At 44.8% G+C, this 60,948-nt stretch overlaps 2 protein-coding genes across 16 annotated transcripts; one reads left to right on the top strand and one right to left on the bottom strand.

Moving 5' to 3' along the window:
* The first annotated feature begins 1,466 nt into the window (after positions 1-1,466).
* Positions 1,467-34,848, top strand: UPF3A (UPF3A regulator of nonsense mediated mRNA decay). 15 transcript variants are annotated; one of them, XM_064585855.1, is made up of 12 exons: positions 1,467-1,721; positions 2,405-2,511; positions 3,783-3,889; positions 7,961-8,059; positions 8,181-8,291; positions 9,773-9,808; positions 11,497-11,552; positions 11,643-11,801; positions 18,377-18,534; positions 21,029-21,319; positions 23,395-23,543; positions 34,781-34,848. In XM_064585855.1, the coding sequence occupies exons 1-12, from the start codon at positions 1,515-1,517 to the stop codon at positions 34,831-34,833; spliced, it is 1,533 nt and encodes a 510-aa protein (XP_064441925.1). In that variant the 5' UTR covers positions 1,467-1,514; the 3' UTR covers positions 34,834-34,848. The 15 variants fall into 15 exon arrangements, 11 of the variants coding, with proteins under 11 accessions (XP_064441925.1, XP_064441924.1, XP_064441926.1 ...); XM_064585854.1 differs by lacking the exon at positions 34,781-34,848 and adding an exon at positions 32,139-32,297; XM_064585856.1 differs by lacking the exon at positions 34,781-34,848 and adding an exon at positions 28,932-28,960.
* Positions 34,849-44,975: 10,127 nt separating this feature from the next.
* CHAMP1 (chromosome alignment maintaining phosphoprotein 1) lies at positions 44,976-58,735 on the bottom strand. Its single transcript, XM_045869783.3, has 3 exons — positions 58,583-58,735; positions 53,680-53,800; positions 44,976-48,531 (listed from the first exon to the last, which is right to left on the bottom strand). The coding sequence occupies exon 3, from the start codon at positions 48,475-48,477 to the stop codon at positions 46,027-46,029; it is 2,451 nt and encodes an 816-aa protein (XP_045725739.1). The 5' UTR covers positions 48,478-48,531; positions 53,680-53,800; positions 58,583-58,735; the 3' UTR covers positions 44,976-46,026.
* Between the last annotated feature and the right edge of the window lie 2,213 nt (positions 58,736-60,948).

Genomic DNA, 60,948 nt, shown 5'->3' with positions numbered 1-60,948 from the left:
AGTAATGCACTTGGACCGTGAGTTACCTACTACTCTTTAGACTCAAATACTGAGGTTTTGAGTTTTCATCTTTATGTAATGGCTTTTCGGTCTCTTCTCTGTCAGGTATCACATGTACCTATTTTTATGCCTCCCCTCTTTAGCTAGGGCTAAGAAAATCAAATGACTGAATTTAAAATAGATAAAAATGAAGGTATTAATACTGTTTTCACATTTATTTTGCCTTCCAGACCAAAATATTTCTTCATGTAATTTCTTCATTGATCATATGGTATGATTTTTTTAGGTTTCTCAAAGAGCAAACTCCTGATAAAAAGGAGCCATCACCATATTGCCAGTGCTTTTAAGAAATAAAAGGCAAGGGGCGCCTGAGTGGCTCAGTCGGTTAAGCGTCTGCCTTTGGCTCAGGTCATGATCCCAGGGTCCTGGGATCGAGCCCCGCATCGGGCTCCCTGCTCTCTGGGAAGCCTGCTTCTGCCTCTCCCGCTTCCCCTGTTGTGTTCCCTCTCTCTGTGTCTCTCTGTGGAATGAATAAATAAAAATCTTTAAAAAAAAGAAAGAAAAGGCAAATCCAAGCTGTTTTTCAGATCAGCGGCTAATGCCAATGTTTAGGCTTCAGAGAGTATCAAAGAAAGGTACTTCTATTACTTCCCAGTTTTGTACTCTTAGAATGATAGTTTCCTAAAAAGGAATCCTTGCCAACTTTAAAGTGACCATACTGTCATTTTCAGAGGAATAGGGGTGTTCTGGGCACCTGCTGCTTTAAACCACAGCCATTTACCAATTAGATGTGCTCCCGAGTAAAATGTGACCAGCATTTACCTCAGGACCACATTCATGTGTGGCAAAGTTACCTACTTTATTCACTCTGACGTTGAGAGATTATTCTGCCTTATTTTGTCTGTAGTTCTGTGTGTATGTAAAACAAAACATTTTAACAGGCTTGGTGATGATGTCTAGGAAGCTAGATTTTGTGATGTACTTATTTTTTTATATAAAATCTTAAGCTATTTTATATTTCATTCACTTTATCTTGAAATTTGTAAGATTTTTTTAATGTTCAGAATGTCATCAATCAAACCTGAATTCTAAAATTCTGTGATTTTTGTGAAACCATTTCTTAGAAACTTTGTTAATGACGGGAAGTAAAGAGGGGCACCAGGGTGGGGTGACCCAGTCAGTTGCCTTCGGCTGGGGTCTTGATCTCGAGGTCCTGGGGTCGAGTCCCCTGTTGGTCCCTAATTTCCCGCTGGCCGCCCACTGGGCGAGGCCTTTCCACCCCTCGCCGCCCCCAGGCCCTACCGAGACCCGGCTACCCGCGCCAGCCGCCCTTCGCCCACCCCGTGCACTCCCGGGCCGGAGGTCCGGCTCCGGGGCACGCCCCAGGCCCCGGAGGGCAGGCGGAAGGGGTGCTGGACGTGGAGCATCATGGGCCCGGGGGGAGGGGCGGTGGCCCAGTTCTCGCGACACTTCGGCCGGGAGGGAGGCAGCAGCGGCTCCGCGGCGGGTGCGAGATGCGCTCAGAGAAGGAGGGAGTGGGAGGCTCCGGGGTGGCCGTTGCTGCGCGGGACCCGAGCGGGAGAGAAAAGCTGTCGGCTGGGGAAGTCCAGTTCCGCCGGGAGTCGCCGCGGCGAGAACCAGAGGTGCCACCCGCCTCGTCCTTCGGCTCTGGGGGCGGTACCGGCAAACCTCGCGAGGAGAAGAAGACGGTTCTGAGCAAGGTGGGGGGAAGGGCGGGGCAGACGAACCTCGCGAGAGGAGGAGGGTCTTCAACAGGGTGGGTCGAGGCGAGGACGGAGCGGTGCGTGCAAACGTCTCGAGAAGAGGGACGGTCTTGGGCGAGGTGAGGCGGGGCCGAGGGTTGGCGTCAGGCTGCAGGCGGAGGGGCGCTGAGGGTGGCGAGTTCCGGGGGCGGGCGAGCCTCGCGAGAAGAGGGATGGTCCTGCGCAAAGGCGGGGCGGGCTCGGGGTTTGGGGAGGGGCGGACGGGGCGAGGCCGCGGGCGGCGTGTTCTGGGAGCGCGGGGCCGGGGCCGGCCGCCTCAGCGCCGCCGACAGCGGCCCGGCGGGCGCCGTTTCCCGCCCCGCCTGGAGCCTGTGGTGTTTCCGGTCGGGGCCGAGCGCGGAGACGCTGCGGTCCGCGGCGGCGGGCGCCCGCGCGGGCGTGTGAGGTTTGCGTTTTCCACTCGGGCACGGACAGTACGGGTCGTGCCCACAGTCGTCGGGGTTCCCGAGAAAGGAGCTGTGTTGGGCGCAGCCCCTTCTGACGGCCGCGCTGTCACCCGTGCATGGCGGGCGTTTCCGCTGGGCTCCTGGCGTAGCGCTCCCTCAGCCTAAACGCGGGCGGCGTTCGGGGGGCGGAAGCGCTGGGGCGGACGCCGGGCCCACCGTCCGTCCTCTCCTCAGGTGGTGATCCGGCGGCTCCCTCCCAGCCTCACCAAGGAGCAGCTGGAGCAGCAGCTGCACCCGCTGCCCGCGCACGACTACTTTGAGTTCTTCACCGCCGACCTGAGGTGAGAAGCTGGGAGGCCTGTCGCTCGATGGGAGGTGGTTGTAGACCGCGGAAGCCGCCTCCGTCCTTTTCCCGCACGGACCCAGAAATCAGCGCGCGCCTCGCTTGGACACGGTCGTTAAATTCCTCCGAGAGAGAGTTGAAAGGGGCCGGTACCGGCGCCCCATCGTCCAGAAAGACCGACTCCGGAGAGGGAAACCGAATCCAGCCCTCAGAAACCCTGTGCTTGCGTCCCCCGCTACCACCCCCGCCCACACCCACCAGCTCCTCCTCTCCTCCCCTTTCACACCTGGGTAGAAGGGTGCCTCCGAGGACGCTCTGACACGTCCACGTCTTCTCTTTGTGGACGAGGAGAAAGCAGACCTCAGGTTAGACCTTCCGCAGGACAGGTCAGCCACGTTGGTGATTTTCACTGTGTTTCTGCTGCCCTCTTGGTCATTGTTAGCCTTTTTGTCTTCAGTGTCGTGAGTTGGCGTTTGTGGGAGCCCTGTCAACCCTCCTGAATAAATACTGTTCAAGTAAAAACTTTCGGTCTATTTAAAGAAAAATATTTCCAACGGAAATGCAGATTTGGTTTAAGAGAAATAATAGGTGAATTTCAAATGACTAAAGTTTAAGAAAACGGGCATAAGAAAGGACAGGCCCTGGGCTCAGGGATTCAGGTTGGAATCCCAGTCCCACTTTTTAACTAGCTGTACCTTTGGCACATACTGAATTTCTCTGAGCCTGTGTTCTCATCTGTGAAATGGGGTTGAGAGTTCCTGCCTATTAAGGAAGTTGGTGGTTTGCTGGGAGAGGAGAAAGGCTTGGTTCTTCTGTAGCCCTCGTACCATGTGCTGCAATTAATACCCCTTTGGAGTACGTAAAGGTGTTCTCTAAGTCTGAAGATTCTTTCGTGCAATATGATGTTTTCATTTATGAATCATGGCTAGATTTTACTGGGTCATGATGTGTGATAAGCAATGACCTTTGAATAACCTTGCCTTTGGTTTTCGACTTCGGAAGGCCAGTATTACAACCCTGTTTCTGTGTGGTAGAGAGACTGACCTTAAGTGTCTTCCCCAAGTTATTAAAAAGATCTTGGGTACTGTTTTGTTTATTTTGGGGTTTGGGGTTTTTTTTGCTAAAGAATACCCAGATTGTTGTAATTAGCTGAGAGGTGTTCTTTGGCACACAGGTTTCAGCTTGTTGTATCTAGAAAAGAAGAAAAAGCAAAATTAAAGAAATCTTGCATTTTTTACTAACCATTTTCACTGTTATCTCTTATTTCAGTCTTTATCCTCATCTTTATTCAAGAGCATACATTAATTTTAGAAATCCTGATGACATCCTTCTTTTTAGAGATCGTTTTGATGGCTGTATCTTCATTGACAGTAAAGGTTGGATCATTGGCTTTTTAAACTATTATAATCTCAAAGTATGTTAATTAAATTTTGCTGGAATGTTTGTGAATTATAATTAAGTTCTCAGATACCAATCTAAAATAATTTCATAAATTTCAGTTGTGTTACTGTGGTTGTGTGCTTATGTTGAAAATTAAAATTATATATAAACCAAAGAGTTCCATCAATTCTTTGTATCAGTGACAAACTATTTATATATTATTGGAGTGAAGTTTTTAATATAAATGAGTTTTCTGATAATTGAACTTCCCTTTCTTATGTACCAAAACCAAATCACTTTACTTTTGTGCAATAGGAATTTTCTAAAATATATTATTCACTTATATCTATGTCTTTTTAAACAGTGTACTCTTTATATTTTGGCTCAGGTCACAATCTCAGCATCGGCTCCTTCTTCACTCACTGGGGAGTCTGCTTAAGATTCTCTCTCTCTCCCTCTGCCCTTTGTCCCTCACTAAAATAAGTAAATAAATTAAGATTTTATTTATTTGACAGAGAGAGAAAGAGCGCGAGCAGGGGAAGTGGCAGGCAGAGGGAGAGGGAGAAGCAGGCTCCCCACTGAGCAGAGAGCCCGATGGGGAACTCAATCCCAGGACCCTGGGATCATGACCTGAGCTGAAGGCAGAGGCTTAACCTACTGAGCCATCCAGCACCCCTAAATTAAGTAAATACATCTTGGAAAAAAAAAAAAAAAGAAGAAGAATGTTAAACAGAGTACTCTTCATAACTATACCATTTTTGGACAGTGTCATAGGGGAGGGGATTGTAATAATGAACATAAGTTTCTGACTCTGTTGAACAGCATTGCCTGCTGAGACAGGGATATTTACCTCTACTCTAAATGGTTCCGATTCTCTGTACTTTTTGGATCTTGCCTTTGTCCTCCCTCCTGTCAGACTGTCAGCTGTTGTGTCCACTGCGATCAAGCTGGTACAACTGTAAGAGCATATTCTCTGAATACCCCTCACTAACCAACCTCCTCCCACTCCACTCCACTGCTGCTAAGTGTGTTTTTTTCTTCACTGAGAGCTAACAAAATATCCTTGAAGAGTGACTAGGCTGAGGCCAAGAAATTCTTTCCTGTGAAGAAAAGCAAATGTAATCTTGAACTATTTTTAAGATTTTATTTTTTTAAGAGAGAGCACACATGCGTGAGGGGAGGAGCAAAAAGGGAGGGAGAGGGACAAGCAGTGCCGAGGCCAACGCCTCAATCCCACGACCCTGAGATCGTGACCTGAGCCCAAACCAGGAGTCAGATGCTTCAGATGCTCAACTGACTGAGCCACCCAGGCGTCCCTCATCTTAGTCTTTTCTAAGCATACAGTTCAGTAGTATTAAGTACATTCACACTGTTGTGCACCCCATCTCCAGAACTCTTTTCATCTTACAAAACTAAAACTCTGGACTCTTTAAATAACTCCCATTTCTCCCTGACCCCTAGCTCCTGGCATTCACCTTTCTATTTTTTGTTTCTATGAATTTACTAGTCTAGGTACCTCATCTAAGTGGAATCGTACAGTATTTCACATGGCATGGTGTCCTCAATGTTCACCCGTGCGGTAGCAGGTCTCAGAATTTCCTTTTTAAGACTAATACGCTACTGTGTGTATATACCACATTTTGTTTATCCATTTACAAAGAGCTGGGTTGCTTCCAGCTCTTTGCTATTGTGAATAGTGCTGGTGTGAACATGAGTGTACAAGTATCTCTTTGAGACTCTGCTTTCAATTTTTTGGGGTATAATCATAGCAGAATTGTTAGATCATGTAGTAATTATATTTTTAATGTTTTGAGGAACTGCCATACTGTTTTCCGTAGAAGGTACTTCATTTTGTATCCCCACCACCTGGGCATGAGGCCTCCCAATTTCTCCACATCCTCCCAACACTTGTCGTTTCCTGTTTCTTTGATAGCAGACATTCTAATGGGTATGAGGTAGTATTTCACTGTGATTTTGACTTATATTTCCCTAATGCTTAGTGATGTTAAGCATCTTTGTGTGCTTGTTGGCCATTTGTGTGTCTTTGGAGGAATGCCCATGTTTAAATTGAGTTGTTTTTTGTTAAGTTGTAGATTTTTTTATATATATATGTGTATTATGGCTCTTAACCCCTCATCAGATGTATGACTTTTTCCCATTCCATAGGTAGCCTTTATATTCTGTTGATTGTATTCTGTGACACTCAGGTATTTTTAATGTGATGTGGTCTGGTTTTTCTGTTTTTATTTTAGTTGTCTGTACTTTTGGTGTCACATCTAAGAAATCATTGCCAAATCCAATGTCAAGTTTTTCCTCCATGTTTTCTGCCAGAGTTTTATAGTTTTAGGTCTCATGTTTAGGTGTTTGATCCATTTTGAGTCAACTTTTGTCTGTGGTATCTGATAAGAGTCCAGCTTCAGGGACGCCTGGGTGGCTCAGTTGGTTAAGCATCTGCCTTCAGCTCAGGTCATGATCTCAGGGTCCTGGGATCGAGTCCCGCGTCAGGCTCCTTACTCAGCAGGAAGCCTGCTTCTCCCTCTGCCTGCCGCTCCCCCTGCTTGTGCTTTCTCTCTCTCTCTCTCTGACAAATAAATAAAATCTTTAAAAAAAAAAAAAAAGAGAGAGAGTCCAGCTTCATCCTTTTGCATGTGGATATCCAGTATTTCCAGCAGTTTTTTTTTTTTTTTGAGGTTCTATTTATTAGAGAGAGAGCGAGAGAGAGCATGAGCAATGTGAAGGGCAGAGGGAGAAGCAGACTCCCCACTGAGCAGGGAGCCTGATGCAGGGCCCGATCCCTGGACTCTGGGATCATGACCTGAGCTGAAGGCCGACACTTAACCAACTGAGCCACCCAGGTGCCCTTAGCAGTATTTGTTCAAGAAGACTGTCCTTTCCCCATTGAAAAGTCTCGGCACCCTCATGGAAAACCATCTGATCATGTATGTGATGGTTTATTTCTGGCTGTCTGTTCTAGTCCATCGGTCTGTGTTTCTTTTTTTATGCCAGTACCATACTGTTTTGATTACCATCGCTTCATAAGAAGTTTTGAAATCAGGAAGTGTGTCAACTCCTACTTAGTAAGTATCTATGTACCAGGCATGTGGGTGCAGCAGTGAATTAGACATTGTTCCTGCCTGTCCAAAGCCCTGCTCTTCTTCTGGTTCTTGACTTTATTCCAGATAGTTAAAGTTAGCACAGAAATACTGTCCAGATAAATAAGAGTTGCAGATAAAGAATGGTCACCTGACCATTCCTGACAAGGCTAAAGGATTCAGTACCAACATGGAAGTGTTCATCAGTTGATTAAGTAAATAGTGAACGTTTCTCAGTATGTTCCTGCCCCCCACTCCCAACCCCCCCCACCCCGCACATAATGACTGAATCAGTTTCTCGTGGCTTTTGTTCTAAACTTTTCTGTTTGAAGCCAACCCTGTCTGAGTATTGTGCATGCCTTCTGAGGCCCCTCTTTTAGCCAAGTGTCTCTTCTAAGCATACTAATTCCCTTGAACTCATATAACAGATTGATCATTAAAACAACCTTTTAAAATTAAAAAAAAAAAAATGGGACTAAGGAACCTATTTAAAGGTATTCCGTGATAAACTCTTCAGTGAGGGAGAGAAGGGTTTATTGACATTTTAAGGTGTGCATCTTGATGAATTTTGAATGCATTCAGTTATGTAGCTACTACTGCAACATGAGAAATCATTTTCTTTAAGTGCTCGTCCTTTGTTCAGATCTGGAGTTTGACATGCTAAGTTTGCAGGTGCTTGAAAATAATAGTTTAAATGGTAATGTTATGGTCAATCTTTAAGAAACCTAGATCATGGGGCACCTCAGTCGGTTGAGCAACTCACTCTTGATTTTGGCTCAGGTCGTGATCTCAGGGTCACGGGATTGATCCCCGCTGGGGCTCTGCTGGGTGTGGAGCTTGCTTAAGACTCTCTCTCCCTCTCCCTCTGCCTCTCCCCCTACAAAGAGAAAGAAAAAAAGAAAGCTAAATCATTATTTTCCAAAATGAATATAGTGGAATTTTAGAATGGTTTTTGCAATTTGTTTTCTGTTAAAGGCCTAGAATATCCTGCAGTGGTAGAGTTTGCCCCATTCCAGAAGATAGCCAAAAAGAAACTAAAGAAAAAAGATGCCAAAACTGGAAGCATCGAAGACGGTGAGTCCCTTTACAGAGGCTAGATTATGAAACTGCCAAATTAAATACACCGATCAAATATAATTCCTCTCCCATATGTGGGGAGGAGCATGTTTTTCTTTTTTTCTTTTTTAATTTACAGATCCAGAATATAAGAAGTTTTTGGAAACTTACTGTGTGGAGGAAGAGAAACCTAATGCCAATCCCGAAACTCTTCTGGGAGACATAGAGGCAAAGACAAGAGAACTTATTGGTCTGTTTGCTTATTTCTTCTCTTTACTTGATTGAGATATGTATTTGTTTCTCTTTTACGATTATTTAAAAATTCACACTTGTGACAGGCTTAGCAGGGATGTAGAGTGTTTTCCAGTTGTAACAAAAATATGGCAACCGAGCTTTTGGTTACAGTTATTTGTTCACAGTAGCTGATTTAATGTGTAGCTCAGAGAATTTTTTAATCACTAAAGTAAATATTTATAAAGATGTGCTTAGCAAGCATGTGCTCATTTTTGATCTGCACACGTTGAGTGGGTACCAACTCAGCCTAGGTGTGTGGAGTGAACATGAATGGGACACGTGAGGCCTCTGCTGTCATGTATCTGTCCTGCTCGTGGGGAAGACTGTAGTAAACACCTGCAACAATAATCAGGCTTTAAGCCAGGGCATGTCTATGTGATCAGTGGCACAATATGATGAAACAGTCCTGGGAGGGCAAGGCCCTCTGAGAGCAGGCGTGCTAAGACATGGAAGAAGAAGGGACTAGAGACAAGAGCTGGAAGCTGAGCTGTGGGCCTGTAGGAACAGGATGTATGCCTGTGTGGTTGGTACATGGTGGGCCCGGGGCAGAGTGGCTGGAGAGGCAGGTGGGTAAGAGGTTTGGAGTTTGTTTGAGAGAAAGCTGGAGACCGCTGAGGGAGTGATGTGGCCTGATTAGTTTTCCTCATCACTCCATGCACATTGCTCTGTACACGATGGATTGCTAGCTGCAGAGTCCGCATATGCTCTGGCAGATTGGGTGTGGGAAGAAAGGAAACAAAGAATCCAGGCCTCCAGGAGTTTGACTCAAACAGATCAATGAGTGGAGGCACCATTACTGACGTGGGGCAGACTGGGGAAGAAACATTACTGGAAGCGAATTGAGATCCACTGTAGAACATGTTAAATTTAAGAAGAGCTAAAAAAGGAAGCAAATGAGAAATTATTTGTAGGACTTGCCCCCTGCCCCCTTCCCTCTTTGCTGTAAATGCTCTTGTACTGGATAGCCACAGAAAAGGACCAGGGTCTTCCACTTGTGGGCAGTTTTGAGATAGTCCTTGGTGGCCAGACACACACCATCCAGCTGGCTCCAGCCACCCTCCCACACCAGAGGGACATCCTCTCCCATCCCAGCCCCTTGCCCGGTATCTGGTGCACAGTAGGTGCATTGTAGTGTTTTATGGAATGAGTAAGTGTGATTCACAATCTAGTAGCCCGGGATGAGGCTGTGGAGCTTTGTTTCTGTGATCCAGTTTCTGCCCATCTAAGTTTGGATCTTAAAAGCAAGTTGCCTTTTTCTTTTCTTAGATTTTGGCCTTTAGTGGATTCTATGATCTAGTCTGAGCAATGAGGGTTAAATGGAAATATTAATTCCCTCTATAGTTGCAGGTTAGTGCAGTGGCATAGCAGGGTCTGTAGAGCAGACAGACCTGGGCTCAGCTTCCACCCCTGAGACTTAGCATCCCTGTTTCCTCCCAGGTGGTTGTGACAGTGCCCAGGATGCAGCAGCTGTCTGTAAGTGGTAACAGGCTGTTGGTGAAATTCGTGTTACATTACATGGCCATGCACCTTCTGTTTAACAAATGATACACTTTTATGGTTTGTAAAGTACTTTCTTTCTTTTTTTTTTTTTTTTTTTAAAGATTTTATTTATTTGAGAGAGAGAGCACAAACAGAGGGAGAGAGAGGGAGAAGCAGGCTCCCTGCTGAGCGAGGAGCCCGATGTGGGACTCGATCCCAGGACCCTGGGATCATGACCCGGGCCAAAGGCAGCCACTTAACCGACTGAGCCACCCAGGCGTCCCTGTAAAGCACTTTCTAATACAGGGTCTCATTTACCTTTCACATTGATCCTTTGGGGTAACGAGGCAGGTATTTTGTTGGAGAAGAGAGAAGGTGGGTGGGGTCTTGTCAGCTCCTCCACCCACCCAGGGAGGTCTTGATCCTGCTCTTTGCTCACTAGTGCAAAACTCCCACGGTGCAGAGCAAGAGTCCTCCCTAATTTGAGGCAACTGCCTGTTACAGAGGGCATCAGCTGTGCTCATCCTGAGCCAGAGTTCATGATTAACATAGGAGCCACCCAGGGAGGGAATGGGCTCTTCTTGGCCCCTGCACCTGTGAGGAAATGGGCACATTTGCCCAGCCCTAAATCTGGGGCTGAGCTTTCCTGGCAGAAGCCATTTGACACATTATGTCGGGGTGTTCAGGAGTCCTTAATTCCAAATTAAGAATCCCTGCCAGGGGCTCTCTTCTAAAATTCCTGATTCTCAGAATTCGGGAAATGTCATGGCCAGTCTTCAAGTGCGTCCAGGGATTCTTCCTTCCCCCCATTTAATCTTAGGTTTTGAAAGAGCTGTGGAATAGATCCACACCATCTTCCACTTTCCCCCCTGCATCGTCAGCCACTGACATGGGGAATACATATTTCTTAGAACCAGTCCCCCTGAGAGGCTGCCTTGAGGCCTGCCATATTTGGGCACCAAATTCCAGGTCAGATCAGACACTTCTGGGGCATGAAAGCTGAGGATTGAGTTTAAGTTTACAGAGAGGTTCATTCCTGGGTGGTTAGTGCTGCTTAGATGAAGTGCCCTGTGGGGTCATTGTCTAAACTTTTACATCAGGTTATTCTGGTTTGTGGAGTGTATGTGATAAGAAATTACAAGAATCTACATTGTTTAACATCATTGTCTAGAGAGCAGAAAAGGAAGAAATTTCCAGAATATGTGTTGAATCAAAGTGAATCTATAACAGTGTTATGTAATGTTTTAAAATATCTGCAAAAATGGGAAGATACTCATAACGTTCAGGAAGTCTAATGTGTCGTACTCACTTTTCTTTTTTGCTTTTATAGCTGCTTTGTAATATGAAGACTCCCTTGAGAATCAGGAATTCATTGCCTACTATTTGTAGAGTTGTCAGTGCCTCCAAATTACTTGACTTTATAGTGATGGAATAGGAACTCCCCCAAATACAATGTATGCTCATCTAAGTTTTGTGTATTTATTTATTTGTAAGATTTTATTTTTAAGTAATCTCTACACCCAGTGTGGGGCTTGAATTTACAACCCCAAGATCAAGAGTTGCATGCTCTTCCGACTTTGCCAGCCAAATTATTTAAGATTAAATTGGAAACAAGTATTTGAAATGAAGGAAAGAAATCTTATTTTAGAGTTAAATACTACATTACAATTTTTGTGTTTTAGCTAGAAGAACCACACCTCTTTTGGAATATATTAGAAATAGAAAATTAGAGAAGCAGGTAGGTTTGCCCTTTTACCTGATGAGTATCCTTCCTGTCCCTCCCACGTCCACACAGATAATTTATACACATGCTTTTCCATGTCTCTAGAGGATTCGAGAAGAGAAGCGAGAAGAGCGAAGGAGAAAGGAGCTGGAGAAGAAGCGTTTACGGGAAGAAGAAAAGAGAAAGAAGAGAGAAGAGGAGAAGTGTAAGAGGAAAGAGGCAGACAGACAGAAGAGAGCTGCTGAGAGAGAAGTAAGGATTAAGGTAATTTTGAGGAGACAGTTCATGTCTTTTTTCCAAAGCTAGTTCTGCTATAGTCGTGCCTTTTACGTATTTAGCTCTTCCAACTTGTAAGGACATTTTTAGTTAGCCTAGTCTTTTGTTATTATGGTTCCCTTTCTCTGCAGTGCAGCAGGGGTTCTCAAACTGTGTTCCCTGATCCCTGGGGGTTCCTTGGGCATACTGTGGGGGAGGGGGCCCAGCCTCCTGGGTGTGATGGCAGCACTTCACCCAGAGGAACCCCACACTACTTGTCACAGATTGGGCTTCTGCTTACATTTTCCTTTAGAGAAAAGACTCCCTGACTAAAATATACACATTTAGAAACCAGTGGCTTGGTGTATACTGGCCTTTCTAGATGAAGGCTCACTCCTGGAACTGGGTTTTACCATTTTTTTTTTACAGTAGCAGCAGTGGTTTCTAAATCTCTTGCCCAGTTTCTCCTTTGAGTGATGTATTCATTTAGAAGGGTGGGTTAATGCACAGAAGGAGTTCTTCCCCGTGTAAAATAGGGTGCTCCAGTGTGAGTCAGTCCTTCCTTGTTAGTATCTGTTCGGATGACCTTATCAAACCTAGATTTCAACCTCATATGTATCTTCCCTCATTCCATGAAGGCTTTGAAGTTCTTTTAGAGATTAATTGAAATTGTATCATAAAAAAAAAAAGATCAGGATTTGGAGGAAGACAGAGTAGAAAGGGAGAGGATGGGGAAGAGGTCAGAGCCGCCATAATTGAGCCATAGACTAGTTTCTTTATATATATGTATATTTTTAATTTAAATTGAATTAATTAACATATAGTAAATTATTAGTTTCAGAGGTAGAGTTCAGTGACTCGTCAGTCTACGTAATACCCAATGCTCATTGCATCACGTGTCCTCCTTAATGCCCATCACCCAGCCACCCCATCCCCCCACCCCCCCCGCCTCCAGCAATTGTCAGTTTGTTTCCTGTGGTTAAGAGTCTCTTACAGTTTGTCTCCCTCTCTGATTTCATCTTTATTTTATTTTTCCCTCCCTTCCCCTATGATCCTCTGTTTTGTTTCTTAAAGTCCACATATCAGTGAGATCATATGATAATTGCTTTTCTCTGATTGACTTATTTCACTTAGCATAATACCCTCTAGTTCCATCCACGTTGTTGCAGATGGCAAGATTTCGTTCTTTTTGATGGCTGCGTAATATTCTATTGTGTATACATACCACATCTTTATCCATCATAGATTAGTTTCTGATATGCTTGATCAGAAACATAGTTTCATTATCCATGTGGAGAAAACATTGCATTTCTTCAAGGGAGGCAAAGCTTTTTCTAGGCCTTTACTTCTAAATCACTTTCTCCTTATAGGTGGTCACATGGGGCTCACTAGCTGGAGGGAACAATTTCTTAACAAAATTCCTATAAAAACACACTACTGTGTGTATCCATCAGGCCTGGCTGGGTTTGCTGCAGTAACAGATAGCCTCACACCTCACCAGTTCACATAACTAGAGTCTGTTGTTGGTATTCCATGGCCATTGTACGCTGCTCACCATTGCCATCCAGTGACCCATTGATGGAGGCTTCACCTTGGCATTTGCTTCCTCATTCCTTATGATGGGGAGGGGAATGTGTGATACAGAAGATTGCATGCTGGTTCTTTTTTTTTTTTTTTTTAAGATTTTATTTATTTATTTGACAGAGAGAGACAGCGAGAGAGGGAACACAAGCAGGGGGAGTGGGAGAGGGAGAAGCAGGCTCCCCGCTGAGCAGGGAGCCCGATGTGGGGCTCGATCCCAGGACCCTGAGATCATGACCTGAGCCGAAGGCAGACGCTTAACGACTGAGCCACCCAGGCGCCCTGCATGCTGGTTCTTAAACCACATGGAAGAGACACAGCCCTTCTGCCCACATTGCACTGGCCAGAGCAAGCCACATGGTGGCACCTAATCTCAGATGGGGGTCATATTCAAGAAGTGCCAGGAAGAGAACCAGAAATGTCTCTCTTTAAGTTTAAAGACATTGTTGAAAACCTTATCTTGATAAAAGGTGTGGGGCAGGTCACATTCCTTGAGCACATTTGCTGTGAAGACCAAATCTAGATGTTCAAGATGAGTAGGGAACTGATTGTCCCACAGAAAGTATCTTATAATCTGATGATAACATTGATGAGATTGAGGAACCCAACCAAGACTATCAAAGATGGTCCATCCCCTGTCAGCAAGGACATGACAAAACCAGGGTATTCCTAGGGGAAATAACTGAGGGCATGTTTTCCGTTTGTCCACGTGGTTTAGTGAACACACAACTCTCCCAAGAAAATTGTAGCAGATTTACTTCCTGTAACAAACCTGACATCTCCAACGGCATAAATTAACAGCCCTCGAAAGGTAACTGATAATGAAACCTTAATATTGTAGGGAAACCTTAAACATGAATTGTGGTAGAAATTCAGCTGTCATTACCGGGCTCAGAGTAGGTGTTTGCATTTAATGCAGATTTTATGGTCACAGATGGAAATATTGCCTAATCTTCTCATTGACCTTTCTAAACACATAATAGCCAACTTACTGCCTAATCTTTACATTCTCAAAAGCACTTTTTTCAGTAGCTTGAGAGTTTTTCAGGAATAATGTTTGAAACCTGTAGCTTACAATTTCAATTATAGTTTTAAGTAAGACTTAAAGTATTTGGAGTATAGCATTTCACTTTTACATTTTAAATTTTGAAATTAGAGTCCAAAATAAACCAAAGAAATAAAAACAAAATTAGGTCAGTAAAAATAAACGTATGCTCTTTCATATAGAAAAGAAGTCAAAACATAAAGGAAGAGAAAGGGTATTTTTTTTTTTTTAAAGATTTTATTTGAGAGAGAATGAGAGACAGAGAGCATGAGAAGCAGACTCCCTGCTGAGCAGGGAACCCGATGCGGGACTCAATCTCGGGACTCCAGGATCATGACCTGAGCCAACGGCAGTCACTTAACCAACTGAGCCACCCAGGCACCCCGAGAAAGGGTATTCTTATCCAAATCTGGTAACAGGATCTTGGTTGCAGAGTAGACCCCTATGACATGGGTAATCAGCAGTCTCTGCCCTTACGAGTGTCTGTGTCCTGACCTGAGGACACACACCCCAGCCCAAGTTTTGCCCTAAGTGAGCATCTGGCCTCATTTTAGGGATATCTGATTTACAAATCATTTGGAGGGGCGCCTGGGTGGCTCAGTCGTTAAGCGTCTGCCTTTGGCTCAGGTCATGATCCCAGGGTCCTGGGATCGAGCCCCACATCGGGCTCCCTGCTCGGTGGGAAGCCTGCTTCTCCCTCTCCCCACTCCCCCTGCTTGTGTTCCCTCTCTCGCTGTCTCTCTCTGTCAAATAAATAAATAAAATCTTTAAAAAAGAAAAAAACAAATCATTTGGAGAATTAAAATTTTTTTAACCTGAAAAATAAAATCAGTGAAGAAATGCTAAAAGAGTTGTGTTACTATCATAAAAATACACGTGCAGAAAGAGATCCTCATGGCTATTTTTTTTTTTTTTTAAGATTTTATTTATTTGACAGAGAGAGGCACACGACGAGAGAGGGAACACAAGCAGGGGGAGTGGGAGAGGGAGAAGCAGGCTTTCCTGCCGATCAGGGAGCCCGATGCGGGGCTCGATCCCAGGACCCTGGGATCATGACCTGCCTGAGCCGAAGGCTCTTAATGACTGAGCCACCCAGGCGCCCCCTCATGGCTATTTTTAACAATAAAAACTATGATATAAGAGCAACCCAGCTGTTTTTATTTTCCTCTGAGGACCCTAAAACTAGGTAATGAGCTTGCGTTGAAGTAGGAAGTTAGGAAAATTCCTGAATATACAAATTGTAGGCAATAGATTACATTCTTAACAAAGTTGTGTGATCTTTTTCACAAAGCTTATTAAAAACGTGTCGGCTGGCACTTCCTTCTGCTGCCTCCTGTGCCTGGCTCCTCCCCCCTTCCCCCTCCCTCCCTCTCACCTCCTCCCCCCCTTCCCCCTCCCTCCCTCTTCCCTGCCCCCTCCCTGTCTCCTCCCTCCCTATCTCTTCCTCCCTTTGCCAATCTGATCTCACCCTAGGCCTCTGCTTGCTTCCTTCCACAGGGAGCTTTCTCCCATGACTTATGTCTTCTCGTAAGTGTTTCCTCATCATGTTTTATCTCCACAGAGAGACCCTCCCTGAACCCCTTGAGAAGCCATCACTCTTTACCCCACATCTCTTGTCTGTCCGTTTTTTCTGTTTTAGTAGGTGTTTAGCATTTCTTCCCCCTCCCTCCCTCTTCCCTGCCCCCTCCCTGTCTCCTCCCTCCCTATCTCTTCCTCCCTTTGCTAATCTGATCTCACCCTAGGCCTCTGCTTGCTTCCTTCCACAGGGAGCTTTCTCCCATGACTTATGTCTTCTCATAAGTGTTTCCTCATCATGTTTTATCTCCACAGAGAGACCCTCCCTGAACCCCTTGAGAAGCCATCACTCTTTACCCCACATCTCTTGTCTGTCCGTTTTTTCTGTTTTAGTAGGTGTTTAGCATTTCATGACACCTAAGATTATCTGGTTCACTTTTTCTATTTTGTCACTGCTTACTCCCCTTCCCCGCCCCCCATGGCCACCACTGCCTCAGCTAGAATGTCCTGTGAATGCCTTCATTGTGGGCACTTGTCTCTCATTCACAACTATATTCCTAGCACCTGACACAGAGTCTTTTTTTCCCCCGGTTCCTGGCACGTAGCTCCTAAAATCCTTGCAGGCTCTGGAGTGGTAAGAGTGTCTATATGCCAGTGAGGTGACAGGTGGCTAAGGCCATGGGTAGCTTCAGGCATCTGAAATGGGGACAGTTTTGTGCAATCTGACATTAATTCCAGCTAGCTAGTGTCAAAACCGAATGGATTTGTAGGACACTCAGTCTGTGTTGGAGGTTTGGAGAAGTGGTGTTGGAAAGGACACCACACATTTGGTTTCAGAAGTATTGCAAGTAAAAACAGTTCAGAGGTGCACAAAATTATTTGTTGGGTGGATGGGTGGAAACACAAACTATTATACTTCCCTGTGGTTTACTTTTATTACCAGCATATATTACCTTTTTAATTAAAAAATATGTTGGGACACCTGGGTGGCTGAGTCGGTTGAGTGTCTGCCTTTGGCTCAGGTCACGTTCCCAGGGTCCTAGAACGAGCCCCAAGTACCTGCTCCCTGCTCAACGGGGAGCCTGCTTCTCCCTCTGTCTCTGCCTGCCATTCCCCCCTCCTTGTATGTGTGCTCTCTGTCAAATAAATAAATAAGACCTTAAAACATAAATGTCAATAGATATCTGAAAGGAATTGTTTAAATTCACAGACCCCACAGGCAGAATAAGAGTATGTAAGGTAACATAGTGCACACCTGTGATGAGAAGCAACTTTTCATACTCAGTCTTATATTTTATCTGTTTCATTCTTAAATTAACTCATATAGTTGAAATGTATCTGTGTATAATTTTGCTATAGTACAATTTAAAATTGGTTCACTTTTATAAGTTAGAAAAAATTCTCAGAAGTATACCTTCTACTTTTGTTTTATAAACTGACTTACCTGTGGCACTTGAATTTCAAAGAGTAAACTGTGCAGAGAATGGTGGGGGGGGGGGGAAGGCCCAAATTTGAAGACAGCAACTTGCTCAGGCTGATTCAAGAAAGAGTAAGATGTGTTTTCAAAAAGTTTATTCTAAAAGTCATCAATATAAAGCAACATTTTATTTTATTTTGTTTTTTTTTTTAATTTTTTATTTATTTATTTGACAGACAGAGACACAGCGAGAGAGGGAACACAAGCAAGGGGAGTGGGAGAGGGAGAAGCAGGCTTCCCGTGGAGCAGGGAGCCTGATGGAGGGCTTGATCCCAGGACCCCGGGACCATGACCTGAACTGAAGGCAGATGCCTAACGACTGAGCCACCCAGGCGCCCCATAAAGCAACATTTTAAACAATATATTTTTACATATTACAAAAGCAGTACTTCTTCATTTTAGAGAAAACCAGAACTTGGTGACAAAAGGAAAGAAGATCATTTCAGTTCCACCACCTGAAAATCATCACTATTAACAGTGTCGCCAGTCTTTTAGATGATTTTCTCTGTGTGTAAACATATAGAGACCAGGTCATTTATTCGTCAATAAGAACATTTCATCGGGCGCCTAGGTGGCTCAGTTGTTAGGTGTCTGCCTTCAGCTCAGGTCATGATCCCAGGGTCCTGGGATCGAGGCCCGCATCCGGCTCTCTGCTCAGTGGGGAGCCTGCTTCTCCCTCTCCCACTACCCCTGCTTGTGTTCCTTCTCTCACTTTGTCTCTCTCTGGAAAAAAAAAAAAAATCTCATCACATCAACTGTTCTAAGTCGTTCATAACTATCGTCTTTCATGGACTGAATGTTCCCCTTGGTATTTAACCAAAAACCTGGTTGCTACACCTTTCCTTACATTTTTTGCTATCCAAACATTTGTGCTCAATGTTGTTTTATATTTTTAATTTATTATTAAACAACTTCATTTATAAAATCCTCCAAAAGTGATATTTTACTGATATTATAATTTCTTAGCTTCTTAAGAAACCAGAAAAGGGGGAGGAACCAACTGAGAAGCCAAAAGAAAGAGGAGAGGAAATGGATCTTGGAGATGGAAAACGGGAGCCCTGTGCTAGCTGTGCTGTCCTGAAGCCCACGCCCTTGGAGGGCTTGCTAGAGGAGCCCAGGGAAAAGTAAGCCCACGCTTTTGTTGCTTTGACCACATGAAGGATCACAGAAGTGGCGCGAGCCAAGCTACTCATGCTGTTTGACAAAGTCCAAGTATGGGGGACGATCCTGAAAACAGGAGACTCCACAGCTGGCTCCTGCTATTCTCTTTCATTTTGTTTATGGCAATCTGTATAATTGTGGGAATATTTCTGGGCTGGCTCCTGCTATTCTTTTTCATTTTATTTATGGCAGTCTTTATAATTGTGGGAATATTTCTGGGGTTTCATGATAAAGTGACTACTCACCTTAGTTATGCCTATCTAAGCAATCATAATGAAATTAATTCCATGAAGAATTAGTTTCTATAGAACAAAATAACAAAACGGTCACGCTCTGTCTAGCACCTTTCTCTTTGCGTACTGTTTTTTAGTTTTAGCGAAAGCCAATAAGCAGAAATCAATAAAGGTCATGTTAATCATTACAAAGGAAAAATGAAAGAAGGCTATGGCTGTAATCCAGAAAATGATCTAAGATTTGGAAAAACAAAAATATCCTAACATATAAATAAAGTTCCTCCGAGGCTGTCAGGAGGAGATGCTTGCAGCCTGATCCTGTGTCTGTGTCTCCTCATTCGCTGACGCCGTCCTTTCCTACGAGAGACCCACCCCAGCTGGAGCTAGACTCCGGCACAGAAGGATCTGTCAGTACTAGTTAGTGCTTGTATTTCATACTGCTGGTGGAAATCAGGGATTTTACCACGATATGCTTGCCCAAATCTTTATTTTCTCCTTGGTCATGCTAGGAACTTAGCTCCTTTCATCTGAATCCTCAAGTCTGTCTTCCAACCAGGGACATGTGCTTCTGCTGGTTCCTTAGCTATGCTTGTCCTGGCCTCTTCCTTTGGATTCCTGTTATCGCCCTTTAGGTCTTCAGGATCTCCTTCGCAGTCTCGTGTCCAAGTGCTAGGCTTCCTTTGTTGGCGTTATCCCTGTGGCCCTTCCGTGGAATTTGACCAGCAGCTGCGGATCCTGGTGTTCCACTAGCCCTGCCTGTTTCAGGCTAGGGGTCCTTGAGCATGTACTTCTCTGCCTGCTTGTGACATGCTGCTTATGAAAGGAGCTCAAGCAGGGCTTCTGTGGGAATGGAACAGACAAGGTCTCTCTGCACAGGGGCCAGAGAGACCCGCCAGAACCTTGTCAGGTGGGAGCCCCTCCCTCCTGCCCCTGAGCTTCGTCAAGGTTTGGTCATCTCCACACAGTCGGTGGGGAGTATCTAGGCTTCTTGTTCCCCTGGCCCAGGGCTCCTGCCCATGCACTGCATCAGGACACCCCTGGAGCTTCCTGGAGCCCGGGGCTGCTCTGCTTCTGAGGTGTCTGGAAGTGAATTTACGTTTGCAGGCAAGATGGCAGGGTCATGGGATTAGGCTGCCGTTTGCCCAGAAACAGCAATCTGAATGACTTCTTACTGTCTTTCTTCCACACAGAGTTGTGATTTAAAAAAAAAAAAAAAAGGGACACCTGGGTGGCTCAGTTGGTTAAGCGACTGCCTTCCGCTCAGGTCATGATCCTGGAGTCCCAGGATCGAGTCCCACATCGGGCTCCCTGCTCGGCGGGGAGTCTGCTTCTCCCTCTGACCCTCCTCCCGCTCATGCTCTCTCTATCTCATTCTATCTCTCTCAAATAAATAAATAAAATCTTAAAAAAAAAAAAAAGTTTCCCTCTTTTTTGGGGTTCTGGTTTATTGGTTTGTTTATAAAATTAATTTATGCATGATTATGAAATCTGTGATCTGTTAGCACTGTGGTTTCTGTTAGAGGTATTTGTATTATTGCTTATGATACGACAGTGCCTTTTGTCATGTTTCTGGCATGAATTCACACTTTGCTTATAGATCTTTTTCTCCCCACCAATCCTGCTGCTTCTGTTTTGTGGGGAAACCACAGACAGCATGTGAGGACTTTTACATGTGGGTTGTGAAGGAAAAGACTTTTAAGAACCAAAGGAGCTAAGCAGCCACGTATTTATTTATTACGCATTTATCAGTTTAATACATGTAGGAACATTATACAAATAAAAATTATACAATAAAAATTTCAATTAATTTTAGCTACACTTGAAGCAGAAACTAAGCCATCAGTATCAGCTCTGTGTCATGATGGACATGGACCTGGGCCACTAGGAAAGTCACATGAGCACTTTGGTCTCCTGTACTTTATCTGTAAAGGGGGGAGTTATATTTGCTTTGGGGGGTTACTGAGAATTAGAAAACTAAGTATATATGCTTATTATGTATGTCATTCAGGTTTAACATTAGATACTGTCGTTACTGTTGTCGATTCATCTTTCAACAATTTTTTCTTGAATGCCTGTGCTGTGCCCATTACGTGCATGCCTGCAGTGCGCTGATGAGCAGACTTAGGTATTCCCTGCATCTTCTGGAACTTGCAGTCTGGATGGGAAGATAGGTACTCGACAAGCAGTATACCTAAGGTTACTGAGAATTTGTACTGAATCACAGGTCGCAGAATGACATTGATAAAGAGAAAAGGGAGATGGAGAGAAGATTTCGAGAAAAAGAGCCTGAAACACAAAGATGCCACATGGATGACAGCAGAAAGCACAGAGCTCATTGTGAGTGTGACAAGTTTTCAAGGAGAAAAGAAGAGCTGAAATGGGGGAAAGGAGTCCCCTCAGACAGAGGGAAGAAGGGGAGCCAGGACAGTGGCATCCCTGTGGAGGCAGCAGAGTGGCCTGGGAGCACAGGAGTGAAGGTGGCCCAGCACCCAAAGCGGAGCGCCCAGGAAACAAGGTTCTTCTATTCATTCATTCATCAACCCTGAAAGTATAAACTACACCTCTGCAGGCTTATACCTGCTTTGCCAAACAGAAGTTACTTTGTTTAGCCAAAACAGAGAAATCTACATTGGGTGTCTTGATATTTCGGATCACACACTCTGACAGTGGGAAGTCCACCCCCACTGGTCCTGCACTCTTAGGGAGGCACCGCCCGAGAGCTTGCATTTCATGATACTCTGTGGAGCTTTCTCTTACATTACCAGTAACATACTGATTATTAGGAGATAGTCAAATGGCTCATAAATAACCTGTCAGATCTGCACAGTCGACACAGGGTTGGAATTGCCCATTTAGACCAAAAAAAAAAAATGGCTTTTTTTTTTTTCCCCAAGAGTTTGATGTTAATTTTTATTCAGATCACTGTGTTGCGGAGAAGCAGTATTAATGGGGTCCTGTCCCTTCCAGGGCCAGGCCCCGGCCCCATGGTGCCAGCCAGCCCCCCACCGCCCGGCCACCCGATGACCGAGGGGACCAAGGCTCCCCGGGCTGCAGTCCACACCGTCCTGCCACCCCATCCCTGACCTCAGCAGACACACTGTCCTCTGTCTGCTTGATTTTGTCATTTCAGGGGTGCTTTAGAAGTGGAAGCACACAGTGTGTGACCCGAGATTGGCTTTCTCACTCAGCAGAATTCCCTTCAGATCCACCCAAGGTGTTGCTGGTATCAGTGATGTGAATTTTTAAAATGTTTCCAGTAAAGGCAAGGCAGAGCTACCGGCAAGAGGGAAGCCTTCTTATCTGTAGCCTTGACTAACCACATCTGTGTTATTCAGAGGTTTCTATAGTTACCTTAACCTCAGGTACAGCAGGCACAGCCATGGGTTTTCTTGGTGGGGGTTGTTTCATGAACACTTGTGTTTCAGCTGCCTTTTGATGTAGCGACAGTGAGTGATGTGTATTTACACAGCTTTAGGTGTTGGGACTCCTCTCAATTAACTGTGACGCTCTGGGGGTAGTAAGGTGCCTTGTGCGTAACGGCACCTTTTGTATGAGGCCTGGCTGGTTACAGTGTCCTTACACCGTCTGTACACACCAGTGTTGCCCTGGTGAAAAGCAGGACCGTGAGTGTTGGCCTCAGGCAGGAAGTGGCATGGGAGCCCTGCACCCCTGTGTGCACAGGGATTCAGACCCACAGTGCCTGCCCAGCCCTTTCCCACTCTCTTCACTGGCCAGGCTTCCGCTAAGGAAGAGGGCATGCCAATAAATGCCCTGGTGGTGACTGTGGGGCCTGGGAGTGGGTAAAGGTGAGTTGGTGAGTCCTGCAGAAACATACCATGCGGGATGTGCCAGGGCCCCCAGGTGGCCAAGGAAGGGGTGCAGGTGCAGGAGGCTCCCCTGAGCCAGGGGTTGGTTGGTCCCCCTCTCCTTCAGGGCAGAGCTGGCTGGCTTCCCACTGTTGCTCCTGGTCCTTAACCTTCAGAATCCCTTGGTCCTTCACTGGCCTCACCATCCTAGTGTCCTTAAGCAGTTCAGTAGTAGTTTACACACTTTATTCAAGCATTGTTGCGTTCTTCCACCTCTGAGAGTTTAATCAGATGAAGGGGACAGGTCAGGAATAACCCACATGGAAAGTGCTCATTACACATCTTATTAGCTATTTGGTTCATGACCCTGAAAAGCCACCTCTGAGGGGCTATGCCTTGCTTTGTCTTAGGCTGCATGTTTACCCTACCTGGTGAGTTGGAGGGGCTGAGATGTGTGTATAAGTCTTCATCTCTCCACCTGGGAGGGGAATGCCCTGGTTCTGCTGGCTCTGGGGGTGTTCTGGGTTTGAGCGTAACATTTTCCCAGATACTAATTTTACCTTCTTTCAAGTTATTTTAAATGTTAACTGTCTTCCTTTTCATGGCTTTTTTTTTTGGCCTCAAAATGCCTGGTTTCTGTGATAGTGCTGAAAAGGGCAGATTTTTAGCTGTAAGACTAATTTGCTTTAGATAATGAGGATCATCAGACTCTGGAAGTAGAGACTTTTGCTCCCTCCTGTATTGCCAGCCTTTGGAAGGGTAACCCACCCCTCTGTCCCGGCAGGATCAGCCGGTCTTGCAGCTGTACCAGCCAGGAGCTCGCATCCGAGCTCGAGAAACTGCCGGGGGGATCTCTGTGGAGGGCCGTGATGGAAGCAGGGGTGAGGCTGAAGATTCAGGACGGTCCGGTTCCCAGCAGAGTGCAGAGGCAGGGTGAGTCAGCGTGCACGTTTGATGGAAAGCTCCCATTCAGCATTTTGTGGGTTAGAGAGGGTGTTCCAGAAATGTATCAATTAGCCTAGAGTATAACCTGCAAGGTGCATTTACTCCTTTTAAAGAAATCAGAAACTAGAAATATACGTGTGTCATAGAAACATCTAGAAACCATTCTTAAGAAGCAGCCTGTTAAAAAATTGAAAAGTTGTCATAGATTTTACTGTTTTTAGTATGAACTAGTATATACTGTTTAGCCAAAACAGAACAAGTAACCTCTTTGAAAAGTAGAAACATATGATTAAAACAGGGAAGAAAATTAGTATTATACCAGTGTGGACTCTGAAGCACTTTGAGACATGTTGTAGGAATAACCTGTACTTTGAGTCCTACACATGTGTGAGTAAGTGATCTTTCGGGATTCGGATCACGCGCGTGTATGAGCTGTAGTTTAAAAGAGGGAAGGGAGCAGCTCTCACACCATTATAAGCTGGTGATCCAGACACCTGTGCTCTCGTGAGCATTCTGACGTCTCTGTGCTGCAGCTGCTAGGACGGGAGACTTACCACTGTGGGAAGTTCTACAGCTTTAAGTATTGCCCCTTCAGCAGTTGGCCACTGACTTTTTTCCCAGTCTTTTGATGGATGCGCTGCTCATGGTGTATAACCACTGTTATGTAAGGGCTGCAGAGATAACATAAGGGCATCATTTGGGGACAGGGATAACAGGTACAGCATCGGGGGTTTTCCTTTTTGCATTCTGAGGCGGTTTTATTTTTCAAGGACTTAATGGAGCATTCTGTAATTATGCATTCACAGTATTTTTTAATGTTAGTGAAATTGTTAAACATTAATGTATTTTTGGCACTATGCTTTGGACCACATATTAAATAATTTTAGTTGCTGTGGATTTGAAGTCCAGGTTACGGTACTTTTCCTATATCAAATTTTACATAATAAAATATTGCTTTTCAAAATGTAGCTTTAATTACCTGAGTATTTTATTGATTATTCCTTACTAAATATGAAATGTTTATCAAAAAAACTGTGAATTTGGGGCACCTGGGTGGCTCATTCAGTTAAGTGTCCTGTCTGCTCAGATCATGATCTTGGGGTCCTGGTATTGAGCCCCACATCGGGCTCCCTGGTCAGCGGGGAGGCTCTCTGTCCTCCCACCCTGCCTGTGCTCTCTCTCCCTATCTCTGTCTCTCTCGGGAGGGGGCAAGATGGCAGAAGAGTAGGGGACTCTGATTCAACCAGTCCGCTGAATTTTAGCTGGATATCTACCAGACCATTCTGAACAGCCACGAAATCAGCCTGAGATGTAGGAATATATATATCTGGATCTCCACGAGCACGGTTTCGAGGGTGCATCTTGCTTGGATTGTGGTTGATATTTAGGACTCTGTACTTGTATTCCCTCAACCACCCCTCAACAGAATGACTAGGAGGAGGAACTCCCAACAAAGAAAAGAACCTATCTCTCTCTCTCTCAAATAAATAAATAAAATCTTTAAAAAAGAAAAAACAAACCTGAGAATTACTCATTTATCATTAAAGATGTTTGACTGTTGGACATATAGTCCGCCCATGGCATTGCTGTGCTCTTGCTCTTGACTCTGGAACTCCAAGAATTTGGCAGGGGAGGGGTGAGAAGGACTTGCTGTGATTTAGCGAGGTCCATGTGACCCAGCACAGCCAGACCTGATGGAAAAGGGGTAGGTAGTAACTATTTTAGACTTTGCAGACTCTCTGGTCTCTGTTACAACTTGTGAACTGTGCCATTAGGCAATACATAATGAATGGGCAGGGCTGTGTTCCAATCAAATTTTATTTATAAAAACATGCAGCAGGCCATATTTGGCCTGTGGACCGTAGTTTGCTGACTCCTACTTAGATCAGACTGGATCTCACTGTGTTCTCACTGCTCATTTGGGCTTTGACTGAGATGACTGAAGACTCGAACATAATACCTGAAACCATAAAATTCCTAGAAGGAAACAGAGGATTCGATCCTTGTCACCAGTCTTGGTGATAATTTTTTGTATATGACATGAAAAGGAAAGGCAATAAAAGTAAAAATAAACAAATGAAACTACATTGGACTAAAAAGTTTCACACGAAGGGAACCCATTTGAAAAATGAAAAGGCAGCGTATGGAAAGAAAAAAATATCTTCACACAGCATACCTAATAAGGGGTTAATATCCAAAATATGTGAGGAACTCATACAACCCAACAGCAAAAAAACCCAAATTACCCAATAAAAAAAGGGGGCAAAAGACCCGAATAGACATTTTTCCACAGTGGACATCACAGATGGCTAACAGGTACATGAAAAGGTGCTCAACACCGCTGCTATCAGAGAAATACAAATCAAAACCCCAAGGAGATACCACCTCACACCTGTCAGAGTGGTTGAAATCAGAAAGACGAGAGCAAGTCTTGGCAAGGATGTGAAGGAGGAGAACCCTTGTGCATCGTGGGTGGGCATGCCAAGCGGTAGAGCCACTATGGAAGGCCAGTGTGGCAGTTCCTCAAGAAATTGAAAGTAGAGCTACCGTATGACCCAGCAGTGCCGCTGTGGGCATAGGTCCAAAGGGAGCGGAATCGTCTGTTCACATGTTCGTCCCAGCATTATTCACAGTGGCCACGGTATGGAAACAACCTTAGTGTCCACGGTGGAGGGTGTTTATGCAGCCTCATGAAAGGAAACCCTGCCATTTTCAACAACGTGGATGAACTTGGAGGACATTGTGCTAAGTGAAGTAAGCCAGACAAAAAAAGACGAATACTGTATATGTACAGTGTGGGAAAAAAAATCAAACTCCTAGAAACAGAGTAAAATGGTGGCCGCTAGGACTAGGGTGTGAGGGAAATAGGGAGAGGTTAGTGAAAGTCACAGGTTATTCAGTTAAAAGATTAAGGTCAAGGATCTTATGTATAAGGTAGTGACTGTAGGTGATAACATTGTATCGTATAATTGGAATTTGCTAAGAGAGAATTTTCTCAGCCCCCAAAAAAGTAAATGTGTGAGGTGATGCTGTAACACAGTGTGAATCCTTTCATAATGTATACATTTTATAAGTCAGTATGTTGTACACTTTCAATGTTAAAATTTGTCAGGTATACCTCAGTAAAGCTAGAAAATAACTAAGTAGAAGGTAGTTACACCCTTTGAAAGGTTCCTGAGATCTGCCCCCAGGGCTTTCCAGAAGTCACTTCGAGATTACTGATTTAAAATAATAATACATTGTATAATGGGTTACCTTGGTATAAAACACTTCCATATACACTTCCCAGTTTCGACTTAGACTCATTTGTAAGATTGGTTGGGCAGGACGTACATGATCTCCCTTTTATAAAACTAGGAAGCAGGTTTAGAGATGTCTAGCACCTGTTGCTGGCAAAGTCAAGCTGCTTTCATATTTGTAAAGTTTTTATTACTAATTAGCCAGAAAAAAAGGTTTCTGAGATTATCACATGTCTAAGAAATGGTAGAAATGTTAGGAAAGAATATTATTCACATGGACGTACCCCTTGGGAGTTGCAGTCCACATCTCAGGGAGGGACTGCAGTGCCCAGTGTGACCGAGGGGTGGCGTGGGGCTGGCCACCTGTTGGATTGCCTTCTATATTTGCTTTGCAAAACTTTCTTTTTTGTTAAAGATTTTATTTATTTATTTGACAGAGAGAGACAGCGAGAGAGGGAACACAAGCAGGGGGAGTGGGAGAGGGAGAAGCAGGCCTCCCGCAAGCAGGGAGCCGGATGTGAGGCTCGATCCCAGGACCCTGGGATCATGACCTGAGCCCGAGGCAGACGCTTAACTAACCCTAACTGAGCCACCCAGGCGCCCCCCGACCTTTTTTTTTTTTCCTATTGTTTCTCATTTTAGATCCCAGTCAGGTTTTATTCAGCTATCTAATAATTTTAATAATTATATTTAAACGTGAACATAGCAAAGCAGAACATTAACTATCAGTATTCTAATGGATCTCAGTCTTGCTAGTAAATTATAAACACCAGCTGACTGAAGTAATTCCTCAAATCTGACATGAAATAGGCACTTTGAAGAATCTCATTTACATCTTTGGAAACAAGTTTTCACGTGCTTGATTATAGTGCTTACCGAGTGATCGTCTGCCATTTCATGAGTCAAATGACAGTGAGACCCTTGGGAGAAGGTGAGGCAGCTCATGGGGCAACAGGTTCTCTGACCAGATCTCCACAAGGACAGAAGGGTGTGTGGCTGTGGCCTGGCGGCCCCTTTGACCACAGTCCTTCTGCATATGTAGAGGACCTGGATAGTGAAGAGCGTGAGCTTCTTCACATCACACCATGAGAAATGATCTTTTATGTTTGCCTCTGTCATGGAATTCTCATTTGTATCTGTCTTCTAAACTCTGATGAAAAGAGAGATAATTATCTCCACTTTAAGTAGATTTGTTTTCTATTCTCTTCTTCCTATCTTTAAAATTAAGGACATGTCAGAGATTAAAGTGGAGAATTAAGTAGGTATTTGATCTATTTGATCTGTGTTAATAGCAAAAGAGAAATGAGAGAAAATCAGTTTATTTTCAGAACAGTATTCAGAGTCAAGAGGATTTTTTTAAGCAAATTAGCCTACTTAAATCCACCAGTTAATTGCTTCAACCCAGTCCCAGCTATAGCAAGGTCTAATGATAGTAATTGTCATATGAAAATTCAGTTTTAAATCTTTATTTTTAAAATTTTGTCACTTCAGTGAAGTTTAGAAAAATGCTGTCTTCTCTGTGTGAGCTTCTGTTGGGGCTGCATTTTGGTGGAAAGCTAATAGCTTCTTGTAAGTGCTCCTCCTCATCTTTGTATCAAAAGCATGTTTATCGTGTAATGTTTTAAATTTCTCCCAAAATTCTTCATTGTTACACATCTAAAGGAAAAGATAATTACATTAATAACTTTGTATCACAAAGCAATAAAAGATGTCTGTCCCATAGAGAAATGGCATTTTTCAACAATAATAGCATTTTTAGTAGAACAATTTAAATTATTGTCATGGTAGAAATTACTGTCATGTCAAGGTGCCAAACTGAGAGCTTTGTGCCTACATGTAATTACCCGGTTACACTCGCATAAAGTAGCCATTTCCTACATCACTGGGACCATACTTTTCTGAACCAAAAAGTAGAGCAACTGATTTGACACTCTGGGGTGTGAGGGGCAATGTAGGAGATGTTTGGGTACCAGACTGTGAGGGGCAATGTAGGAGATGTTTGGGTACCAGACTGTGAGGGGCAATGTAGGAGATGTTTGGGTACCAAACTGTTGGCATTTCTTGGATGTCTTCACAGATGGTAGAAACCATGATATTCAGACTCAAGCCTTCTATGAACTGAACTTTGTCCCCACAGAGTTCACATGTTGAAGCCCTAACCCTACCCCCGCACCCCCACCCGTGTGGCTGTATCTGGAACGAAGAAGTAATCAATGTTAAATGGGGTCATAAGGATGGGGCTCCGTTCTGATAGGATTAGTGTTCTTGTAAGAGGAGATACCAGAAGGTGCCCGTCTGCAAGCCAGGGAGTCCTGGCACCTTGATCTTGGACTTCCAACTTCTAGAACTGTGAGAAATAAGTATCTGTGTCTGAAGCTGCCCATCTGTGGTATTTTGTTAATGGTGGTGGAGCTGACTGAGACAGGCCTGTCCCAGGAAACCCGAGGATTGAGAAGGAACCTAGTGGTGGCTCCCCTCTCCTGGATCATCCCAACAAGATTTGGTCATTCCTGTGTTATAAAGAAATTCCTCAGGCAAAATTGCCACATCAAAACATAAAATGGAAATATCCTCACAGCCAGCATTTGAACTCCTAACACTACATCCTACAGACGGTAAGCACACCAGCTGTCCCTACCTACGCCCTGCCGTAAGAGGAGAAATGGGAGATGGCTGGCTGGCAGAATAATGACGCTGAAATGTCCACAATGTGTCACAAAGTTAGAAGTGCATGATGTGCTATAGTAGTTTAAACACATTGGATGTTTGTATGTGCTGGAAAATGTCTGAAAAGATGTGTACCAATGTGGAAGTATAGGGTCGGTTAATCTACCACAAAGGAAGCAAGAATACTCAGTGGGGAAAAGATGATCTCCCCAATGAATGGTGCTGGGTTCTGGACAGCTGCAGGCAGAAAAATGAAACCGGACCACTTTCTTACACCACACACAGAAATAAACTCCAAATGGATTAAAGACCTAACTGTGAGACCTGAAACCATAAAACTCCTCTAAAACATAGGCAGTAATCTCGTAGAAATCAGCTTTAGCAACGTATTTGTGGATGCGTCTCCTCAGGCAAGGGAAACAGAAGCAAAAATAAACTCTTGGGATTACACCAAAATGAAAAGCTTCTGCACAGCAAAGGAAACCACCAACAAAACAAAAAGGCAACCTACAGAACAGGAGAAGATACTTGGCAAATGACATATCTGATGAGGGGTTAATATCCAAAATACATAAAGAATTATATAAACAGTTCTGAAAAAAACCAAACAATTTCATTAATAATTGGTCAGAAGACCTGAGGAGACATTTTCCCAAAGATACAGATGGTCAAAAGATACTTGAAAAGGGGACACCTGGGTGGCTCAGTTGGTTAAGCGTCTGCCTTTGGCTTGGGTCGTGATCCCAGGGTCCTGGGATCGAGCCCCACGTTGTGGTCCCTGCTTAGCGGGGAGCGTTTCTCCCTCTGCCTCTGCTGCTCCCCCTGCTGGTGCTCTCTCTCTGACAAATAAAATCTTTAAAAGAAAATACATGAAGGGGCGCCTGGGTGGCTCAGTCGTTAAGCATCTGCCTTTGGCTCGGGTCGTGATCCCGGGGTCCTGGGGTTGAGCTGCGCATCGGGCTCCCTGCTCCGCGGGGAGTCTGCTTCTCCCTCTCCCACTCCCCCTGCTTGTGTTCCCTCTCTCGATGTGTCTCTGTCAAATAAATAAAATCTTAAAAAAAAAAAAAAATACATGAAAAGATGCACAACCTCACCAATCATCAGGGAGATGCAAATTAAGACCTCAATGAGAGATCACCTCATCCTATTCAGAATGGCTAGAATCAAAAAGACGAGATAACAAGTGTTGGAGAGGATGTGGAGAAGAGGGGACCCTCGTGTACCATTGGTGGGAGTGTAAATTGGTGCAGCCACTATGGAATATGGTACAGAAGTCCCTGAAAAAATAAAAAATGGAAATGCCATATGATTCAGTAATTCCACTGCTGGTTATTTTACCAAAGAAGACGAAAACACTAATTTGAAAAGATACATGTACCCCTGTGTTTATTGTAGCATTATTTACAATAGCCAGGATATGGAAGCAGCTCAAGTGTCCATCCATGAATGGATAAAGATGTGATGTAGGGGCGCCTGGGTGGCTCAGTCATTAAGTGTCTGCCTTCGGCTCAGGTCATGATCCCAGGGTCCTGGGATCGAGCACCACATCGGGCTCCCTGCTTGGTGGGAAGCCTGCTTCTCCCTCTCCCACTCCCCCTGCTTGTGTTCCCTCTCTCGCTGTGTCTCTATCTGCCAAATAAATAAAATCTTAAAAAAAAAAAAAAAGATGTGATACACAGGCGCACACACACACACACACACACGCACATGATGGAATATTACTCAGGCACCAAAATGGAATGAGATCTTGCCATTTGCAACAGCATGGATGGACCTCGAGGGTATTATGCTAAGTGAAATAAGTCAGAGAAAAAGCAAATGATTTCACTTATATGTACAGTCTAAAAAAACAAAACAAACAGAAACAGACTCCTAAGTACAGAGAACAAACCAGTGGTCGCCAGAGGGGAGAGGGGGCTGGGGGGCTGGGCAAAATGGGTGAAGGAGGTTAAGAAGTACAAATACAAAAATACTCAAACTTTTAGGAAAAATACAGGAAATATACCACAATTTAATAGTAATTGCAGGTAGGATTAAGATGATTTTTAGTTGTTTTCTAATTTTTAAATAATGATTATGTACAAAAATAGATTTTCATTGCTTCTCATTCCAAATGAATTCAAAACTTATTACCAAATATATACAAATACCTGAAATAATATATGTAAAATGAGGAATTTGAAAACTAATTCTTTCCCTCGGGGTCTTTGTTAAATTGCCAAGTTTCTCATTGAAGGACACTGGTGAAACCACCATTTAGGGATTTCCATGCAATTTCTTTTTCTGTTTTTAGTTCAAGTAGAAACTATATTAGTATTGTTTTTTAACATTTTTTTCAATATGTGTGTTAACACCATTAACCTTGACATGCAGCATGATCTATTCCTTTTGCTAGAATAGGTTTGCCTATGACACTTGCTGACCTTCTGTTTTACAAATAACCACTTTATCATTTTCTCTGTTGTGCTACTTTTTCCTCTTGAGCAGTAACTTAACCAGTTTCTTAGGCTGTAAGTAAAACATATTTTATCATTGCCCAGATCCAGTGTTCGTCATCATATGAAGTTAAAGTTTTCTAAATCATGCCCTTTTTCTTTGAAATTCTGTGTAATATTTATCAGTAAAAAATACACCTATGTATTTTTTAAGGCCTTACCTTTTGGGATTTTTTTTGCAGGTTTTCAACAGCTGTCCAGTATCATCCAAATCAAGAAAAGAGAAGATCTGTAGGACTATGTTGTCAGGCATGCCAACTAACAAATCAAATTTTCCCTGACAGAAATTCAAAGAATAATCCAATACTTCTTTCCCAAACACTTTCCACATCTGACCTAAATATCAGTGAGAGAGACAGACAGACCAGGTTATGACAGGCCAACTCGATCCCACTCACTCTCAAAAGAAGTCACTTGATTTTAAAAGTTCCTGGGCTTCTTCACAAAGGGAATAAAGCCATATTCCCATTGAAGAGATGGTCACATTAAGGAATTCCAACTTTGCTTCATTGAATTGATAGACTGTCACCGTTACGACATTCTTCACGTTTAGTCTGACAGCAGCTCTTTGAAGAGGCAGTTTTATCACTCTGGGACGTGTATTCATTCATTCATCACATCTGCACTGAACGCCTGTGTGGGAAGGTGGCACTTTTGTAGGCGTCCAGCCTACAGCAGTGAGCAAAGTAGACTGCCCCTGACTTCCCAGGGCTCACACCCTTCCTTAAACACACAAGGAGCAGAAACCCCAAAAAGGCAGGGTCTTTCTCAAGTCTTCCAGGTCATAAATGGCAGAACCGGATCCCCTAGATCCATCAGGAACTCTTCACCTGAAATCCACGTTGAGTGGCCATCCACGGGCTCCCTAGCTTAGTCTCACCATGCTAGCTATAAGCAGGTCATACAGTTTTTTCTTCTGTGGACTGGTCTGTAGTCTCTGTTAAGCTTTTGCCAGATCCTCAAAGGAACAACTTTTTAAAAAATTTAAGTCTCCTCCATTAGGCTATCCGTAATCCAGGACTAACCTGTTTTCACAGTCATCTTGTCATAAACATAACATGGAGAGATTCAGTATTCCAGGCAAAAACTGTCACCTAAAGTAACAGACGCTTGATATATATTCTGTTTCCACTGCCAAGGAGCCCTGTGATCCCTGAATATCACCTGCTTTCTTGTGAACAGAATCCCTGGCAGCCTGCCCCCGTTTGATCAGTGCCGCCCCAGACACAGCCAGTCTGCCTCGGGCCTGTGGGGTTGGCTGTCCCTGGTCAGTGCAGAGAGGCGACAGGGCAGACCCACTCTGTCCTGTGTGTGGCCACGGAGGCCCAAGGGAGTCAAACCCCAGGCTCCTGAGTGCAGTGGTAGAACCGCGGGACCGGCTCACCCTTGTAGCCCACCCCCTGCGGACTCCTATTCGGTGAAGGGGTGTTCCTTGTTGTTGAAGCCGTTTGAGTGACTGTGTCTATTACTTGCTGTCAAATCTGATCCTGATGGACAGGTTTGGTTTTGTGTGACTGTGTGGGAAAGCTTTCACCCCGAGGAAACCCACTGCTTGCCCAACCATAAGTGTGAAACCCCACCCCCAGCAGCTCCTGGGGGGCTTGTTAGAAATGCACATTCCCAAGCGCTGCCTAAGAACTTGTGGTAATTTAGGGCCCAGCTCTCATCTTCCAGGTGGTTCTGAGGCCTCGAGAGACCCTCTTCACCCCACTGTGTTTCCTATAAGAACCAGAGGCCACGCCAGTGCACAGCCCTGGCCTCCTTTTACAAATGGCTGCAAAGAAACAACCCAAAGGCTTGAGGTTATGATGTAGAACCAACTGATAGGTTGTAATGTGGTAAAGCTGTGGTTCCTCTTGAAACTTTGCTAATTAAATATTTAGGGGTGCCTGGGTCGTTCAGTCAGTTAAGTGTCTGACTCCTGATTTCAGTTCAGGTCATGATCTCAGGGTCCTGGGGATTGAGCCCCGAGTTGGGCTCTGTTCTCAGCGCAGTCTGCTGAGCCTTCTCCCTCTGCCTCTCCTTCCACTCATGCTTGTGTACGTGCGCTCGCTTGCTCTCAAATAAATAAAAATCTTTAAAAGAACCACAAATATTTAGAAAAATATGAAGTCCTCCAAGTCTTCTTGGAACCTAAGCATTTCCATTTAATACACATTTCAGTAACCCTCTTGTGCTGCTTCTAAGAGGTGAATTACAGGTTCTACCCTCTAGGAATAAGGGACAGGGCTGCATCTTCTCCCACACCACAAACACCCTCACCTGCCCAGGGCAGCCCTACACCCTACACCCCTACTTCATTTCCTTCAATGAAGATACACTTTTCTGGGTGTGTATGTCATGCCGGGGACAGATGCTGCATGCTCTGGTTACGAAGCACAAGAGTTTTGCTGATTCTGAGCTCTCTGTTTGCCAGGGAAATCCACATAAGTGGACAAAGAGACAATTATGATAGTTCATTGGCCTCAGGACCAAAATAAGGTGTGGACAGGAAATATGGGTGGCTGTTTTTTTTAATCCTCTTCTCCCCAAGTACACTGATGTATTTGGAAGGAATGAATTTTGGGACCCTTGCCCCTGGCCACAGGAAGGCAGAGCTCAAGCCCATGACCCTGGTTCAGGAATGGTGCAGAGGTGAAGCACAATCTGGGGCCACCCAAGGCAGCAGCACGAGGTGGTGTGGTGGTGAGGGCAGCGGTGCTTCCCCAGGGCCCCAGGGTGGCTTCCTGCGTCCCTCCCTGTCCATTGGTTCTGAGTCTCATCTCGGTCATTCTCTGGGCTACTTGAGGTCCTTCCAGTAATTTCCCTTTTCTGCTTAACTCAGCTAGGATTGGTTTCTGTTGCTTAAAACCAAGAACTCCAAAGGAAAATGGATAAACAGGAAGTTACAGGCGACACGAACACAGGAAATCTGGGGAAAGAAGTTACACTGGCGTGAGTAGAAATACCATTAATATCCAGGAATAAGAATCTGGCAGCCCAGTCCTGTGGTGGAAAATGGCTAATCACCTGTGGTCACCTGGAAGCAACTATCCATTGTGGGTCAGGTTTGCGGAAATCACATTGCCACCACCATGGAACGGTGTAAAAGGCAAAAGGAGTGCAAGATTGTGGTATAGGATGGCGATTTCTAACAGCACTGAATTGGAATGTAAACAGCAAACAAGACATCTAAACTCTTAAAACATAAGACCTGGGAGTTGCTATGCAAGTGGTAAAATAAACTGTCATATAGTCACAGGGTTGAAATGGCCATGAAATGTGAAAGTTGGCTCAGTAATGTGGAAAGAATGGCCTCTGTACCAGAATGGAGGTATTTGGGAGTTTTTGAAAGACTCGGAGCTCACTGGGCTCACCAACACCCACACCCCACTGATGCTCCCATGCCCTTCTTTCCTTCCTTCCTTCCCCAAGGAAGCAGGTTTTCTTATGCTCCCCCCACCCCACCACTGTTTTCAGACCTGAATTAGCCAATAACAAAGTCGATGTAGGGAAGACTGCTTCCACACGAAAAGAACCCAGTCCTTTACTAATTCATGTCAGCAAAAATGAGGGGAACAGATAGAGGAATGGATTCTGAGTGTAGGAGTCTACAGAATAAAATAATACTGAGTTGGACTGAATTTATGGATAGCGTGTTGGTTTAAACAAAGGAGAGATTCTACTTGTTGGTGCAACTGGTTCCTAGGAGCCTAAACTCAGTAGTGGCCAAATGAGGTTGAGATGCCAAAAATTCCTACCTCACTTGGAGTGGGCTCTGGAATGGGCTGGAAAATGGCCCCAAGAGGTGGCCACATCCTAGTCTCTGGAACCTGTGAAGGTTACCCTATTTGGGGAGGAAAAGGGTTTTTGTAGACATGATTAAAATTCAGGATCTGAGATGGGGAGACTCTCCTGGGCTGTGCAGGTGAGGGAGGCAGGGAAGGGTTTTACACCTAGGTAGTCAGAAGAGGTGAGGTGCAGATACTGTTACAAGCCAAGGAAGCCTGGAGCCCCCACAAGCTGGAGGAGGCCAGGAACAGATTGTCCCTTGGAGTCTCCTGCAGGAGCAGGCCCTGCAGACACTGATTGTGGGCTCCGACCTCCAGAACTGTAACAATAGATTTCTGTGTTTTTAAGCCCCTAAGCTTGTGGTCATTTGTCATAGCGGCCATAGGAACCGAGTACAGGCACCCTGGCTTAAATGGGAAAGGAAGACCCAGGAGTTTAGTGGCAAAGCTGGGAAGTTGACCAGAGCAGGCAGAAGGGCCAGTGAGGCCATCAGAATGGCCCTCCCCCAGATAACTCTGGGGGTGACTGATCACCCCGTGCCCGGGGCTGAAAAGGATAAGCTGCCCACTAGATCTTTGCTTGGTTTGCATAGTTAAACCTTATGTCAGATCTTGTGGATACAGGCCCAACTTGAGCAACCCTCAGAGAGACATGGCCCTTCAACCAATTTCTTGACTAGAGGTTTCACAGACCAGAGATCCTCTGCTATCCAGAAGGGTAGCTACACTCGAAGAACCTTGTGAGAACTTAACGAGTTTGTCCTGTGACTTTTCTTTCTATAGGCATTTACCGCAGATTGGCAAACATCTACAAGCTTGACACTGTGGGCAAGACTGTGCCTTTGTTGGGGTACAGGACCCGCAGAACCCCAGCTCACTGATGCCTTGTGAGCAACTATGGCATGAGGGACCAGCATGGGTGTCACTAGTGGGGGTCGTTTAGGGATGGCACTGCTGTGGACCTGAGGACTGCTTTGAGACCATCCAGCCTTTCCTTGGTGCTCCTTTCTGTGTCCAACACACACATGCTGCCTCCACCACCACCTCTCTGTGCCCTTGTTTCCTACCGACGTGGCTGTCCCCTTAGCTACCAAGACGCCCCTCCCTTGCATCCTCACTTGTTGGAGAGTATAGCATCTCGAGCCCCAGGCAGACCTTCTGACCCCACAAGGCTCCCAGGCTCCACCTGCACCTGAGGTGAGCCAGCTGCTATGGACCAGTCTTCCCCGCGCCCTGAGTGCCGGGCCTCCCTGAGAAACTCACTCTTCATTTTAGAATCCACTCAGTGTCACTGGTTTTTCGATTACCACTCCCCTCTGCCTTTGAACACCACAGAAGCAGGCTGCTTTATTCACTTCCTATTCCAGAGCCTAAAGCTGTTTCTGACACATAGCAGACACGTTTAAATGAGTGAACAAATCAATGCACCCTTCATGGGTTCCACTCTGGGACACTCCCGGGATAGAATAAGAAGAGAGTCTGACCATGTGGGCCCCAGACAGGAGGTCCCATGGCTGCACCACTGTTCTGCGGGGGCCGCTGCAAACCCCTGGGCTCCCTCACATGCACTAGCTGGGCCTCTAGTGCCAAGGGGGAGGAAGGAGCAGCCGCGGGTACCTGAGACAACCTGACGCTGCTGCATGCACCCCCCGGAGTGTCGTCCCCCCCACCCCCCTGCCCCACTGCTGCTTGTTCAGCAGTGAATCTGGGTGCTTGTTCCTCACCTCTCTTGGGAGGGCTGCTTCTTGTTCCAGGTGCAGAGAAACCATCCATGACTTCAGATAACCTGCCCAAAGCAGCAGACATACACATTCTGGCCTTGGTGTTCCCCACCATGGGGGCCAGGCAGCGGGGATGTGCCACAGCAGCCTGAAGTGACTGAAACATAAAAACAAAAGGTACTGGGGCGCCTGGGTGGCTCAGTTGGTTAAGCGACTGCCTTCGGCTCAGGTCATGATCCTGGAGTCCCGGGATCGAGTCCCACATCGGGCTCCCTGCTCAGCAGGGAGTCTGCTTCTCCCTCTGACCCTCCCTCTCATGCTCTCTCTCATTCTCTCTCTCGCAAAATAAAAAAAAAAAAAAAACAAAAAAAACCCAAAAGGTACCATAACCCTCTGTGGATTAAAAACAGCAGCATGTTCACAAGTGTTGAAGCTGGTGAGGATCCGGTTCACAACTCTCTCGACTTACGTGAATGTTTAAAATTTTCAGTAGTAAAGTGTTAAAAAGAAAATTCATCTCGGATGGGGATTTTTTTCCAGTTGGTTCATATGTTGACAGATGAATTGAATGAATACTTTGCACTGATAGAATAAGATGATCCTGGACAGTCCTATTCCAGTTGTTCGTTTTTATTAGTCTCATTGCTGAGACTACGTTGATGCAGTTAGGGACCAGAGGCGTCCTGTCATAGGAATGCCACCTAATTCTTTAAATTTCTTTCGCGTTATATGCCAAATGTTCAAGTTACCTGTAATCAGAAATTACTTGTAAGGATTTTACCATCTGGTAACTTTCAATCTTACTGAAAAAACAAAGACCCGACTTCTAAAAAGGTTTGTTATTCAGTTGGACTCATTCATCTTGTTTCCGGGAAGCAGACCTAAAAGGCCCTCAACTCATTGCCAAGAAGAGGTAAGCCATAAAATCTTAATATTTTACTATTACTTTTCCTGCCAGTGGTCAAAATTCTCATTAGCATGATTCAGTCAGAGCATAAAGTAACAATGGCATCCAATATTTATGAAGTATGTTCAGTGTGCCAGGAATTTGACTAGCGCTCTGAGCACTTTATGCTGTCTTATTCCATAATAACCTTATGAGGTAGGTCCTACAAGTCTGCCCCGTTTTGCACATGAGGATAATAGCTTGCTCAAGTTCACCTTCAGGCATGCACACACATGCACACACTAAGCAAGGGAGGCAGGTGCTAATGTAGGTTTGTCTGACTTCACAGCCCAGGCTCTCAACCCCTGTGCTCATGATCCCCAGCAGGCAAGTAAGTGCGTGCTCATCAAGGATGAAAGCTGTAAAGTCCAAGAAGGTAGGTCCTTAGCTTTGCCAGTGCCTTACTGTAGTTTTGGTAATGGCCAAGTGGTGGAAGTCCTTGCATGGAGAGGGAGCCTGGCTTCTAGCCTCATACAGAATGTAGGGTAGGAGAGAGGTCATGGGCTCCTTCTGCAGTTCCATAACTGCAAACAGTACCCAAGGCCCAGCTGGTTTCTGTGCTCGCTGCCCCTGCTTTTTTTCACCAGGAAGAGCAGGTGACCTTACTTGGGCACCCTGTTTCAAGCAGGAGCCAACAAGGCTGTTTGGAAGAGGGTTGGCTTGGCATAGTCACAGTACATGCATAAGGGAGCTCAGCTGGCCTGCATCAGGTTCCTGGTACCTTTCACTTGCATGTGTGTAGAAAGGCCATTCACTCATGTATTCGGCTAGTATGTATTGAGTGCCTGTAATGTGGCGACCCTTTCAATTCCCCCCTGCCTCACCCTGCTGGCTGTGAACCTTCGATGGTCATTCAGCAGAGCAGCTGCGCCTGGCAGAAGAGAAGAGCCCCCTTCCCACCAGCAAGGCCTTCTGGGGGCCTGGGCTCCCCCTCCTTTTCCCTCCTGTAAGGGGGCTCATGAATGGTCCTCAGGCCACAGTTCATCATCCCATTCTTTCTTGCTAAGGTGGAAAGTCTCCATCTCATCCACTAGACGAGACGTTGTGCTATTTGTTTTCTATGTCCTATAGCTTATGGAGCATGTGGAATGTCTATATTTTTTCCTCATTCCTGTATTTGTCTCTTTTGCGTGTAGTTGATTTTTTTTAAGTGAAATGTTTGAATTCCTTCTTAATTTCCTTTTGCATGTAATCTATGGCAGTTTTCTTTGTGGTTACCATGGGAATCAACATCGTAAAGTTACAACATTCTAATTTGAATCTGTAGCAGTGCAACTCCTGTAACAGAAAAACTGCTCCTTTACAATTCTGTCCCCTCCCCCTTTAGGTTGTTGATGCCACATAATTACATCTTTATACCTTGTGTGTCCCGAAACATTTTTTTTTTTTTAATGCATTAGTCTCCTAAGTAATGTAGAAAACAAGATTTGGAGTTACAAAGCCAAGTTACAGTAATACTGGTTTTACAGTAATATTTTTTTCTTTATATGTCGTAGTCTCTTAAATCACTTAGCAAAGAAAAAAGTAATTACAAACCGTTGTTACAATGATACTAGCTTTTATAATTGCCCATATATTTACCTTTATGAAGATACTTGTTTCTCCATACGGCATCGAGGTAGTGTCTAGTGTCCGTTCATTTCCCCTGCAGGACTCTGTTGCGCACTTACTATGGGGCACATCTAGTGGTCACGAACTCACTCAGCTTCTGTTTATTCTGGGAATGTCTTGATTTCTCTCTCACTTTTGAAGGACAGTTTTGCCAGATACGGGATTCTTGGTCAATGTTTTTTTTTTTCTTTTAGTACTCTTAATGCATTGACCCAGTATCTTCTGGCCTACAAATTTTGGTAAGAAATCTGCACATATTCTCATGGAGGATCCCTTTTATGTGATGATTTTCTTCTCTGTTGCTGCTTCCAAGATTCATTCTTTGTCTTTGTCTTTTAAATGTTTGATTATAATGTGTCTCAGGGTGGGTCTCTCGAGTTCATACTGCTTGGAGTTTGCTGAACTTCTTGGATGTTTATACTCATGTCTTCCCTCAAGTTTGGAAAGTTTTCAGCCTTTTATTTCTTCAGATATTCGCTCTGCCCCTTTCTCTCTTTCTTCGGGCTCCTTCCGGGATGCTACAATGTATATGTTGGTCTACTTGATTGTGTCTCAGAGGTCCCTTTAGGTTCTGCTCGCTTTTCTTCAATCTTTTTTCCTTCTGTTCCTCAACCTGGATAATTTCCACTGTCCTATCTTCAAGTTCCCCAGGAAGTCTTCTGTCTGCTCAAATCTGCCTTTGAATCCCCCTAGTGAATTTTTCATTTCAGTTGTGGTATTTTCAGCTCTAGAATTTCTTTTTAGGTTTTCAGTCTTCTTGTTGGTATTTCCATTTTGTCCATACATCCTTTTCTTGACTTTCTCCACCTTTAGGACCATTGTTTTAGAATGTTTGTCTAATAGATCTGCCATTAAATCTTTCTCACAGACAGATTCTGTTGAAATTTTTTCCTTTGAATGGGTCATACTTTCCTGTTTGTATATCTTGTGATATTTTGTGAAACACTGGACATTTGAATCTAAAATGTGTAACTGTGGAAATCAGATTCTCCCTCTTCCCCAGGGTTTGCTATTTTTTGTTGTTTTTATTATTGTAGGTTCTGTGCAGAGATCATCCTGAGGTATAAACAATGTCTTCTTATGTCTCTTCTAGAGCCTTTCCTTGGGCATTCATGGCCACTTTCTCATTTTCCTTGTACATGCAGCTGTTTTTTAATGTCCTAGTCTTTAATGTCTGGCTCCCAAAAGGGGAAAAGCAAAAGTGAGGTTGGGGTGGGGGTGGTGGTGAGTCCTGGCCCTTTAAATCTCTTGAAAGTCACTTCAGCTGGAGGGCGAAGGGATTACAGCAGCGGAGGAGATGCAGCCAGAGCGACTGCCTGCCTCTTTGCCTGCATCTCTGTGATCAAAACTAGCAATCAGCAATCAAAGCACAGATCCCCAGTATTGGGAAGACAGGGTCCTTTTTACCCATCCTAGCTCCTGTAAGTTGTGTGCAAGATGTTCCCATGGTGGGGGTGGGGGATGGGTAGCTGCCACTGTGTGAGGAGCTAGAATTTACTGTCCGAGCCTTCCCCGGCAAGCTGCAAGCCTTCAACAGACTTGAGTTCCAAGTAGTTGCATCAGACAGGTTCTGCCAGTGCAATTGTGGCCTCCCTGGGGGACAGATTTCGGGTGCTTCCTGCTCCTCCAACTTCCCAGAATCCTCACTGCTTGACTGCCTTGGATTTACCAGTGGCTTTCAACCGATCTCTTCCACTGTAATAGCTCTCACCCCACAGGTCAGGGAACCCATGCGGGGATACTGACAGTTCCGGAGAATAGCTACTTTAATTAGATACTTCCCGAGCTGGGGCAATAACCACAGGATGGTTTGGGGGCCCACAGAACCAGCTGTGAGACAGACCTAACACCCCAGGCACCTGACCTGCATGAACCCTGCTTGGACTGGAGGGGCCACAGTGATGCTTGTGGTCTCCTGGGTTCAGTGTCAATCCAGTCCATGTCCAGGTAGTCCTGAGGGTCTGTGTCCTCTCCAGCACACAGGTGCACTGCTCCAAGGCCATCAGTCCCCTGGGTGAAGGTTGGGAGAAAGGCTAACTATAAATTTTTTGGCAGCGTACTTGGGTTCTCACTCAAGGGGACCACGCCTCCTCTGCATCCAAGGAGTTCTGGGTTTGTAAACTGGCTCGTCTGGGAACTGATTGAGGGGCCAGGGTTCTCTGTTTTTGATTCACATAAAATTTTTGTTCACTTGACCTTAGAACTAACTCTTCCATTTATACAAATCAAGAATTTATGAGGCTTCCATGCATTTCATCTAGTCCTCTTGTTGGCCCATAGCAAGCATTTGCAAGAGATCAGCTAGTGATAGAAGCAAAAAGTTAACATTATGCTCAAACCAACTAAGCCACTAACTGGTCAGGATCAAAAGTGTTAAATCATCTTTTTTTTTTATTACAACAGTTTGTTCAGTTTTAGTCTGGGGAACTTGTAATGAAAATGTAGCACTCCTGCACCGAGTCAACACTAAATGAGGCCCAATTCAGTCTTAGAGGGTTTGTCTCTTCTTTCTCCAATTCATAAAATAAAAAGCAGTTTGGCAAGAGTAGCCCTGGAAAGTGGAGAGAACTGTGCCAGGCTCAGTGAGAGTAGCAGTTTTTTGTTTTTATTTTTTTTTAAAGATTTATCAGAGAGGGAGAGAGGGCACAAGCAGGGGGGAACAGCAGGCAGAAGGAGAGGGAGAAGCAGGCTCACCACTGAGCAGGGAGCCGGACTTGGGGCTCGATACCAGGACCCTGAGATCATGACCTGAGCCGAAGGCAGATGCTTCACCCGCTGAGCCACCCAGGCACCCCAGGGTAGCAGTTTAATAGGAAACAGGGAGCATTTTCTTAGGGAAGAACAAACAATGAGCAGAGTGGGGTTGGAAGGTTGCTTGAGGAAGGTATGGTTTGCCAATGGAAGGCCTGAAATGTGCAACAGAAAATCAGTCTTGTGGAGACCGGATTTCAGTGTGTCCAGGGTGAGTGGGGGTTGACACCGAGTCCTGACACTACAGGCAGTTTACTGTACTAAGAAACGTACACGGTGATGAGGGCCTAGACCAACGAGGAGGTAACAAGTAACACTGCTGAAGAAAGCTAGCTCGCAATAGGCCAAGCAGAGAAATCAAAACCCCAAATTTCAAGCCCAGGTCTGGCAGGCAGAGTGGCCCCAAAAGATGCCAGGCCCTCTGACTATGGCAGTTTGTATGGCAAAGGAGATTGAGGGCTGCTAATCAGCTGACTTTAAAGTTGGGAGATCAGCTTGGATTATCTGGGTCGCCTAATGTAAACACAAGGGTCTTTACATGGAAGAGGGAAGCAGGAGCCACTAGAAAATGTAAAGGGGAGGGAACGGATGCTCTTCTACTTTGGCCCAGTGAACTACAGAAATGTAAGAAAACAAATTTGTGTTGTTGTAAGCAACTGAATTTCATGTTATTTGTTATGGCAGCAATAGGAGACTAACACTGCATACTCAAAATTACTCGACACAAACAGCTAGACGGAGAAAAGGGGATAATTTCAGGGTGTTTAAGGTCTAGGGATGTAACGCAGCTTAAAAGAGGCCCTTCATTTTGGGTTGTTTGTAGATCTTACTTGGTAAGCACCCTTCTGTTTTCATCTAAGACAAAGCTGTAGAATCCACACCAATATTAAAAACAAAAGGAGGGTGGTGCCTGGTTGGCCCAACTGGCGAAGCATGAGACTCTAGATCTTGGAAATGTGGATTCGAGCCCCATGTTGGGAGTAGACATGACTTAAAAAAATTTTAAAAGTCTTAAAAAACAAAACAAAAGCAGTATCTGCTACAGACACATCCCAGTTCAGGTACTGAGGAGTCCAATTAATGAAAATTCAGTAGGTCACCTAAAACACATTAGTGTCAGGTCCATGAATGTTGACTGAAAGATGGTACAGTAATTTTTCATATTATATAAAAAATAGTTGTAATTACATAGATAAATGAGAAAATGAAAATGTAGACGGGGTCACATTGACTAGAGGGATGCTACTGTATAGGAGGCAAAATTGCCAAGGTTAAAAAAAAAGGGGGGTATTAGGTTATCCTGACCCTGAGGTAAAATGAGAAAAAAGTGGAAAGCCGTAAGTGAGGTGAACCAAGAACACAGTGGCTTAACCAAAGGCCAAAACTATTCGTGCATCTCCTACTTTAGCATAATATCCTCTGTATTATGACAAAACCCACCTAAGATGGCAAGTCATGGGAACTAGTTGGCTCCACCTTGAGCAAAGGTCTAGGAAGGATTCTGTGAGAAGTTTGCACCAGAAGTGTAAAGTCCTAAGGAAAGTAATGTTACACAAAACAGTTGGTTTGAGACTGCAGGCTTCAAAAGGGTTTCTGGGTGCTGCACACCTTTGTCTTTTCCAGTCATAATTTTAATTGAGTCCGTACAGATGAGAACAAGACCACTGTCTTACCTAAGGTATCCTTAGACACGTAGAAGGAAACTCCAGTACTGGAAGCTTGTTCTCAAGGGGCCCAGTGTAAACGGACAACAGCATCAACTACTCATCAAAGAGGTGAGACCTGGAGCCTGTAAGATCCTCCCAGAATGCTATAAACACTAAGAGCTTCCCAGGAGTCTATAAACACGAAGCCTTCTCAATTGGCATATTAATTTAGATGCTATGATAAAAAAGTGCTCGCTGTTCAAAAATGTCTGGGAACAGCTTAATTAAAGATAGTCTCTCAACCCTTGGCTGCACAGGAGAATCCGTATGTCACTAAATGCTTCGCACTGTTTTTACACAAGTCAGCCAGGATGTGGATCTTCCACAAGGAGCACCGTTGAGTGTAGCGTTTCCCTCACTTACCTGACCACAGAACTGAGAAAACACAGCTTAGAAAATGCTGGGAAAATGGGAAAATAGCATGCTGAGAACAGGGGGAACAGGAAAAAAATCATGGTCCCTGGGTATCGTACAATGAAAATTACACAAAAGAAAACACACACGAGGATGCTACTGACATGAAAGCCTTTGTTTTTAATTTGGTTGATACACATTTGACAAAATATTTCAGAACAAAATAATCCACGAACAGGCACAAGGTATTTACAGTAACAACTGTGGAAAACATACAATTGACGTCTCTCAAACAGAAATGTCTACTTACAAAATTTTCTACCGTGAATCTGGAAGACTCTCAGTTCCTACTCATTACCAGGTCTGAACCCCCTAGGTGGCGTGTGAGGCCCAGGGAGCAGGAAGTACAGTTCTGACACATTTGGCAGTCAAGGATCATCTATTGGTGTGAGCTCACAGAGAAGAGGAGAGACAGAACTGGGGGTGGGGTGGGGTGGGGTGGGGTGGGGAAGGCGGTGCAGAATGGAAGACTCAGAAGGAAACAGCTAAAGATAAGACCTAAGTCACACTCATCTTTCCCAGTTTCCTAGAGAAGGCTGCAAACCTTTTAAAACTTACTCAACATCTATTTAGCAGAAAATCAGCAACCCTGAGACTCCCAATTTTCCATGACGTAGAAGCTAATAAACATCTAGAGCTGCTCAAGATTTATAATAAACTAAGTGTATATGACCAAATAGGAACTTCAAAATACCTTTTATGATCTGAAAATACATTTAAGGAAAGAGAAAAAAATTTCTCAAATTTTTCATGCCTAATTCTTAAACATTCCAACTATTAATTTCCATTGTCTGAAGTTAGTTTCACAAAAAAAGATACTTTGACTAGATGTTTTAAATTGAGTACAACTTGCTCTTGATAAGTGGACCACCTACATCTTCATATTATTCAAATATTTTTAAAAGAAATCAGAGAAATTTTACCCACCTGGAATATAGTTATGAATTTATTGACTTACAAGATAGCCACATAAACAGAGACCATGAAAAAAAGAACCAAATGCGAATTATTCTTTGTAACACTACTGAGACAACTGAACACAGTACACCATACACATCAACATCTACTGACCCACCTACACTATTTAACTCTGCTTTACACAGTTTCAACAAACAACTCTGTAGATCATATATCCACACCATGTGTAAAAATCAAATGTGCTGCTCCTCCAGGGGCTGTTCAAGAGCTTCCATTAGCTTTTTATTTGCTTCCTCATTATGCCGGCTTTGACAGTGAGTTAAATGTTTCTTAAAGCCTCTTGGGAAATTTGATTCAAAATTACAACGTGGACACTTAAGTAAACTCTGCCCATGGGCTGCTACATGATTTTTAAGGAGAGATTCCAAAAGAAAAGCCTTTCCACAAATTGTACATTTGTAAGGGCTATGAACATTATGCTTATTAACCAAATGATGCAAAACCGCACCTTTTTTCATAGCTCGACAGCAACAGATTTTGCAATAATACTTTCCTTTTCCACGCTTCATATACTTTGCAATCTCTTCCTCAGAGATAAAGGCCTCTTTCTCTTCAGTAAATTGTAACACATTTTTGGACTGCTCTGGACTAGTCACGTCCATTTTGTTCTCTTTACTAAAATCAATAGATTCTACATCAACCTGTTCTTGATCACTGCTTGATTCTTGGCCCTTGCTGTCTATCACATCTAAATCTGCTTTTATATACTCACTGCTACTAAGCTCAGCATCGGAGTTCTCTTGGTTGTCTTTCTTGAGCTTCTTTGAGGAAGGAAATAAAGTGTCTTCTAAGAGTTTCTTAGGTGTAGCTAGTAGTTCTTCCTGAACCAAAATATCACACTTTTGATCATCTATGGCATCTGTCTGTAGTTCATCACCAAGCTCAACTGCTTTCTGAGATTCTGAGAAGATAGCAGATTTGGGAAGTTCAGGGAAAAGGGCATGTTTCCGGGGCTCTGGAAAAAGAGCACGTTTTCGTGGTTCAGGAGAAGCTGGAGGGGCTGTTTTGGTGGGCTCAGAAAACAGGGCAGGTTTCCTAGGTTCGGTATCAAGAGAGAGAACAGGCTTCCAGATATCGGAGGCTGCCTTAGGGGACTCAGATGGTCCAGAAGGTTTCCGAGGTTCAATAAAAAAGGAAGACTTCCAGAGATCAGGGGAACCACCACGGGAACTTTTCTGGGACTCGGGAAAATCAAGTGAAGCAGGGGAAGTTTTTCGCTGATCAGGAGAAAGCTTCCAAAGCTCTGGAGACCCTGAAGGTTTTCTGAGCTCTGGAGATCCCGCTGGACTGCGGATCTCTGGGGACAATGGTGGGCCTGGTTTGCGAAGCTCAGGAGACAAGGGAGGTCCTGCTTTACGAAGCTCAGGGGACACTGAGGGAACTGTCTTCCAATGTTCAGGTGACAAGGTGGGAGTTGTCTTTCGGAGTTCTGGCGGGCCAGACTTCCACGACTCAGGAGATGCAGGGGGAGACTTCCAGGAACCAGGTGAGACCGACGATGACTTCCAGGATGCGGGGGACACAGAGGAAGCTGGTTTCCATGGCCCAGGTGAGATAGAAGGAATTGGCTTCCAAGGACCGGGAGACACAGATGGAGCAGGTTTAGCTGGCTTCCAAGGTCCCGATGACGCCGAAGGACTGGATTTCCAAGACCTTGGGGACCCAGGTGGCCCTGGCTTCCAAGAACCTGGTGACACAGCTGGGGCTGGTCTTCTGGGCTCTGGGGAGACAGCAGGGAATGGCTTCCAAGGTTCAGGAGACTCCGATGGGGATGGCTTCCTTGGCTCAGGGGAGATAGTCCGGGCTGGTTTCCGAGACTCTGGAGATGCAGTTGGGGAGGGACCCCAAGGTTCAGGGGAAGCAGCCAAAACTGGTGACTCTGGAGATGAGCCTGAAGGTGGCCCCAATGTTTCTGGGAAATGGGAGTGTTTCTGGGGTTTAGGATTAATAAGAGTGGCCTTTACTGGCTCAGGAGATATAGGGGCAAGTTTCTGTGGTTCTGGAGAAGGAATAGGGAGTGGTTTCTGAGACTCAGAAACAATAGGGACTGGTTTTGGAAGTTCAGGAGAAGAAATGGAGGCAGATTTTGGAGGCTCAGGAGAAGGAAGAGAAGGTGTCTGTGGCTCAGGAGAAATAACAGGGCCAGGCTTCTGAGGCTCCAGGGAAGTGAGAGGTGTAGGTTTTGGTGATTCTGGAGACAAAATTGGGCCAAGTTTCTGTGTTTCTAGCGAAAGGGCAGGTATGGGTTTTGGGAGTTCTGCTGAATTAGAGGGTATTTTCTGGTGTTCAGGAAGAGGAGGGCTTTTCCCAGGATCTGTTTCTTTGCTTAGCTGATTTTTTGGTTTCTCATTCCACTTCTCTGGGCCTGCATGTTTGGATGTGATGTGATAGTACACATTAGAGTACATCTTGCTGGTGAAGAAGCACTTATGGCAGTGGAATAGCTTTGCACTTTTCTGGTAAAATATCATTTTACCTAACCCACCAGCATCCATTTCATCACAAAATTCTGGATGGATGGTGCCCATGTGGATTTGCACGTTTTCATAATCCGTGCCTCGGAAACTGCAGTGGTCACACTCCAAACGTGAGGACGGTTTACGGAGTTCCTGGAATACTTCCATTTCTCTCTCTGTCACAACACACACGATTATATTCTGTAAAAACTTTCAACAGTGCTGCAATAAAGTAGAAATTAATTATTTTCAGGGGACATAATTTTGAATAAAATGCTCTTCTCCATCCATTCCATAACTGCGTAATTTTAAGTCTGGAATGACATGTGCATTTATCAGATAATACCTCAGTAAAGATTCTGAAGAGAAAAAAGAGAGACGGAACTAATTTTTAACTGAGCCCCAGGAACTCCTACTTTTAGAGGTATCACCTCATGTAATCCTCCTAACTCTATGACTCAGTATTATTTTCATTTGTAGATGGAGAAAAAGGTTCAGAGAGGTGCCTCACCCAGGTTATAACAGTGACCCAAACCCGACCTAGCATGTGCCTTACATCTTGACTCTGAAACCCGAAATCAACAAGCTATCAGCATATAAAGCTCAGCCAACACCAAAGTAAAGCTAGGCAGTTTAAGGCTGAGCAAGAAACTAGCTCCACTTCAGAGAGCATTTGTTAAACTAAAATTATGAAAAGATGGCTTTTTAAAAATATCAACACATTTTGTAATGTTTTATCCATCCTAATATCAAGTACTTTATTCATTCATTTAATAAAATAATTTTTCTGTGAAAATAATTATTTTCTGTGCCCTGTTTTTCTAGGCACTTGGGTTTAAAGAGATGTCTTGTACTATGGTGCTTACATTAGGTGCAAAGCCAAGTGTGAACGCAGAGAAGGCTGTCAAGGAAAGACACTTGAGCATAGATCCTGAATGATGTAAAGGAGTTTGCCTAGCAAAGGGCAATTCAGATAGAGGACACTTGAGGCAGGAACTTGCTTGCCAGTAATTACGACTTTTTAAAAGTTTAAGCAAGTGTTCTAGGGTGGTGAAAAGTAACAGGAGCTCATAGTTAAAAATGCACTCATTCATGCAGAACAACATATTTACACAGTATCACTTGTTCTATGTACACACCATCTCCCACAAACACATCCTACACAAGCGGGATATTAAACACACTGATCTGCAACTTGCTTTCATTTAAGGAAGAGAAGGTGGCTCAGAAGAAGACCAGGCTCCTGAGGCTTTAGGGCGAGAAGAGGAGGTTTCGGTGATTCTAGAAACCAAAGTAGGCCAAGTTTATGTGTTTCTACTTAGAGAGTTCTTTGTTTCTACTTATTTAGAGAATAAGCACTAAATTTCCTTGTGCATATCTTGAATATGAGGGTATTTCTGAAGGGAAAATTCCTAGAAGTGAATTATCTGGTTCAAAGGCGATTTACATTTAAAATTGACAAACTTCATGAAACTCTCAAAAAATTCCAGTACTATGACATACCAACCAAAAGTGTATATACCAGGGACAATTCCCCAACTCCCTCATCAATAATGAGCATTATTAAACTTCTATCTTTGCTACTTCTCGGGTAAAAACTGGAGTCTCAGCAGTGTTTTAAGGTGCTTTTCTTTAATGAGAAAGAGTGAACATTTTCCCTTGTTGATTAGCCATGTGTATTTCTTCTGTAGGATGTGCCTTGTCCATTTAATTATTTGTAAATAGTCTGCATAAAAGAAGTCAACCCTTTACTGAAAATATTTTCCTAGTTTATCATGTCTCTTGACTTTATGGTATGTATGTGTACACATATATGTGCTTTTTTTCCACACTGAACTGGTTTAAGGTGTTTTCCTTATGATTGTTATAAATTATGCTTTCCCACTCCATTACTTTTTAAAGCAGTCAGTATTTTTTTTCCTATGATTTTGAGGATTTCATTCTTTTTACAATTTGTATTTTTTGGTGGGGGGCAGAGGGAACAAGAACCTTAAGCAGGCTCCATGCCCAGGGTGGCAGAGCTCCACTCGGGGTGAGCCACCCAGGCGCCCCTTTACATTTGTATTTTTTACTCTATCTGGTAAAAAGAGATAGGGATTCAGCCTGTTTTTTCACCCCAAATGGACAGCTGTCTCTCCAACCCTTTTCCTCACTGATATGTAATGTTCCATCTACCATTTACTCAATTTTGTGTTTATGAATCCATTCTGGACTCTCTTTATTTTTTAATTTCTTTTTTTGGCAATCTCTATCCCCAACATGGGGCTCGAACTCATGACCCCGAGATCAAGAGTTGCACACTCTTCCAACTGAGCCAGCCAGGTGCCTCTGGACTCTATTCTATTCTCTACCAGTTCCATCTGGTATGCTCTTCTCAGCATGGGAACCCAACAACTGCTAAAAGAGATTCTGTAACATACACAGTGAGTTTATCCAAGTGAATCACAAAGTCTTTTCTCATTAAATTATGTCCCATCCTTTACCAAAAGTATCCGCTACCACCAAAAGCATGCAATGTGTTCTGTGCTAATAGTAATTACAGGGTCAAAACGTATTCCTTCCACGTTACTGCTCCTCAAAATACAGTACAGATTAGAGACATTTATTTATATTCAGAGTCTCCCCCTTTAGTAATTTCAAAAACAGGGGCGCCTGGGTGGCTCAGTCGTTGAGCTTCTGCCTTCAGCTCAGGTCATGATCCCTGCTTCTCCCTCTCCCACTCCCCCTGCTTGCTCTCTCTGTCAAATGAATAAATAAAATCTTTAAAAAAATAATAATTTTTAAAACATTAACTTAAAAAACATTTCTAATTTTGAGAACTTGTTTTGAAGATGTTATTACTGATATTGTTTTCTATCACCCATATCATTAGTATATCATTTGCATTTTGGGGGAGTGGTCTAAATTTAAAAAGGTGACAGGACAGTTGAGGAAACAAACAAGTGCTTTTCAGAAAGTATTAGCCCCTTCTGAATTACCCTGCAACTATCCTGGCCTTTAGAAAATTGTTTTTAGGGCTATATGGGCTAAAAAAAGAATATAATCACTTAGTACTGAAGAAAAATCTCTGAAAAGAATCTTCAACTCACAAACATAATGAAGAAAACATGTAGAAAGAATGTGCAGGTTAACGATCCACCTCAGACCCAACGTCTCGTAAAACTAGAAGAATGTTAAAAGAAAAGGCAGTAGTATCTCAGTATGCCCGTCTGGCCGTAAGTGGCCATGATGAACAGTCAAGGGATGTTCATATTAAATAAGGGGGACATGGGCGCCTGGGTGGCTCAGTTGGTTAAGCGACTGCCTTTGGCTCAGGTCATGATCCTGGAGTCCCGGGATCGAGTCCCACATCGGGCTCCCTGCTCAGCAGGGAGCCTGCTTCTGCCTCTGACCCTCCCCCCTCTCATGTGCTCTCTCTCTCTCATTCTCTCTGTCTCAAATAAATAAATAAATAAATCTTAAAAAAAAAAAGGGGGGACATTACATATTAAACCACATCATTATATTATAATGAGCCCTATATCAAATATATTACAACACAAAGGTTAAGACCTCAGGCTTGCTGGATTTGAGTGAGTCCTGGTTCCACTATATGGCTTTGTTGAGTTGCCGAACCTTCCTATGCTTCAGTTTCCTGGACTCTACAATGGATGTTAATATTGTGTAGCATACTTGGAACAGTATCTCATGGTGAGCCCTCAGTGTCAGCTATGATTATTATATTAGAAACTATAAGGGTAGCCCGTAACCCTAACCCTACTCATGACAGGAAGAGAGGCTCTATACTTTAACGATTTGAGTTTCTTAAGCTTAAACGAACCGTTAACTATGGAGACTTTTCCCATCTTCTCAAGAAACTGGTGTACAGGGGCGCCTGAGTGGCTCAGTCAATTAAGCATCTGCCAGGGTCCTGGGATCGAGCCCCACGTCGGGCTTTCTGCTCAGCGGGAGGCTGCTTCTCCCTCGCCCTGCTGCTCCCCCTGTTTATACTCTCTCTCTGTCAAATACATAAATACAATCTTAAAAAAAAAAAAGAAACTGGTGTACAGTAGGAGAAAGTAACTTACTTAGTGACCTCTCTCCTCTCTGCCTAATTTATAGTCCCATCAACAAAACAACCTTCTTCATTTCCTGTATGTTAACTCATTAACTTTTTACCAATAACTCATAAAATAGAGGCTATCAATAAGCCCAGTAAGTGTAAGGGTATAGCATTTTCTTCTATTCCCACAGAAATTACTGAGCACACTATGCTATCATCAGGTTGGTTTTTAAAAAATGCTTCTGGCAAACTTACCAAATAAAAAATCAACATCTCTATTTTTTTTTTTTTTTAAGATTTTATTTATTTATTTGACAGAGAGACACAGCAAGAGAGGGTACGTAAGCAGGGGGAGTGGGAGAGGGAGAAGCAGGCTCCCCGCCGAGCAGGGAGCCCAATGCGGGGCTCGATCCCAGGACCCTGGGATCATGACCTGAGCTGAAAGACACTTAACCGAGTGAGCCACCCAGGTGCCCCCAAACCTGACATCTCTAACACAGCGCAACAAGTGGAGACCTGGTCTCCTCTTCAGCCACACCCTCTATCCCAACTCCTACCCAAGTGCTGTGGTTCCTTTCGACAGGCAAAGCTCTACCACTGTTTCTCCTTATTTCTACTTTCCATTGGCTGTATCTCTGGTTCTTGCCTCTCTGGAAATTCTACACTAACCCTACATTTTACAGCTGCTCCTGTAAATTACTCTATCTTTGATGAATACCACTTAGCCTAAATCTTGCTGCTTTTGCCCCCATGGCCTCCAGCCACCTCAGCTTCTCAGGTTGGACTGACTCCCTTTTGTCCTTAATTGCTGTCTGGTAAATCATCAGCTCTCCCACCCTTCATCTAGTGCCACTCAATCAGTTCCTCAACCATCCTGTTCCCTCTCAGTCTGTGTTAAACCCCATGGCTCCTCAGATGTTCCCTCTCTCTCCCACCTGCCCCTCCCTATTTCCTCTTCCTATCACCAACTCTTCTGGCCAGTCTACCCAAACCTGCCTACTCCCAAGCCTCATTAGCATAACTTAATAACGTCTTACTTAAAAAAAAAAAGAATTGTACAAAATTCACTTCTCAAACCTTATCATATATATGCTTATCTAGCACACATTCATGCACCATTATGTATGAGCATACATGCTTTTATAGATTTTCCTTAGGTAAGCACTTTTCAAAAATGTTCATATCTTAAAAATATTCTCCCAAACGTTAAAAGGCAAACAAAAACATATGCAAAGTAAAACTGGTAGAACAACACTATAAATCCAGGACAAGTACGTTTAGAGCAGGTAAGAAATAAAGACCAACAGGCTTTTCTCTGGTAGACTTACCAGCTTATCTTCCTAGAAGTCTTAAAAAGTATGTCTTCAAAGGGCAGGCAAGTCTACATGGCTTCTGAGTTAACTACAGAAAATAGCCTGTAGTACATGAAGAACAAAGATGAGAGTTGACCTGAAAAAAAAAGAAAGGAAATGTAATCAAAACTACATTTCTGTGATAATCTGTGCCCCTGTAAAAGAATTCTGCCTATGTCTCCTGCTGTCCTGCTCCCTGCAACAGTAACAGGGGTCCAATCCACTTGCTTTAATGTAATAATACCAAAGATGACCATGGATTCTACCCATGACACCACCCACATCTAATTCTACTTCAAAATCCACTATGGAATTAATGCCTTTGTCTACAACCACAGCACTCTTGAACCCTCCATCTCACTTGAGCTGACAGGACAGCACTCAGCAGACTGCTGCTGTGACCACAGACTACAGGAGCAGCTCATGTTTGGTCCCTTATCCACACTACACTGCAGAGCAGCAAAGTACCAGGCAGTGAGGAAGGGACAAGATAATCAACAGGACAAAGGGGCAAAGAAGGAAGAGGCTTCAGGGGACAAGGAAGGACAGTGGTGCTTCAGTGACTGCTCGGGCCTCTTCCCAAGTGGATTTCATTTTTTTTTTTTTTAAAGATTTTATTTATTCATTTGACAGAGAGAGAGGGAACACAAGCAGGGGGAGTGGGAGAGGGAGAAGCAGGCTCCCCGCGGAGCAGGGAGCCCGATGCGGGGCTCGATCCCAGGACCCTGGGATCATGACCCAAGCCAAAGGCAGACGCCCAAAGACTGAGCCACCCAGGCGCCCCTCAAGTGGACTTCAAAGAGAGTATCAGGGTCTGGGTAAGTTGTTGACTTGAAAAGAAAGGAAGAAAACTGGCCACGAACAAGCTAGGTTAGCTCAAAACACATTTCTGCTGTTGAGTTCCGGCACATTTCTCTACCTGTGGTCAACTGCTGAAATTCTGATAGCTGTGCTCTCCCTGCCTGCAGTCTCACTTCCTTGCAATCCACTCACCACACAGTTTCCAGTCATGTTCCAAACACAAAAACCTAATGGCATTTGCCTGCTCACAATTCCTCAAAGTATCCCCAACACCTGCAGCACACAAAACCACAGCATATAAAGCTCTTCACCATCTGTCTGGCCCCTGACTGGACCACATTCTCTAAATACTGACCCACCTGTAATTCCACTACAAACTAAGACTCTGGACCTTCACACAAGCATTTACTCTTCTTTACACTCCCCATCTTGCTACCCAGCCATCAGGCAAGTTTCCCCATCCTTCAGGCAGATACTTCTTAAATAATGGCCGCCCCGGCCCCAATCCTCTTTGTGTGCACACCTCCAGTGTAGCCATCACTCTTTGTTACTACCAGACTCTGGCTCTCAGAGGGCAGGGACTACCCATTCACCCCTGTAACCCTTGCACATCCCTGGCACATGGTATATGCTCAGAAAGTATCTGTTCATTACCTCTAAAACATCCCATCATGAGGACTAGAGACCTAATCTTAGATTCACAGGATTTTATTTTTTATTTTTTTTAAAAGACTTTATTTATTTATTAGAGAGAGGAGAATGAGATAAAGCATGAGGGGGGGAGGGTCAGAGGGAGAAGCAGACTCCCCGCTGAGCAGGGAGCCCGGGGACTTGATCCCCGGACTCCAGGATCATGACCTGAGCCGAAGGCAGTTGCTTAACCAACTGAGCCACCCAGGCGCCCGATTCACAGGATTTTAAAACTAGAAGTGACCTGAGCTACCCTCTAGTTTTCAAATCACTGGGATTTCGAGCAGAAAGACCTCAGGGATCATCTACTTTAAAACTTCAATTTATAGCTGAGGAAATTCAAACGCAGACATTAAGTAATTTGCTGAAGATGAAGCAAATAATCAGCATCTGACAAAGGACCAGATTAAAGTTCTGCCATTTATCCAGGTTCTTTCTAATATATCTTGACTAAACTAATGCACTGAAACCTATAAGACCTTGACAAGCCAGTATAATGGGCAAAATCTGTGGATGAATCCACAGAGAACTGCATTCCACAGTCTGCACTGGACAGAATGTCCCAATGGATCACTGTCTCCAGCTCTGGGTAGGAAGGACACTTTGAGTTCCTACCACTAGGCAACATGCAAAAGAAAGCGAGCAACCACCATGGCAGGCAGTCTTTAAAAACACGTCTTTTGTGAGTACAGAAACTGACCAACTTCAATATGTAATGTGTCCTAGAAGCAACAAGTGGAAGCTAGCAGGGAAACAGATTCCAGCTCAAGATAAAGTTTTACAAACTACTCAATCACGGACTAAAATGAGTTGCTTTGCCAGGTAGGAGCCCTCCATAATTATAAGCCAATGGCCAGTATAGAAAAGGATCCTCAGAGGACCTGAGTCCAAACTCTCCACTTTACAACGGAGAAAACTGATGCTGATGGAGAAAAGTACTTGAGATCACAACGGTTAGGTCAGAGGAAGCAACAAAAGATCCTGATTTCCTGATTCTGGATCTCTGCTGAAATACCATGAGGTCTTTCCCATGGGCACGCTGCAACAATGAGTCCAGAGTTCAGCTCCTGGGTAGAAGCTAGACTCTGAGATTCCTCCCAGTGGGAGGATTTTTTTAAGATTCTAGCATTCCCCCCAGCCCCCTAAATTTCAGAGCTCCTAAGCCTAACTATAAAAGTAACTACACTGTCCAGACTAACAAAAGTTTCTCCGATCCTACTTTTTGCCTCTACAGACTACATGCTGTCCCTAAAAAAAAGTTCCAAGTGGTTTGCCAGTCCACCACCACATCACATCACACCTGTTATTCAACAGCTGCTTCCTTAAAGTCGAACACCTGGTCGTCTTTAAAAACTTTCTGATGCATAGCTTTTAAAAACAAAACTCAAGGGCCGCTTGGGTGGCTCAGTCGTTAAGCGTCTGCCTTCGGCTCAGGTCGTGATCCCAGGGTCCTGGGATTGGCCCCGCATGGGGCTCCCCGCTCAGCGGGAAGCCTGCTTCTCCATCTCCTACTCTCACTGTGTCTCTCTCCGCCAAGTAAATAAATAAAATCTTTAAGGGAAAAAAAAAAAAAACCTCAATATGGACAGCATGTTTAAAGCTAATTGGGTTCTATTAGTATATACCCACTAGCATTGCTTTTCACCGCTAAAAATTAATTAAAAATTAGTAAACTTTATTTTTTAGTTTTAGGTTAAAGAAAAAATTGGAAGTTCTCTACCTTTACCTTCTTTCTTCCTCTGCACATAATTTCTCCTATTATTAACATCATGTATTAGTACATTTGTTAAAACTGAGGAATACTGATATTACTTACTAAAGTGCAGAGTTCGGTTAGGGGTCACTCTACCTGTTATACAAGTCTATGGGTTTCCACAAATGCAGTGTCACATACCCAGCATTACACAATGGACGAGAATAACTTCACAGCCAGAACAATTCCCTGTGCTCCTCATAAACACTGGTCTTTTCACCGTCTCTGTGGTTTTGCCTTTTCCCAGACTTTTTTTTTTTTTTTTTTAAGACTTTACGTATTTATCTGAGAGCGAGAAAAGGAGAGGAACAAGGACACTCCATACTGAGCACAGAGCCCGATGTGGGGCTTGATCCCACCACCCCAAGACCATGATCTGAGTCGAAACCACCAGTCGGAGGTTCAACCGACTGAGCCACTCAGGCGCCCCCCCAATACATTTTTAAAATTATGGTAAAATACAACAAAGTTTACCATTGTAACAATTTTCAAAAGCACAATTTAGTGATACTAAGTATATCACAATGCTGTACAACCATCCCCATTATCCATTTCCAGAACTTTCCATCACCACAGACAGAAACTGTACCCATTATACAAGAAGTCCCCATTCCCCCACTCCCACTGGCCCTGGTAAGCTCTATTCCATTTTCTGTCCCAGTGGGTGGGATCACACGGTTGTTCTTCTGTGTCTGGCTTATTTCCCTTCCCACGTCTATACCACAGCAGGTATTAGAATTGCATTCCTTTTTAGGGGTGAATCCCATTCCCCTGTGCATACCACAATTGACTTTCCACCCATCTGTTGATAGGTACTTGGAATACCTCCTCTTTTGGCTATTCCGAACAAAGCTGGCTACACTGGCGTACAATAATCTGAGTCCCCGCTTTCAACTCTTCGGAGTCGAAACCCAGGAGCGGAATTGCTGGGTCCTACGTGACTCTGTGCTAAAATCGGAGGAACCACGACACCCTTTTCTACAGTCGCGGGCTGCAGCACTTTTCGTGGCCGCCAGCCACGCGCGGCTGTGCCACCTGTCCCACGCCCTCCCCAACATCTGTGATGTGTCTCTGCTCACAGCCATCCCGGTGGGTGTGAAGCGGGACCTCACTCTGGTTTTATTTCCTTAACTCCGATGGCCGATGCGCACCCTGCGCTGTGCTCACGGGCCATCGGGGTGCCTTCTTTGGAGAAGACCCACCGAGCCCCTTGCCCGTTTGTAAGCCGGTTGCTTCCGTCGCTGAGTGGCAGGAGCTCTTCCCATAATGTAGACACCAACCCCGGGCCGACTCCGGGATCTCGTGTCTCCCACTCCGGGCTGCCCTGCTCGTTTTTAAGCAGCAACAATGACAAAAGCCCACGCCGACGAGGGACAGTGAGAGCCCTGCCCCGGACTGAAGCGGAACGGGCGCCTCCGTCGCGGAGCCAGCTCCCGACCCCCCGTGGTGTCTCGCACGGTGCTTCCCGCCGCCCGCAGACCCTGCGGGGCTCGGCCCCCGCCCCGAGGCCCACCCCGCCGGCAGACCCGGCGCAGGCCGCTCTTCGGTGCACGCCCCGGGCGGGCCTCCTCGGACCCGGGCCTGCGGGGCGTCGCGGCCCGCGCGACACCGCTGCCCGCCCGTCCCGCTCCTCACCGATGATGGGCCGAGGCGGCGTCCACACACGCGAAGGACGGCGGGAGCCGCGCTCGCGCTCCCCGGCTGCTCCGCGAGGCCCTGCGGCGCGGCAGCCTCCCGAATGGCGGCGCGGCGCAGGCGCGGGCTGCGGGCGCGCGAGCGTGCGCGCGTGCGCGCGGCCGCGGGACGGGCGGGCGGGGGCTGATGGGAGGCGGGTTTGGCGTCCCGCGCCCTCCCGCGCGGCCCAATCAGGTCGCTGATCGCCGGGCGCCGCTTTGCCGGGAGGGCGCCGGCGGGTCGAGCGGCCCGCCCTGCCCCCGGAAGTGACGCGCATGTCCCGCCCCCGAGAGGTGCCTGGGCGCCGGCCGCGGCTCGGCGTTCGGTCCCTGTTAGGCTGGCCGACGCGGGCGGCCTGAGAGCAGTCGCCCTGCTTGAGAGGCGTCGCCCGGCAGCTCTGCTTCCCGCTTCTGCCAAGTTCCTGGTGGACAGGCCCGCAGGCCTCGAGCGGCCGGCCGGGACGGCGCTGCGCACGGAGGGGGCGCGGCGTCGCAGATTCGCGGCCGCGAGTGCGGGGTGGGCCTGTGGCCGGTGGCCCGCGGCCCCGCAGGCCGTGCAGACGGCGTGCGCTCACCCTCGGTGCAGGCGTCTCCAGCCCGCCGTTTGTTCTCATCTCCCTTTCCCGGGGAATTGAGGGCCCTGCGCCTTTGGTTTTTCGGGACACGCCGACTTCTAATATTTAAACAGTAACGGGCGCGTTTTAGGGAACTTTCAGATTATTACTTGTGTAGTAGAGTGACCCATTAGTTGTGATTAGATTTAGTAGTTTCGGAAGAAGACGCTCCGCATAGTGAAAGATTTTAAAACTTTCAGTTGCTTTCTTCACCCGTGTTCCGTGGACTCCTGGATGGAGGCATCTGCCTGGCCTTGAGGAGCGTACCCGCCAGGTGGACTGTGAACTCGCTCCCGGGGATGGTGGGAGGGCGCACCATTCGCCTTGCGAGGCAAAAGGAACAGACCTTTTAGAAATTCTTAAGAGAGTTGCATTTGAGCCCAAATTAGGACAGCCGCCCAGGATGCACAGTCTTCACGAAGAAGACCGTGCTCTGGTAAGGGAACATTTAGTATAGGTTTATATACATTTTTTTACATAAAAAGTTACAAATGATCAGACGAAACATTCAGAAAGTTGCAGGCTTTGAGTTCTAGTATATATACGCAGGGCTGTATAACTTTAATCTTATGGCAACCTGGGAAGTTTCTTACTTTTTCTTATCTTTTGTGTTCAGAGTGCTCCTTTTTGGTTATTTAACGCAGCAGAGGTACAGCGTGTGCTCGGGGCAGAAATAGAGCCCATGCTTTGAGGTTTTGCCAATTCATGTTGACCTTGGTAAATGTTAAGTATAGTTTCCCTGGGAGCTAGGAGTAGGGCCAGAAATGTTAAAAGTTGAAAATTTCCTTTAATAACCTTTACCTAGGCAAACATTGCCCATGCTCCCAAGTCCGAACTGTGACATGAACTCTCGTCCCCTAACAAAACTTTCTTTATGAAAAAGGACAGTTGAACACCCCATTAAATGCACAGGCAAAAGACACAAACAGCTTATTTATGAGAGAAGAAACAGAGATGTCCAATAAACAGTGATAGAAATTCAATGTAAACTTTCGAAGCTGTGAATTTTAAATATAGAAACAAGAGGAGCCTTTCTCTGACCATCACGGTTTGCATATTAACTTTCAAGATTGTTAACCTTTAATAGGAAGTTATGTTGCAAAATTCAGTATGGGCATATATGTGGTGCTATTTTTCTCATTTATGTCTGTATTTTTAAAAAGTCTCATAAGTGTTGCTGCTGTATCAGTATTACAAAATAACTTTCAACTCTTACTCCTCTTGTTACTCCTAAGGCCTCCTGGAAGGTAGTGTAATTTGTCATGCACATCACACAATTTCCAGTTAAGAACTGGTTAGAGACCTGAGACTGGTGGCAAGATACCAGTTTATTACTTCTTCAGCTGCTGAAGTTCATCTGTCCTGGGGTGATTTGTGAACCATCAGTTTGCAGACACATACTTGTTCTGAGCTTTGCTATCTGCAGACAGGAGTCCCTGGGGTCTGTTGCCAAGTGTGTGGATGCCTCTGGAGTACTGGAGTTCTGGGTTTCTGTTCTTTAAGAAGCTTCTTTGGAGCTTTTTATGTTCTGTTTTGAAATCCAGTTTCACAAACAAGGTTCATGGTGGCTGCACGCCAGAATTGAATGGCTGCTATACTTTGTTTTTTCCTCAAATGTTAGAATGAGTTGATTACTTCAACAGAACTGAACAAACAAACCTCTAGCATAGGGCAACTCTTGGAAGCCAAATATAGATTGTGACAGGGCAATAAT

The sequence above is a fragment of the Mirounga angustirostris genome, unplaced genomic scaffold (assembly GCF_029215605.1).
Source record: "Mirounga angustirostris isolate CCGP_5_RB_7025 unplaced genomic scaffold, mMirAng1.0.hap1 SCAF_3, whole genome shotgun sequence".
Taxonomy (NCBI): Eukaryota; Metazoa; Chordata; class Mammalia; order Carnivora; family Phocidae; genus Mirounga; species Mirounga angustirostris.
This window is presented reverse-complemented; position numbering and strand designations above follow the sequence as displayed.

Bases quoted from the DNA above. Each gene is read 5' to 3' on its own strand.
- UPF3A (XM_064585852.1), top strand. From the start codon at position 1,515: ATGCGCTCAGAGAAGGAGGGAGTGGGAGGCTCCGGGGTGGCCGTTGCT. The intron at 2,512-3,782 runs GTGAGAAGCTGG...CTCTTATTTCAG, and splicing joins TTCTTCACCGCCGACCTGAG to TCTTTATCCTCATCTTTATT. The intron at 3,890-7,960 runs GTTGGATCATTG...TTTCTGTTAAAG, and splicing joins TATCTTCATTGACAGTAAAG to GCCTAGAATATCCTGCAGTG.
- CHAMP1 (XM_045869783.3), bottom strand. From the start codon at position 48,477: ATGGAAGTATTCCAGGAACTCCGTAAACCGTCCTCACGTTTGGAGTGT.